The sequence below is a fragment of the Triticum urartu genome, chromosome 7A (assembly GCF_056163025.1).
Source record: "Triticum urartu cultivar PI428250 chromosome 7A, HENAU_Tu73, whole genome shotgun sequence".
In the NCBI taxonomy this organism is placed as follows: domain Eukaryota; kingdom Viridiplantae; phylum Streptophyta; class Magnoliopsida; order Poales; family Poaceae; genus Triticum; species Triticum urartu.
In genome coordinates this window covers 476,832,827-476,904,915 of record NC_141879.1, presented here as the reverse complement: position 1 = coordinate 476,904,915, position 72,089 = coordinate 476,832,827, and the positions used below count along the sequence as shown (strand labels likewise).

The following is a 72,089-nucleotide window of genomic DNA, read 5'->3' as shown; positions in this document are numbered from 1 at the left end:
GATGTTATTAGTTGAGTCGAGAATGGTCTTGAATGAACCTGCCATGCTAGCCGAGGTGATGACGTCACACCAATCAATGAGTTCCTCCACCGCATCATCATTCAGATCGGGGCAAGAATAACGGGGTCGTTTCTAGCCTGTTCCCTCCATGGAGAAGACGTCAAACAATGGCAGAAGAAAGGGTGAAGGCAAATGGAGGAGGGAGGAAGAGCGTGCAACAACAGTTCCAAATCAAGAGGGAAAGGCGAAAAGTCGGTGGACGGTTGCCACAGTACACGAAGAGGCGCCCTGGCCTACATAGACGTCCGTTCAGAAATTGTACGAAAGGACTCGCCGTCATCTCACTGACATGTTGGAACGGGAGCACATGGAAGTTCAGTACTCTATATCTGGATCAGACCTGTTACTTTGCTCTGAATGTTGAACTTTCTGTTTGAACATATGGAATGCGCTGTTATTTTTTTATTGGGTTGTATTTTGTCCACCACGAGTTTAGAGGCTAACTTGTGGGCCTACCAGGTTGACGCGTACACAATCAGGAGATGATTGTATGTGGAGAGGATGACAGCAGGGACCCACCAAGGTCATGGCAGTACGCAAGCAAGTGCCTCCTTATTTCAAGCCAATAAAAAATGGCTGCTCCTAATGGATTTCTGACATCTGGGTCCCATGCCATTGTCAACATAGTCAATAAACGAGAGAATTGCACAACGAGCGGCTGACACCAGGGACCCAGCAGCTCGCCCAATTATTTTTGTTTTGTGTTAATTTGATAAATGCCACTCCAAATCTAGTGATTCCGAGAAATGCCACCGCAATTTCAAAACTTTGAAAAATGCCATTTCATGCCATTTCGAGTGGCATTTTTCGAAGTCTGCAGTGGCGTTTTTCAAAGTTTGCAAAAATTGCAGTGGAATTTTTATGAATCATCATAATTGGGGTGGCATTTATCTAATTTGTTTTTGAGATGGAAGTAGGGTGTCAACTGGGCTGTGCGGGGCACTCTGGCCTTCCTAGACAACCTATTCTTTTATGTTTACCACAGACCAGCCCAGTAGTTTTTTTCTTTCTTTCTGAAAATGGCTAGCCCAGTTTTTTTGTGATTTGTCAAGTAAGTCGCTTTGTCAGGCCTGTTGGGATACAAATCTTTCAAGACGAGGAGAGCTTCATTCGACTGGCCGAGAAAATGGCCTATCAGCAATGAGAAATGGGTTGTACATTTTTAAAACACATAAAACTGGCAATTAGTTTCAAATTTCTTTTTTTTATTTCCAGATTTTAAATTGCATTGATTTTTATGCGTGGACAATTTGTTGGATTTTATATTGATATACATTTATTTCTAAAATCAGTTTGAATGTGACTCGAAATTTCAGGATTAAAAATAGTTCGGACCGCACCGAAATATGCAAAATTTTGTATAATTTTTTAACCGTGGCCACAATATGGGCTGTAATGCTAACAAAAAAATATGGGCTCCAAAATACCCTTAAGAATTAGCAAATGGGCTGTAAATTATTACAAATAATGGCAGATGGGTTGTATGCTGTTTTCCACAGATTTGAGGCTTTCCTAAAAAAAGGTTGACGCACAAGCAGTGACTGTTGGATGTCCATCCAACGGCCGTCGTGCTTCTTCAATCTCGGCTCTTCGTGCTCCAGCCGCTCAAACAAGAGCCGGCGGGACTGCCTACTCCCTCCTCCGGCGGCCGGCTATGCTGCCGCGCAGGCCCCAGCGCCCCACCGTACTCCCATCACCGGCCTAGCCATCCCTCTACTCACCCACACCTGCTGTTATTCTCCCGCGATGGCAGACGGACCAGTAAACCCTCGTACTACCCTCTGCGTGGGAAACAACTGCCGTGTCTTCCCTAGCTCTGTGTCGTTCCCTTCACCTCGCAGTCGTCCACCACCCTGGTGCTCTCGGCGCGGTGTGGTCAACGTGGTAAATGACGGACATGCATCCGAAGTGGACTGTACGTGGAGAGGCCGACAGCTGGGTCCATGGCCGCACGCAAGGAAATGCCTCCTTATTATGCACAAAATAATGATTCCCCACCTGACATCAGGGACCCACCGTAAGGACCTCTATATTTCGTGAAAAAAATGTTCCTGCCGCTGACAGCTCAGACCCACCAGCTATATCTTCGCACGCAAGGAAGTGCCTCCTTATTACGCACACAAAAATTAATACTCCCCCTGCTAGCTGGGACCCAGCATAATGGGAGGCTGACTTGTGGGCCTACTATGTTGACGGGGATGGAGGGCTTTGTCAACTTAGTCAATATGAACGATTCTAGCTCTAGTGACCGTACTATGTCCATCCAACGGCCGTAGTGCTTCTGCAACTTCTGGTCTTCTTGCGCCAGCCGCCCAAAGCAGCACCGGTCGTGCCGTGTGCTCCTGTCTCCCGTGGCCGGCTGTGATTCCGTGGAGGCCTCACCGCCCCCTACTACTCCCGCCGCTGGCCTGGCCATCCCTCTACTCACCCAGACCCCCTGTTATTCTGCGGCGACAGCAGCATCACACTGTAGCCAAACCATTGAACCCTCGTACTCCTCTCCGCGCGGGCAACCACTACCGCATTTTCCCCGGCTCTGTGTCATCCCCTTCGTAGGCCTCGCCGTCGTCCACCGCCCTGGTGCTCTCGGCACGGCGTGGTCAACGTGGTCAAGGAATGACTTCCATCGGAAGAGTACTGTACGTGGAGAGGCTGACAGCTGGGTCCACGGCCGCAGCAAGGAAGTGCCTCCTTATTACACGCAAAATAATTATTTCTCCACCTGACAGTAGGGACCCACCGGACTGCTAGGACCCACCAACTACATCTTCGCATGCAAGGAAGTGCATCCATATTATGGGCAAAAAAATGATTCGCCCCATGATTGCTGGGACCCACCAGCTATATCTTCACACGCAAGGAAGTGCCTGACAGTCGGGACCCACCTGGTCGAAGCATATGTAGCCTTGTCATTCTGGTCGCGAACGTGTACGTACATACTGGTCGATGAAGAGGCGTGCACATGTCATAGTAGAGGCGCGCACGTAGCATGTACACGTACGTACAGCGGCCAGGGTGCAAGAAAGAAAATACGACCACGTACGTACATACAGGTGGGGTCTCGAACGCCTACTCATGCATACGTACGGCCAGGGCTCGTGTACATGGCTGGGTCGGAACGGAGAAGCTGCGCCGTCGTCGTGATCATGAGAAGGCAACCGGCTGGGTCGGAACGGAATGCATCGTCGTGTTCATTGGGAGCCAACCGGCTTGGACGGAACAGCCGATGGAAACAAGGACTAGCATACGGGAGATCGGAGGAAACGGCCTTGTGTTCGACCGGCCACCGTGGAAACGGGATCCTGTTCATCGGGAGGGGTCTGGCGTACCGTAAAACGGAGGAAACGGACCTCCTACGGTCGAAACGGGGTCCTGTTGATCGAGAGGGGTGTGGCGTACCGCAAAACGGAGGAAACGGACTTGTGTTGGAGCGCTACGGTTGAAACTGGGGTCCTATTAATCAGGAGGGGTGTGGCGTACCGCAAAATGGGACTCCACGGGATACTGTTCATCTCCACCGTCGATTGCCTCCACGGGCTACTGTTCATCCACCGTCGAATGCCTCTACGGGCTCCTGTTCATCCAACGTCGACTTCCTCCAGCCTCCACCTGCTCCTGTTCATCCACGGGCTCCTCCTGTTCATCCAGCCTCCACCACTCCTCCACCGACTACTGTTCAACCAGCCCTCTCCATGGGATCCTGTTCAACCACCCTCCACGGGCTACTGTTCATCCAGCCCTCCACCAGCTACTATTCAACCAGCCCTCCACCAGCTACTGTTCAACCAGCCCTCCACGGGGTCCTATTCATCCAGCCCTCCACGAGGTCCTAATCATCCACCGGCTCGATCGATCGGGGTGCTGTTCATCCAGCGGCAACGGCCTCTACTACCATGGGGTCCTGTTCATCCAAGCCCCCACCAGGAACTGTTCATCCAAACCCCCTCAAGAACGCTCACTGTTCATCAAGGGAAGGAGGCAGCAGTGTTCGATCGGCTTCAGTTAGCAGCAGTAGCGAAGGAATCACTCGGGTTCAGTTAATAGCAAGGGATCGATCGATCGCTCGGGTTCAGTAACGCGTAGCCTGCAGTGAAATTGCTCGGGTTCAGTTAGAGCCCAACGCCTCGCTTGGGTTTAGTTACAGCCCAATGCCTCGCACACACGTACGAGAGAAAACACGCATCGCTCGGCCCCCGACCACCCACCATAATCGGGAACTCCCCGATACTTTCCTCACCCTCGCATCTACCATGGTTTTTCTGTCATGGACGGCCCAAAGAATGTCATGCAGCTGTGTCTCCGGCCCGCCCAGGACAAAAAGCCCATTTTCTGTCATGATTTTTTGTCATAGATGTAGGACCCCACCACATCTATGATGATACCGGGTTTTGTCACAATTATCGTCATAGAAGTGTCATAAGCATGACAGGGAAAAAAATTGTTCGGCCCAAAATGTCACGGATGTGTCTTTTTTTGTAGTGTAGGTTCGCCATGGTTTAATAACATGACTTCCAGGACAGGATTACCGTACCAGTCTGGTGCAGAGCGTGTTCTGTTTGACCAACGAGGTCCAGTAGTAACTTGATTCAAAGTTTCATCATTAGCTTCCTCTCTAGTTTGTGTAGGCATCACGGGAATGGATTTCTCTGATGTGCTACTTTCCAATTCGAGAGAAGGTACACTTACCTCATCAAGTTCTACTTTCCTCCCACTCACTTCTTTCGAGAGGAACTCCTTCTCTAGAAAGGTTCAATTCTTGGCAACAAAGATCTTGCCTTCGGATCTGTGGTAGAAGGTCTACCCAATTGTTTCCTTAGGGTATCCTATGAGGACGCACTTCTCCGATTTGGGTTCAAGCTTATCAGGTTGAAGCCTTTTCACATAAGTGTCGCAACCCCAAACTTTAAGAAATGACAGCTTAGGTTTCTTGCCAAACCACAATTCATACGTGTCGTCTTAACGGATTTAGACGGTGCCCTATTTAACATGAATGCAACTGTATCTAATGCATAACCCCAAAACGATAGTGGTAAATCGGTAAGAGACATCATAGAACGCACCATATCCAATAAAGTACGGCTACGACGTTCGGACACACCATTACGCTGTGGTGTTCCAGGTGGCATGAGTTGTGAAACAATTCCACATTGTTTTAAATGAAGGCTAAACTCATAACTCAAATATTCGCCTCCGCGATCAGATTGTAGAAACTTTATTTTTTTGTTACGATGATTCTCCACTTCTGTCGTGGGTTTGTCACGGCAGATGTCCATGTGAAAGGACTTAGTCGTGGAGCCATCACTACGGGTTAGCTTAAAGGGGTTAAACCGAGCAAGGGACACGAGGGTTTTATACTAGTTCGGCCCCTTCGATGAAGGTAAAAGCCTATGTCTAGTTGTGTTGGTATTGCTAGGGTTTCGATGACTAGGGAGCGAATCCGCCTTGCCTGGCTCTCGAGTTGTTGTCTGTTGTGTTGTCCCTAAACCGCTGCCGGGTCGTCCCTTTATATACATAGGTTGATGCCCGCCAGTTTACAGAGTCCCGAGGCCGGATCATAAATGTATCTGGCTCGGTCTCTATTCCTTCTAACTTACAATACAAGTTACATGAAAGAGTCGGTTAGCATCTACAGGCCTTAACCCACCTTTGGGCCTTGGGCCTTCGTAAAGCGCCACCATCCTCACATCTTTATGGGCTTCTATCTTCATAGAGTTAACCCGGCTACACCTGGCCAGTTTACGTCCAGTAGTAATATCCCCAACATTAGGCCCCAGATTGGTTTGAACTTGTTCATGTCAATCTTCAACACTTAGATAAATTCCTCCTTTGCATGTTCACCTTGATCTTGTAAACTGCCGTGATGTCATACTCCAGAATCATGATAAATCGACATGACATCACTTTGTTATTAAAAATGATACATCTCACCTTCAGTTAATGAGCCTTCGACAATCGAGGCAACCGCTCCGTTATCTATCCCATTTTCGGGCTCCTCGATTCTCAGGCCCGTCACCTCCCCCTTTACCTTATAAATAAGGCCAAGGGTCATTTCCTTTTTCCCCCCGTCATCTCTTCGCTCCATCTTCCTCCTCGCGATGCCCCTGCCTCCGAGCACCGCCACCGTCGTCGAGCTTCGCTTCTGCATCACCAACGGCCGCTGCATCTACCTGGTTGCATCAGAAAGACACGGCGCATCTCCGCTACCTCAACCGCTGCCGTAAGCCTCTCCTCTTTCCTCTATAGATCCATTAGGGTTCATGCGGGTTCATGTCTATCTCCTCATGTCCTTCGTCAACCCATAGATAACAGAGCTTGATCTTGATGTGTTCCGCATAGTAGCTATGAAACTCATTATCTTAGCCATTTGATCCAAATCGTAACTTGATCTAGACCTTTTGTGAACTGCTTCAGGACCAAACTTTTAAGTCTCAATATTTTTCCTTTTCCTGACTTACAGTAGATCCAAAATTTCACTGCAGTCTTGTGAAACCTGTTTTACCTTACTTAGTCGTTCTTGCTTTAGATCTGTACCTTCTTTATCACATATATGGTTTACCCTTGTAGAGAGTAATCTATTATATACCATTAGTCCCCTTGTAATCCAGCAATCCCTTTATCTTCGTTGTCATACTCCGGTTTAATAGTATGTGTATACCTCCGTTTCCGCTTATCGCTTTGTCATTCATAATTGTATCAGCCTCTGGTTTACCAATTTCACATACTTGGATTCCTTTGTCCTGTTGTACCTTATGCATCACCATGAATGAATTCTAAACCGGCATTTCCTTTCAGCTTTTCACTTGCAATGGCCAAGCAGTTTTATTCCTGCAACTGGGCTCCCTCCCGGGTTACCGAGGAACAACTGAATGGAATGGTCAAGATCGGTACCTTACCAAAGAAGAATGAGATCCGGTGGCGAGTTCCTGGACCGGAGAATCCTCCTACTCCCAAGCAGGGTGAAGTAGTGGTGTTTGTTGACCACATAGGCCATGGCTTCAAACCGCCCGGATCGAAGTTTTTCCGGGATGTGCTTGCCAGCTTTCAACTCCACCCTCAAGATATTGGACCCAACTCGGTATCCAATATATGCAACTTCCAAGTCTTCTGTGAAGTGTACCTACAAGAAGAGCCAACTGTTGAGTTGTTCTGAGATTTCTTCCATCTGAACCGGCGCATTGAATTCGTACACGGTCCCAATACTTAACTTGGCGGCGTCTCCATTCAGAAAAGGAAAGAAGTTGAGTTTCCTCATGCCAAGTTGCACAGTCACCCCAAAGAATGGAATCAAACTTGGTTCTACTGTAGAGACACCTCCCCTGAAGATGAGAACCCTCTGCCGGGTTACCGTGCCCACCGGCTTGCCAATACTCATCCACTTCCACAACGACTAAGTGCACAGGAACGGGCCTCGTACGCACCTCAACTCGCCAAGCTGAGTGCCTTCCTGGCCAACGGTTTAATAGGTGTAGACTTCGTCCGTTGCTGGATATCCTGGAGTATCTTGCCGTTAAGTTGCCGCTCCGGTTTAATGTGCGAGTATACTAGTGAAGTAGAAGACTCCCAACGTCATATCAATATTCAGCTAACAGATGAAGAAGTTACTGAAGCTGTCAAGAAAATATTGAACGAATCGGAAGTTGTCTGTCGCCAAACCGGATTAAACCCCTTTTACACGCAAAACAAACCACCTGATGTAAGTATTGTTCTTCCACTTTACACTTGATACCTTTAGACTGTACAATCTTTGAATACCCTTCTGCTTATTTGTAAACAGGGTGATGATCCGTTTTGGAAGAAGAAACCTCAAGAAAAAGCGGTAAAGCCTTCCCGTCCTAAAACAAAAGCCGTCAAAAAAACCACAAAGTGGAAGGCACCTGAACGCATCAGTATGGAATTGGATGACGACCCGGATGAACCGGAAGTTGAGGTAGAACTTGATTCACTTGGTTCACTTTTCATGTATCTCATTGACAATGATACTTATCAGGAGGACGTTGAAGGCAGCCAAGCTGACGATGCAGAGGTAATTATCGTTTCCTCCGGTTCAGACTCTCTACCAACACAAAAAATCCATCAAGCGGTCCAGAAAGTAAGCTTTTCTCATCCTCTTGCTCACTTGGATCCAACATTTATTTTGAAGAAGCAGCAGCACGAGGCTCGCCGCACAACCCGACACAGCAGCCAAAAGGTCACTTCGACCGGTTTACTAGACACCCCGGTTCGAAAGCGCCGATCTGAGGTCTCACCCACTTCTGACACTTCTTATCCCAAGGCAGGCTATTTCCGACAACCTCTTAATTCATCCGATTCGAATTATCAGATGACACCTCCTTCATCTTCTGGCGAGTCAGCAGCAACACAACTCCCTCCTCTCATAACCGTGACTGGGTAAGTATTTCAATCCAATATTTTGATGTTTCACACTCTATATGCTATATTAACCTTTGTACCTTGTTCTGTTTAGAGCCAAAGCCAGACCCAGTAAGAAGGCTCGGGTGAATAACCCGCCCGAAGATCATGTGGTTGTTGAACTGGAGCAGACTGCAGAACCAGAGGGTCCAAATACTGAAGCGACATTTGATGAACCGCCCCCTCCAGATCATAATGTTGATGAACCAACAAAAGTTGAAACTGCTGTACCAGATGGTGAACCGGCAAGTCCAATCCGGGCTGCTGACAGACCTTCAAGTCCAGCTAGGACTACTGACATTCCATCAACTCCAGAAAAGGCTGCTGGAGACAAAGAAGGCGAGGTTATCATTACCGGTATGAGCCACACCTCTCCTGGCCATCCTGTTATATTGGCGAGACATAGTGCCAAGGAAGAGCGTGCTGCCATGGAAAAAGGCAAATGGAGCACCGACTTGTCAAGCTACGCCCATCTCAGCGCTCAAGAACTCCACTCTGGTTTTCTAAACCGTCTGCACTCAAACCGGTATTATGAAGCCGGTTTGGTGAACCTGATGAAGGAGCGCTATGAGGTATTTTCATCACTTTTCCTTTCTTAAATCCAATGTACAAGTACCAACTCAAGTAGCCCCCAAGGGCCGGTTTATGATGGCAATCATAAACCGGGACTTTGTAATACCTTAACCCTTGCAAAATTGTCCTCCATATATCAAATGATCGTTTGAGATAAACCGGACTTGATCATTGTATTCCTGTAGTTTTCGCCTGTGTAGTCCCCAAGTGTCAAGGATAATGCTTGCATTGTACTTGAGACTTGCAAATAAAATTTTGATGATAGAGCAAATAGGCATTAGCCCCCAAGTACAAAGTGCATAACTTGTTATACGCTTGGCACTTCAAATATACATATCTCATTGTGGATATATCTTGCCTTTGTAGGCTGAGCTGAGTAAGAAAGACGCTCAAACCGCTGACCTTCAGGAGAATATTAAATCTCAGCAAGCGGAGGCTTCCAAGGCCAAGGAAGAGCTGGCTAACGCCTTAGCAGCCATGGAAAGGCTGAAAGAGACCTTTAACAAAGAGCGTGCAGACTGGGAGACAGAAAAGGCCGGTTTAACAAAGAAGGCCGAAGATGTAGAAGCAGCCCTGAAGCCGGTGGTTGAAGAACTGACCGGGTTAAAACGACAGATTAATGCCACGACCTCTTCTGTCTTTGGTAAGTATCTGCATATGAAGTTTTTCGAATCCATAACATCTTATCAAAAACCGGTTTACAGATGCTTTACCATGATAGGGACCCGCATTACTCATCTGGGCTCCGATATGCGGATGAAGCTTAAAGCGGCCTATACTTTGATAGAACAGCTGTATTCTGGATCCCAACGAGCCATTTGCACTGCAGCTTATAACAAGCCTCCGCCAACGCTGATCAAAGAAACCATCGAAAAGCTGGCCATGCTACCTGCCCGGTTGGATGAACTGAAGAGATCAGCCGCAAGGTCAGGTGCACTGACCGCACTAATCCGGGCCAAGGCGTGGATTCCAGATCTTGAACCAGCAGATAACGGCCAAGGGTACCCCAGCGTGAAGGAAGATGGCACCAACTTCAACAACGATGATCTTCGAAGGCTCACAAAGGAGATGCGGCCTATAGCAAGCAAATTGGCGGATGACACATATCTATCTCATTTTCAACTGGTTTACGATGCTGAAGGGAAAAGACAGCCCGCGCTGATTCATAATGTTGAAGATCTTGTGCCGCTAATCCGTAAGCATGCTTACGCTCCTGACATCGACCCTTCCACCCTTATTCATGAAGAAGCCATTTTTCAAGCCTTAACTGGAATCGATTGGTCAACGATTGATTTCCAGCAACTGGGTAGAGATGAAGAGAATGTGACCGCTCAAGATGACCCTCAATCGTCAAGCCGTCCAGATGAAGAGGCCGGTTTATCAGTAATAGTCTGCCACTCTTTAAAAAAATTATTCAATTTGGGCTGTTAAAGCACCTTGTAATAGGATAGCGTGAACACCTTATCTGCCATGCCATCGAGCATGTTTGTTTTACTTGTTACTTAAAACTTGCCATGCCTTTGGGAGTTATGATATGCATAGTCCATTATGGCTTTTTTCCTGCACATAAAAACTTGAAAGTGTCCTAGTGTTTTACCACTGGACGGGTCATAATGCCCAAAAAATATATATACATAACTTGGATGGATAACCAAGATTGTAATAACCAAATATAAAATAGATGATACCTATGATATACCTCGTTGGCTGACCAACTGTTTGCATAGTAAGGGTGAAAAACACAAATCTGGAGTGTTGAGGACTCCTTGCCCTCTTGTCAGTTCATATAAAAACCGTACCGGGCTATAATAGCCACCGATTTGTTCGTATAATGCTGGTGACATCTAGTCAAAACCAGACCGGAGCAACTTACTACCGGTTTAGAACTGATCATGTACTGACAACTGAGCATTGAAAGCCACGCCGGGTTGCAATAAACACCGGTTTATCAGAAAAATATTCATAAATCCCTTATCAAAAGATTGTAAAACAGCAAATACAAAAAAAAATATGCAAGGCTTTTCATGGGCTGTCAGGCCCTAAATCGAGGCTTTTCATGGGCTGCCAGGCCGCTGAGTTAAACCATTTTGCAAAGCCTTTTAAGATGGACCTCAATCTTTAACCAATCACCATTTTAACTTTGACAAGTTTAGGGTCTATGAGATTGACTTGTCAAACGTTCGATGGGTCATACCAGGTTTACCTGGACGGAGTGGCTTACTTAAAGAGGCAGGACAACCCGGGGTTTTAGGTGAATACACATGGCTTCCAAGCCTGGCTTGATAGCCTATTACAAGGGTGCAAGCTCGTTGTTCTTTGAGAAGCAAGGAGCCCCCAAGTAATATTTGAGCTATGCTCAGTGGTTACCTATGTTTGAGATGCGCTTTATGCAACAGACTCTCTTTGGTTCCACATAATTTCCTTTTGGCTTTAAACCTATCAAAAGGTGTAGCTATGGTGTAAATACAGCCAAGCCCCCTAGTGATCTCCCTTTGTGGTTTTAAACCAGTCAAGAGGTGTAGCTATGGTTCGAATACGACCAAGCCCCCTAATGAATTCCTTTATATCTGTGTGGCTTTATAGGCCGGTTTAATAGAACTCCGCTTTATAAGTAGAAGCCCTGATGGAACCACACATGATGTAAAAAAGAACAGAGACCTCGCTTTAGCTGAGGCTCCGGTTTATTATATAATATATACATTGTCATAAGTATGTACATAAGAAGAGCCTGTGTCTCAAGTATAGTAAGGCCGAAGAAGAGCTATATTCCATGGCCGCTAAGTCTCCTCCTCCGATTTGCGTGAGTCTTTGTGCTCTCGAACATCGATAAGGTAGTATGACCCATTGTGCAGGTTTTTGCTGACCACAAAAGGTCCTTCCCAAGGTGGGGATAACTTGTGCATGTCAGTCTGATCCTGGATGAGCCGGAGCACCAGATCGCCTTCTTGAAAAGTTCTGGTCTTAACTCGACGGCTGTGATAACGTCAGATATCTTGTTGATAAATCGCCGACCACGCTGCTGCTAGATCACGCTCCTCATCTAACAGGTCCAGTGAGTCCTGACGTGCCTTCTCATTGTCAGCTTCAACGTAAGCCGCCACACGGGACGAATCATGACGGATGTCACTAGGGAGAACCGCCTCTGCTCCGTAAACTATGAAGAAAGTTGTGTAACCCGTCGATCTGTTTGGTGTGGTGTTGATACTCCATAACATAGAAGGTAACTCCACCACCCAACAACCCGGCGTCCGCTTTAAACGAACCATAAGCCGGGGTTTGATACCTCTCAAAATTTCTTGATTTGCCCTCTCTGCTTGACCATTAGACTAGGGGTGAGCCACTGATGCTACATCAAGCCGGATGTGCTCACGTTGACAAAATTCCTCCATATCACCCTTGGACAGATTAGTACCGTTATCAGTTATAATACTGTGTGGAAAACCAACTCGGAATATCACCTTTTTGATGAATTGAACCGCCGTGGCTGCATCACACTTACTGACTGGCTCTGCTTCTACCCACTTGGTAAACTTGTCAACTGCCACTAATAGGTGGGTCTTCTTGTCCTTGGATCTCTTAAAGGGTCCAACCATATCAAGCCCCCAAGTTGCAAACGGCCAAGTGATTGGAATCATTCTCAACTCCTGAGCCGGAACATGAGCGCGGCGTGCAAATTTCTGACAACCGTCACACCTTTTGACTAAATCCTCAACATCAGCATGAGTCGTCAACCAATAGAAGCCGTGACGAAAAGCCTTAGCCACCAAGGATTTTGAACCGGCATGGTGACCACAATCTCCTTCGTGGATATCTTGCAAAATCTCACAACCCTCCTTAGGAGACACACAACGCTAAATTGCTCCTGTGACGCTGTAACAATGTAACTCCCCATTGATAATGGTCATTGACTTGGATCGCCGGATTATCTACCGGGCCAAGGTTTCATCCTCCGGTAACTCACCCCGGTTCATGTAAGCCATGTACGTGACTGTCCAATCCGGTATAACATGCAAAGCCGCCACCAACTGGGCCTCCGGGTCAGGAATAGCCAACTCCTCCTCTGTGGGTATCTTGACCGATGGATTATGAAGTACGTCGAGGAAGACATTAGGTGGCATCGGTTTATGTTGAGAGCCTAGACGACTTAAAGCGTCCTCCGCTTCATTCTTTCGTCGGTCTATATGGTCAACTTGATAGCCTTTGAAATGACCAGCCACTATGTCCACCTCTCGTCGATATGCAGCCATAAGTGGGTCCTTAGAATCCCAAGTGCCAGATACCTGTTGAGCCACCAGGTCCGAGTCACCGAAGCACTTAACCCGGCTTAAGTTCATCTCCTTAGCCATCCGAAGACCGTGGAGTAAGGCCTCATACTCAGCTGCATTGTTAGTGCAAGGGAACATTAAGCGAAGAACATAACAAAACTTGTCACCTCGTGGGGAAGTTAATATGACTCCAGTCCCCGAGCCCTCCAATTGCCCGGACCCATCAAAGTGAATAGTCCAATAAGTGTTGTCTGGCTTTTCCTCTCGTGCCTGCAACTCTGTCCAATCATTGATGAAGTCCACGAGTGCTTGAGATTTGATCACTGTGCGGGGTGTATACTTGAGCCCGTGAGGTCCAAACTCAATAGCCCACTTGGCAATCCGGCCAGTCGCCTCTCTGTTTTGGATGATATCTCCCAAAGGGGCTGAACTAACCACTGTGATAGGATGACTGTGAAAATAGTGCTTGAGCTTCCGGCTTGCCATAAAAACTCCATACACCAGCTTCTGCCAATGCGGATACCTTTGCTTTGATTCGATAAGCACCTCACTGATATAATAAACCAGCCGTTGAACCGCATACTACTTTCCAGCCTCCTTCCGCTCCACAATAATAGCCACACTGACAGCCCGGGCATTAGCAGCCACATATAGCAGTAAATGCTCTTTATTGACTGGAGCCGCAAGGACAGGCGGTTCAGCTAACTGTCTCTTTAAATCCTCAAACGCTTTATCAGTCGCGTCACTCCAGACAAAGTCATCCGTTTTCTTTAACATCTGATATAAAGGGATAGCTTTCTCCCCAAGACGACTGATAAACAGGCTCAAAGCCGCAATCCGGCCTGCTAAATGTTGAACGTCATTGATACATGCCAGTTTAGCCAGGGATGTGATAGCTGAAATCTTTTCCAGATTAGCCTCAATGCCCCTGTTAGACACCAGAAAACCCAAGAGCTTGCCTGCCAGAACACCAAAGACACATTTGTCCGGATTAAGCATCATCTTATAAACCCGGAGGTTGTCAAAAGTCTCTCTCAAGTCATCTATCAATGTTTCCTCCATCCTAGACTTCACCACAATATCATCCACATATGCATGAACATTGCGCCCAATCTGCTTATGAAGACAATTCTGAACACAGTGCTGATAAGTCGCCTGGGCACTCTTGAGCCCAAAGGGAATGGAGACATAATAGAAGGCTCCAAAGGGAGTTATAAAAGTTGTATTCTCCTGGTCCTTAACTGCCATTTTGATCTGATGATAACCAGAGTAAGCATCCAGAAAACACAAACGGTCACAACCCGCCATAGCATAAATAATCTGATCAATACGAGGGAGGGCAAAGGGATCTGCTGGACAATCCTTGTTCAAATCTGTGTAGTCCACACACATACGCCAAGTGTCGTTTTTCTTAAGAACCAGCACCGGATTAGCCAGCTACTCCGGGTGAAAGACCTCCATGATAAACCCTGCGGCCAACAGCCGAGATACCTCCTCACCAATAGCCTTACGCCTTTCATCGTTGAAGCGGCGGAGAAACTGCCTGACCGGTTTAAACTTAGGATCTATATTAAGTGTGTGCTCAGCGAGTTCCCTTGGTACACCTGGCATGTTAGAAGGCTTCCATGCAAAGATGTCCCAGTTCTCACGGATGAACTCGATGATTGCACTTTCCTATTTGGGACCCAGATTAGCGCTGATGTTGAACTGCTTGGGTGAATCGCCAGGAACAAAATCAACCATCTTAGTGTCTGTAGCCGATTTAAACTTCAACGCCGGATCATGCTCTGTAGTTGGTTTTTCAAAGAAGTCATGTCTGCCGGATCAACCTTGTCTTTTTAAAAGTTCAGCTCCTCTGTGGCACAAACCGACTCAGCATAAGCCATATCACCCTCTTCACATTCCAAAGCAATCTTCCTGCTCCCATGTACTATGAAGGTCCCCTTATGACCCGGCATCTTAAGCCGTAGATAAACATAACACGGCCTTGCCATGAACTTGGCATAAGCCGGTCGTCCAAACAGGGTGTGATACGGACTCTTGATTTTCACCACCTCAAAAGTCAATGTTTCTGACCTTGAGTCATGATCATCTCCAAAAGCCACCTCTAGGGCTATCTTGCCCACTGGATACGCAGACTTACTAGGCACCACACCATGAAAAATGGTGTTCGACGGTTTAGGATTCTGATCTGTCAATCCCATACGGCGGAAGGTATCATAGTAAAGGATATTGATACTACTTCCACCATCCATAAGTACTTTGGTGAACTTATACCCCCCAACTTGAGGTGCCACCACTAAGGCCAGATGACCCGGATTATCAACCCGGGGCGGGTGATCCTCTCGACTCCATAAAATGGGCTGCTCAGACAAGCGCAGATACTGAGGCACCGTCGGTTCAACGGAGTTTACGGCCCTCTTGTGAAGCTTCTGATCGCGCTTACACAAGCTAGTGGTAAAGACATGATACTGCCCACTATTCAACTGCTTCGGATTGCTCTGATAGCCCGACTGCTGCTGCTGATTCCCCTGATGGTTATAACCTCCTTGATTGCCCTGATTCCCTTGATTGCCGTGTCTGGTCTGATTGCCTTGGAATCGTGAACCGGAGCTGCCACCTCCATAACCCGGCCCATGAAAACCGCCTCCTGAACCACCGGGCGGGCCATTGTCATATTGAAACATATTGGAATTCTTGAACTCCCGCATGATGAAACAATCCTTCCAAAGATGTGAAGCTGGCCTTTCCTTTGATCCGTGCTTTGGACCAGGTTGATTTAGCAGGCGCTCCAGATTGGGGCCTGACCCTCCGCCCCTCTGGGGCTGTTTACCCTTATGACGCTGACCGTTGTCCTGAGCATTGGTGTTAGCCACAAAGTCGAAACTGTTGTTTGCCTTGCACTTACCATTATTCCCATGACCCGCCGGATTGTGCTGCTGCCCCTTGGTATTGCCGTTCTTTTTCCCCTTCCCCGTTTTTTCATCCTCAGACTTAGGGTCTTTGGTACTATCTGAATTGGAATATTTCACCAAAGCAGCCATAAGGGTTGACATGTCATTGCAGTGACGTTTGAGCCTCCCTAGCTTCAGTTTTAATGGCATAAACCGGCAATTGCCCTCCAACGTCAAAACTGTTGTATCCGCGTTGATGCGGTCTGATGAATGTAAAATGGCTGAGACTCGCTTCACCCAATGGGTCATAGACTCCCCCTCTTCCTGAACACAAGCGGCTAGGTCCACAATTGACATGGGCTGCTTACATGTATCCTTGAAATTCTAGATAAGCTGGCTCTTCAACTCGGCCCATGACGCAATGAAGTTAGCTGGTAGGCTCTTTAACCAGGTACGGGCCGTTCCTTCCAACATCATGGTGAAATACTTAGAACACACCGCTTCATCAACGTCTAGCATCTCCATTGCCATCTCATAACTCTCAACCCATGACTCTGGTTGCAAATCGGCGGTGTAATTGGGCACCTTACGAGGGCCTTTAAAATCCTTGGGCAGTCGTACATTACGCAAAGTGGGGGTAAGACACGGCACCCCTAAAGAACTGAAGACCACGCCTGGCTCCACTGAAGTGGTAGGATGAACCGGAGTAGGTTGACTAGCTGCGTGCTGAGCTGCCAACTCGGCTTCTCGACGTGCCCGACCATGATCCACCACATCCTGTGCATTAGCACCACTACCTGCCGGGTTATGCCCTCGCGGCGAGTTACGGTGACGCGCACTGCTTGACACGGCCGGTTCATCCTCAACGTGCCTGCTGTAGCTCTGACTCGGGCGGGGTGGAATGAATCCTCTCGCGACTATGCGAATAAGCCTTGAGGGAGTCCTGGATTAGGGGGTCTTTGGACAGCCAGACTATATCCTTTGGCCGTACTGTTGGACTATGAAGATACAAGATTGAAGACTTCGTCCCGTGTCCGGATGGGACTCTCCTTGGCGTGGAAGGAAAGGTAGGCAATACAGATATGTAGATCTCCTCCCTTGTAACCGACTCTGTGTAACCCTAGCCCCCTCCGGTGTCTATATAAACCGGAGGGTTTAGTCCGTAGGACAACAGACAATCATACCATAGGCTAGCTTCTAGGGTTTAGCCTCTACGATCTCATGGTAGATCAACTCTTGTAATACTCGTATCATCAAGAACAATCAAGTAGGATGTAGGGTATTACCTCCATCAAGAGGGCCCGAACCTGGGTAAACATCGTGTCCCCTGCCTCCTATTACCATCCGCCTTAGACGCACAGTTCGGGACCCCCTACCCGAGATATGTCGGTTTTGACACCGACATTGGTGCTTTCATTGAGAGTTCCACTTTGTCATCACCATAAGGCTTGATGGCTCCTTCGATCATCGGTAGCGATGCGGTCCAGGGTGAGGTTTTCCTCCCCGGCCAGATCTTTGTATTCGGCGATTTCGCACTGCGGGCCAATTCGCTTGGCCATCTGAAGCAGATGGAGAGCTACACCCCTGGCCATCAGGTCAGATTCGGAAACTTAAACTACACTGCCGACATTCGCGGAGACTTGATCTTCGATAGATTCGAGCCCGTGTTAGGTGCGCCGCACAGTCACGATGAGCACGACGTAACTCTGCCGTCGGACAGTGTTCAAGAGATCGCGTCTGCAACTACTACGGCCGTCAACCTGGAGCAAATCGCTCCATCCTGATACGCCTCCGTCGTATCTACTTTTCCAAACACTTTTGCCCTTGTTTTGGACTCTAACTTGCATGATTTGAATGGAACTAACCCGGACTGACGCTGTTTTCAGCAGAATTACCATGGTGTTATTTATGTGCAGAAACAAACGTTCTCAGAATGACTTGAAACTTCACGGAGCAACTTTTTGGAAAATATAAAAAATACCTGCAAAAGATGAAGGCCAGGGGGCCCACCACCTGAACACGAGGGTGGGGGCGCGCCTGTCCCACTAGGGCGCGCCCCCTACCTCATGGGCCCCCTGGTGCCTCTCCGACTTTAACTCTAGCTCTATATATTGTGTTTCGGGGAGAAAAAATTGGAGAGAAGAATTCATCGCGTTTTATGATACAGAGCCGCCGCCAAGCCCTAAAACATCTCGGGAGGGCTGATCTAGAGTCCGTTCGGGGCTCCGGAGAGGGGAATCCGTCGCCATCATCATCATCAACCATCCTCCATCACCAATTTCATGATGCTCACCGCCGTGCGTGAGTAATTCCATCATAGGCTTGCTGGACGGTGATGGGTTGGATGGGATCTATCATGTAATCGAGTTAGTTTTGTTAGGGTTTGATCCCTAGTATCCACTATGTTCTGAGATTGATGTTGCTATGACTTTGCTATGCTTAATGCTTGTCACTAGGGCCCGAGTGCCATGATTTCAGATCTGAACCTATTATGTTTTCATCAATATATGAGTGTTCTTGATCCTATCTTGCAAGTCTATAGTCACCTATTACGTGTTATGATCCGTTAACCCCGAAGTGACAATAATCGGGATACTTACTGGTGATTACCGTAGTTTGAGGAGTTCATGTATTCACTACGTGTTAATGCTTTGTTCCGGTACTCTATTAAAAGGAGGCCTTAATATCCCTTAGTTTCCGTAAGGACCCCGCTGCCACGGGAGGGTAGGACAAAAGATGTCATGCAAGTCCTTTTCCATAAGCACGTATGACTATGTTCGGAATACATGCCTACATTATATCAATGAACTGGAGCTAGTTCTGTGTCACCCTAGGTTATGACTCTTACATGATGAACCGCATCCGACATAATTCTCCATCACTGATCCATTGCCTACGAGCTTTCCATATATTGTTCTTCGCTTATTTACTTTCCCGTTGCTATTGCTATCATCACTACAAAATACCAAAAACATTACTTTTACTATTGTTACCTTTTGTTACCGTTACCACTACTATCATATTACTTTGCTACTAAATACTTTGCTGCAGATACTAAGTTTCCAGGTGTGGTTGAATTGACAACTCAACTGCTAATACTTGAGAATATTCTTTGGCTCCCCTTGTGTCGAATCAATAAATTTGGGTTGAATACTTTACCCTCGAAAACTGTTGCGATCCCCTATACTTGTGGGTTATCAAGACTATTTTCTGGCGCCGTTGCCGGGGAGCATAGCTCTATTCTTTGAGTCACTTGGGATTTATATCTGCTTATCATTATGAAGAACTTGAAAGATCCAAGAACCAAGATTTATCCCTCAACTACGAGGGGAGGTAAGGAACTGCCATCTAGCTCTGCACTTGATTCAACTTCTGTTTTGAGTAAGTTTGTGACACCTAAAACTACTTCTGCTATTCGTTCTGATATGTCACATGTTATTGATGATGCTACTTCTGCTATACATGATACTTATGGTGAAACTACTTCTATGCTTGATACTACCGTGCCACTTGGTGAATTTCTTGATGAACAACTTGCTAGGGCTAGAGAGATTGAAAATATTGAATCTGATAATACTGATGAAAGTGATGATGAAGAATCACTTGTTATTCCTGAGGGTTATGTTTTTGATCAAGAAGCCTCTTTAGCTATTTTAGCTAGCAAAGATAGATACGAACTTAAGAGGTTATTAGCTAAATGGAAAAAGCAATCTCTAAATGCTAGAATGAAACCTGACCCTCCTTTAGCTACTTCACCTATCTGTCTCACCGATAAGGATTATGAATTCTCTATTGATCCTGATATAATTACTTTGGTTGAATCTGATCCTTTTCATGGCTATGAATCTGAAACTGTTGTGGCACATCTTACTAAATTAAATGATATAGCTACCCTGTTCACTGATGATGAGAGAACTCACTACTTTTATATCCTTAAAATATTTTCGTTCTCATTAAAGGCTGATGCTAAGATATGGTTTAATTCTCTTAATCCTGGTTGTGTGCGTAGTCCCCAGGATATGATTTATTACTTCTCTGCTAAATATTTCCCTGCTCAAAAGAAACAAGCTGGTTTAAGGGATATATATAATTTTGTGCAAGTTAAAGAAGAGAGTCTGCCACAAGCTTGGGGGAGGCTTCTCCAATTACTTAATGCTTTGCCTGATCATCCTCTTAAGAAAAATGAAATACTTGATATCTTTTATAATGGACTAACCGATGCTTCCAGAGATTACCTAGATAGTTGTGTTGGTTCTGTTTTCAGGGAAAGAACACCGGCTGAAGCTGAAATTTTATTGAATAATATGTTGACAAATGAAAATAATTGGACACCTCCGGAGCCAATTCCTGAGCCTATTCCTAAACCAAATCCGAAGAAGAGGGGTATTCTATTTCTCAGTCCTGAAGATATGCAAGAGGCAAAGAAATCTATGAAAGAAAAAGGCATTAAAGCTGAAGATGTTAAGAATTTACCTCCTATTGAAGAAATAAATGGTCTTAATTTACCGCTTGTTGAAGAAACATATGATCTTGATCTATCACCTATTGAAGAAACTCATGGTCTTGATAACCCAACACAGGTAGTAAAGGTAAATTCTCTCTATAGATATGATAAAGCTGAAATCCCATTTACTAAGTTTGCTAGCCCATGCTTAGATGAGTTTGATAAATTTATGGCTAAGAAAGAAGACCTTAATGCTTATTTTGGTAGACAATTGAAATACAATTCAAATATTCTTGAACACTTGGGTGATTATATGGCCAATGTCAAAGGTGAACTTAAACTTGTTAGTAAACATGCTTCTATGGTTACCACTCAAGTAGAACAAGTACTTAAAGCTCAAAATGATTTGCTCAATGAATTGAATAGTAAGAATAATGATAATGCAGTTAGAGTGGCTACTAGAACTGGTAGAATGACTCAGGAACCTTTGTATCCCGAAGGCCACCCTAAGAGAATTGAGCAAGATTCTCAGAGAAATAATATAGATGCACCTAGTCCTTCTAAAAGGAAGAAAAAGAAAAATGATAGGACTTTGCATGCTTCTAGTGAACCTGTTACTGAAACACCTGAGAATCCAAATGATATTTCTATTTCTGATGCTGAAACTCAATCTGGTAATGAACCTGAAACTAGTGTTAATAATAATATTCATGATGATGCTCAACCTAGTAATGGTAATGATGTAGAAATTGATCCTGCTGTTGATCTTGATAACCCACAATCAAAGAATCAACGTTATGATAAGAAAGACTTTGTTGCTAGGAAACATGGTAAAGAAAGAGAACCATGGGTTCAGAAACCCATGCCTTTTCCTCCCAAACCATCCAAGAAAAAGGATGATGAGGATTTTGAGCACTTTGCTGAAATGATTAGACATATATTTTTGCGTATGCGATTAACTGATATGCTTAAGATGAATCCTTATGCTAAGTACATGAAAGAAATTGTTACAAATAAAAGAAACATACCGGAAGCTGGAATTTCCACCATGCTTGCTAATTATACTTTTAAGGGTGGAATACCAAAGCAACTTGGAGATCCAGGAGTACCCACTATACCATGCTCTATTAAAAGAAACTATGTTAAAACTGCTTTATGTGATCTTGGAGCCGGTGTTAGTGTTATGCCTCTCTATTTATATCATAGACTTGATTTGAATAAGTTGACACCTACTGAAATATCTTTGCAAATGGCTGATAAATCAACTGCTATACCTGTCAGTATTTGTGAGGATGTGCCTGTTGTAGTTGCAAACGTTACTATTTTAACGGACTTTGTTATTCTTGATATTCCCGAGGACAATAGTATGTCTATTATTCTTGGAAGACCCTTTTTGAATACTGCAGGGGCTGTTATTGATTGCACTAAAGGCAATGTCACTTTTCATGTTAATGGTAATGAGCATACAGTACACTTTCCGAGGAAACAACCTCAAGTTCATAGTATCAACTCTATTGGAAAAATTCCATCGATTATATTTGGAGGTTTTGAATTTCCTCTTCCTACTGTCAAGAAGAAATATGATATTCTTATTATTGGGGATGTGCATATCCCCGTTGAGGTAACATAGTGTTATTCGAAATTTCTCCGGTTCCATGTTATTCGGAATGAATTCTTTAACAAGACTTGATCAACCTTGTTAGTGGATTCCTTTTGATGAGCATGAGATGGATGAAACTAGAAAGCACAACCTTCTGTACCCCACTTTTACTTTCTGTTATTTATATTAAATAAAATAAAATAAATATTTTCTGTCTGTTATCTGATTATCCATGCAATATAAAAATATCCCAAAAATAAAAGTTCTCCAAATACCCTGAAATTTAAATATGATTTTTTCTAGAATATTTGAGAATATTTGGCACTAAGAACACAGCAGGGGGGTCAACCACCTGCCCACGAGGGTGGAGGGCGCGCCCTATCCTCCAGGCGCGCCCCTTGCCTCGTGGGCCCATGGGGGCCCTCCTCCACTTATCCTTTCACCCACACACTCCTTCTTCCTCCCCCAAACACGAATATCCAGCTCAAACCCGAGTCCAAGCTCATTTTGCTGCCATTTTCGATCTCCTTGCTCAAAGCACCTCTCACAAAACTGCTTGGGGAGATTGTTCCTTGGTATGTGACTCCTCCATTGGTCCAATTAGTTTTTGTTCTAGTGCTTTATTCATTGCAAATTTTTGCTGCTTAGGTGACCCTGTTCTTGAGCTTGCATGTCAAATTTATATGGTCAAAAGTAGTTTTGAGGCATGATATAGGCCCTAGGCACTTGTAGGAGTAGTTCCTATCAATATTATTGTGTTTGGTTTACTTTTATTTTGAAGTTACTAAAAAATTTCAGAATTTTTCAGAGGAAGAAAAATTCTTAGGAAAATGTTCCAAGGTGGTTCCTCAAGGAAGCAAGGACCCAGGCTTGCAATGCATGATGCTGATGAAGAGCCACCAAGAGACGCTCCAGTGCGTCCTTGTGAGTGGCCTTTTGGAAATTTTATGGATCGAGCGGGAATTAAGGAAGAATTCAATGCATATTTGCGTAACGCTGATCTTCTGAGCTTCGAGGAAGAGAAGTGCAGCCAGTATCACAATCTCACTAGTACCTTTGTGAGGAGGTTTGTATTTTTATCTTCACGTAATTCTCCAACTGTCCTGTTTGATCTCTATGAAAATTCTTACACTATGGACTTAGAAGATTTTACCACTGCTTGCAAACTTCCACAATGGGGTAGTATAAGGGATCCTCACAAATCTGAATTTAGAGATTTTCTTGCTAGCATAACTATGGGAGAATCTAGAGATATTACACAAGCTACCATAGGGAGCATTCACTTTCCTGCTATACATTATTTTGCTCTCTTCATAGGTAGATGCATTAATGGTAAAGATGAGGCATGTCACATGTGTGTCCCTGACCTCAGTATTCTTAGGAGTGCTATGTTAGGAGATAAATCTTATAATTTGGAAGCCATTGTTGCACGTAGGTTGCATCTTAATAGATTTAATGGAGATTTCTTTGGAGGAATTTATGCAACCCGCATAGCTAATTTTCTTGGTGTAGCCATACGCGAAGATGATATTGAATTACCCCCCGCTTACCTAGACTTTAATGCTATGGTTCACCACCAGTTTGTCGAGAGGAACGAATCACCTCTCAAGTATCGACTAATCTTTGACAGACGCCGTGCTGTCCATATTACTCTCCATGGTCCTTCCTTCTTTGATCATCGGGCAAAAGGAAGATATGTTATTACCAGAGAGGAGGCAGATGAGTACGAGAGGAGAGTGGAGGCCGCTCGTCGCCACGTTGCAGCTCAGGAGGCGATAGCCGCTACATCTCAGTACGACCCCAGCTACTATTATGGATATCCGCCAGGCCAACCGTGGCCATAGACCAACTTAGGCCAAAAGCCTAAGTTTGGGGGAGTATGTTTTTCTCACCGACATTACATTTATGTTCACACACTCATTGCTAGATGTCGATGCTCATGCTTTTTCATTGTATCATCCATGCTAGTTTATTTTCCTTTTTATGCTTTCTTCTTGTGTGTTTAATAAACCTTAAGAAAAACAAAAAATTAGTTGTAGATTTTAATTAGTCTAATTTCCATGCTTGTAGTAGTAACTAGAAAGAAAACCCAAAAAGATTTCATGTTCTTCTTTTACTTGTTGGGAGCTTTCCCGTGTAAATAGTTTTATTTCTTTTCTTTTCTTTGGGGGTCGATAGGAGGCCATAATTAAATTGTTGAAGTGGCTCTTGTATGGATACTTGTTGATCTGACAAAAGAGCCCATATTGCCTTGTCTTCTCCTGTTTATTAAATGCTTGCAGATTCCAGCTTAGTCCAATGCACGCGCACTATTATTATTATTCACATCGTTCGGTCATGCAAGTGAAGGGCAATTATGACGATATATGATGGACTGACTGAGATGAGAAAAGCTGGTATGAACTCGACCTCTTTTGTTTTTGTAAATATGATTAGTTCGTCGTTCCTGATTCAACCTATTATGAATAAACATGTTTGCAATGACAACTAGAGATCATAGTTCCTTGTGCCATGCTTGATTAGCTATGAGTTATAATGGTTCACCTTGCGTGCCAACATGCTATTGAGATGGTTATGATGTGGTATGATAGGGTGGTATCCTCCTCTGAATGATTTAAGTGACTTGACTTGGCGCATGTTCACGCATGTAGTTGAAACAAAATCAACATAGCCTTCACGATATTTATGTTCATGGTGGATTATATCCTACTCAAGCTTGCATTCGGTGTTGATTAATTTTAATGCATGTTCATGACTGTTGTCGCTCTCTAGCTGGTCACTTCCCAGTCTTTTGCTAGCCTTCACCTGTACTAAGCGGGAATACTACTTGTGCATCCAATCCCTTAAACCCCAAAGTTATTCCACATGAGTCCACTATACCTACCTATATACGGTATCTACCTGCCGTTCGAAGTAAATTTGTATGTGCCAAACTCTAAACCTTCAAATAAATATCATGTTTTGAATGCTCGAATAGCTCATGTATCAACTAGGGTTGTCTATATCTTCCATGTTAGGCGGGTTATTCTCAAGAGGAGTGGACTCCGCTCCTCACTCACGAGATAAATGGCTGGTCACCGGGATGCCCAGTCCCATGATTTATGCAAACTAAATCAAAATAATTGCAAACAAAACTCCCCCTGGGACTCTTGTTAGTTGGAGGCACTCGTTGTTTCGAGCAAGCCATGGATTGATGCTTGTTGGTGGAAGGGGGAGTATAAAATTTACCATTTTGTTTGGGAACCGCCTATAATGTGTGTAGCATGGAAGATATCGCCATCTCTTGGTTGTTATGTTGACAATGAAAGTATACCGCTCAAAATATTATTCACCTCTGTTTCAAAACCGAGCTCGCACCTCTACAAATCTCTGCTTCCCTCTGTGAAGGGCCTATCTATTTACTTTTATGCTGAGTCATCATCCTCTTATTAAACGCACCAGTTGGAGAGCACCACTGTCATTTGCATTCATTACTGTTAGTTTACATTGAGTATGACTTGATTGGATCTCTTTTACCATGAATTACAATGTCTAGTCAGTCCTTGGTCTTTAAAGGTGCTCTGCATTTATGTTTTGCGGTCTCAGAAAGGGCTAGCGAGATACCATATTGTTATATCATATTATGATTGTTTTGAGAAAGTGTTGTCATCCGAGATTTATTATTATTGCTCACTAGTTGATTATGCTATTGATATGAGTAAACTTGAGACCTAAGCATTATTGCGAATGTAGTTAGTTATAATCTTTGCTGAAAACTTGAATGATGGCTTTACATATTTACAACAACAAGAGCAAACAGAGTTTGTAAAAGTTTTTATTTATCACTTTCAGTTTGTCAACTGAATTGCTTGAGGACAAGCAAAGGTTTAAGCTTGGGGGAGTTGATACGTCTCTTTCACATCCACATGGCTTGCGGTGATGATCTACACGCCATCAAGTACCTCCCACTAAAACTCAAAGGACCAGCTCGGCATTGGCTCAATAGCTTGCCAGCCGACTCTGTCGGCAGTTGGGAGGATCTGGAAGATGCATTCCTTGACAACTTCCAAGGCACTTATGTGCGACCACCGGATGCCCGATGACTTGAGCCATATAACTCAGTAGCCAGGGGAATCGGCCAGACAATTCTAGACTCGATTCCTAACTAAGAAAAACCAAATTGCCGACTGTCCGGACGCAGAGGCCCTCACGGCATTCAAGCACAACATCTGTGATGAGTGGCTTGCCCGCCACCTTGGCCAGGAGAAGCTGAATTCTATGGCAGCCCTCACGACACTCAAGACCCGCTTTTGCGCGGGCGAGGATAGCTGGCTGGCTCACAGCAATAACACATCGAGGAATCCGGGCGCTTCGGATAGCAAAGATGCCAACGATAGACAACGTCGTAACAGACCAAAGCGCCGCAATAACGGCGATAACACCGAGGATACGACAGCCAATGCCGGATTCAGAGGCTCTAGATCCGGTCAGTGGAAAAATCCATTTAAAAGAAGTACTCCGGCTCCGTCCAGTTTGAATCGCATACTGGATCGCTCATGTGAAATCCACGACACCTCCGACAAGCCAGCCAATCACACCAACAGAGAATGCTGGGTGTTCAAGCAGGCCGGCAAGTTAAATGCCGAAAACAAGGACAAGGGGCTGCATAGTGATGATGATGAGGAGCCCCGACCGCCGAACACGGGAGGACAAAAGGGGTTCCCCCCACAAGTGAAGACTGTGAACATGATATACGCAACCCACATTCCCAAGAGGGAGCGGAAGCATGCACTAAGGGACGTCTATGCGATGGAGTCCGTTGCCCCAAAGTTCAACCCATGGTCTGCTTGCCCGATCACCTTTGATCGCAGGGACCACCCCACAAGTATTCGTCATGGCGGATCCGCCGCATTGGTCCTAGACCCCATCATCGACGGATTTCATCTCACTCGAGTCCTTATGGACGGCGGCAGCAGCCTGAACCTGCTCTATCAGGATACAGTGCGAAAAATGGGTATCGATCCCTTGAGGATCAAACCCACCAAAACACCTTTAAGGGCGTCGTCATCCCAGGTGTAGAGGCCCATTGCACGGGCTCAATCACACTGGAAGTAGTCTTCAGATCACCGGACAACTTCCGAAGCAAGGAGTTAATCTTCGACATCTTCCTATTCCGAAGTGGCTATCATGCACTGCTCGGACGAACCGCATTTGCAAAATTCAATGCAGTACCGCATTACGCATACCTCAAGCTCAAGATGCCAGGACCTCAGGGGGTCATAACAGCGAATGGAAACACAGAATGCCCGCTCCGCACGGAAGAGCACACTGTGTCCCTCGCAGCAGAAGCACAAAGCAGCCTTTCAAAGCAAACCACTAATTCGGTGATACGGCCCCCGAACACCTTCAAGCGTGCCCGATGTAAACTGCAACAGGATCACCTGGCATGTTCAGAGCTCGCCTAGCAATTCGGCCCCCGTCCCAGTCCCAATCAAGTGACGAAATCCGTGCCGCGCGTACATAATTACGCACTGAAAATATCATGTACATAGGCGGGGGCATGATCAAGGCATGTCCCGCAATGCGGCTTAACCGCCCTCAGGGCTGTATATCTTTATCATTTCTTTTCTCTTTCAGGTCTAACTCTCTGGAAGCCCTTTCCGGCAGTATGATTGCCAGACACATTACGGGAAGGAACAACCAAGGGGGCAAGAAGCTAAGATGTACACGGGAACCCCCAGGTGGTCTCTAATAATAATACTCGCTTTCTATACACAGCTCGCCTTGGATAGGACATTTCGAATAGTCCTACTTTTTGCTTATCGCACTACCTGTACCAGTATGCTTCGACGTATTATTTAAATAACAATGCATAGCATAAGTCTATTATTGCATTATTCATCCTTTTTTCTTCCTTAATGTCCATTTACAACAATCCGCACACGGCAATTCAGGTATAGTCAGTACGCCAGGGGCTTTCGTTTACCCCATAATATGGCGTGAGAAGTCCGAACACTTTTGACAGTGCGGCACCCCGAACTTATAGCATTATATGCATCAGCTCTGAATCATGTCTTGCGTCAATAGTTGGGTTTGCCCGGCTCCCATGCTTTGGTACCTTACGTTCCGCTATATCGGCTAAGGTAGCGGTGGGAGAACTACTGCGATTGTGTCCCGGTTCTTCCAGACGAGCACCTCAGTAGAGAAAGCCGAAAACTGACTGTCATGATATGGCGAGAGACTGGTCACTGTTCTAGAGGTCTCAAGTCCTTAAAGACTTTTTCCGCTTCGGGCGAGGAGTCGGCCTTGTCCGGTTTAGGCATGTATAGCGCCCCAAATTCGGCCTTCCGAATACCAGGGGCTTCACCAGAATTTAAAATTATAGACTTCTATGGCTAAGTGAGAGTGATAAAGCATTATAGTCCGATTGCCTGGTTCGTTGCGCTGAACACCTGCCTTGAAGGACCCAAAATTGGGGTAAAGAGTGCTCAGGTTTATCCCGAACACCCTAGTACTAGTTACATGGGGGCAGAGGCCGATGACTGGCCAACTCTCAGATTTTATAAACAGCCGCACAGAAGGTAATATTTTAAATTAAAAACGCGTTGCATGGCGCAAATGAACTCATTTCATATTACCGGATCACATGAGCATGTTCGTTCAAAAATTACATCCTTGGCACATTCATCCGCCACAAGGCGGGAACCCTTGAGGACACTCTCATAGTACATCTCGGGGCAGCGATGCTCCTTACCCTCCGGCGGCCCCTCCTTCACCAGCTTCACAGCGTCTAGCTTCGCCCAGTGCACCTTCGCCCGGGCAAAAGCCCTGCGCGCACCCTCGATGCGGACGGACCGCTTTATGACTTCAAGCCGTGGGCAGGCGTCGATGAGCCGCCTTAGCAGACCGAAGTAGTGCCGGACAGGGGCTCGCCGGGCCACATCCACACTATAAGGCCCCTCATGGCTTGTTCGGTCGCCTTGTGAAGCTCGGCCAACTGCTTCAGCTGGTCGCTCAAGGGCACGGGGTGTTCAGTCCCAGTATATTGAGACCAGAATAACTTCTCCATCGAGCTCCCCTCCTCGGCTCGGTAAAACTCCGCGGCATCGAGTACACTGCGGGGAAGATCTGCAAACGCTCCTGGAGAGCTCCGAACTCGGGTAAGAAAAAGGAAAGTCTCCTTCACGTGCTTGCTTTGCATAATGAATGCCTTACCCGCTGCTATCTTCTTCACCGCATTAATCTCCTGGAGGGCCTTGTGGGCTTCAGCCTTGGCGCTCCGGGCGCTTTCAAGCGCCTGCGCGAGCTCGGACTCTCGCGTCTTAGAGTCAAGCTCCAAGGACTCATGTTTTTTGGCGAGAGCCTCGAGCTCCTGCTGCACCTCGTCCACTCGGGCTTCTTGTTTCTACCGCTCAATGCGCTCCTTGGCCGCTTTGTCTTCGGCCTCGGATAGCGCCTTCTTCAGGGCCGCCACTTCGGTCGTGGCCCTTGACAAATTCATGATGATCCTATTATTTTACAACCAAACTCCTTTTTAAAAGCGTAGACAAGGTATTGCTTACCTTTGCTCTCCTCGAGCTGCCTCTTGGTACGGCTGAGCTCGTTCTCAGACCGCTCCAGGCCCTGCTTTAGTGCAGAGACCTCTGCAGTACGTGCGGCAGCGGCCAGCAGTGAAGCCTGCACATACACATAGATATATTCTGATTAGACTCCTGAGTCATCATTTGATCCTCTATTCAGCCTTTCTTCTCGAACGCCAAACAGAGCATCAGGGGCTACTACCTATGCGGTAATACTTTCTTATACTTTGATTGCTTACCTCAAAGCCTGTTAGGAGGCTAGCGCAAGCTTCGGTCAGTCCATTTTTGGCAGACTGAACCTTCTCGATCACCGCACTCATGATAGTGCGGTGCTCCTCGTCAATGGAGGCGCTGCGAAGCGCTTCCAGCAAGTTTTCCGGTGCCTCTAGATGGACAGATGACACCGGCACGGGCGGCTGGCCCCCCTTAAATGGGGATCGCCCGCCGGAGTCTGGAACCACCAAAGACTCTGGTGCAGTGTTCGGCTGGGGGCCGAACCTGGTGCCCATGGGAGTCCGGCTCCCTTTGCGCCCAGGGTCCGGAAGGTCACCTCGGGGCGCCCCAAGTAGTGCCTCCCCTTGGCCCGGTGCCTATTGAGACAACACCTCGGCGTTGTCCACAGGCAACGGGTGGAGGCGGTCGGAAGAGAACCGTTGTTCATATCCGACGAGTCCAACAAACTGCTCGACGAAGATACATCGAGATGAGCTCGGGATGGACTGCATAATCATGTTCGGCATGAGAGGAAGCAATGCAGTAAAACATACCATGAATTGCTATGGTGTCCGGATACTTACGACTTCACCAGGGGCTTGACCCTGGGTAGCCACTCGTCGCCGCTATGGGTGGCTGCCGTGGAGTAGTCCGGAGGGAGGGTCCTGCCCTTCTTGGACCCTTCGGCCTCCCCAGTTGGGTTGGCCTTCCTTTTCTTGTCTCCCCCAGCTGGGGGGGAGAACTTTCCTCTTCCTCCTCCTCATTTTCGTGGGAGGAGGGCGCGTCGGAGTTATCGGACGATGAGTCCGATACAACCTTGCGCCAGAGACCCTTTCGGGTCCCCGCGGCCTTCTTCTTGGCCTTCTTCACTGGCACCTCGTAAGGTGCCGGAACCAGCATCTCCATCAGGAGAGCGTCTGCATGATCCTCCGGCAGAGGGGTGGGGCAATCGATCTGCTCCGCTGTCTTCACCTAGTCCTGTTAAAGGCATGGAAGGCTTAGATCCCGCACATGATTAAACTGAGCCGTGTGGGGATTCCGGATCGGAATTCGGGGGCCGTCACCCAGTTGGTGTCCCGCGGCTCAGTGATGTAGAACCACCCTGATTGCCACCCCATTATGGTCTCCACATAGGAGCCTTCAAGCCAGGTGACATTAGGCATCTTGCTCACCATGGCGCCTCCGCACTCCGCTTGCTGGCCGACCACCACCTTTGGTTTGACATTGAAGGTCTTCAGCCACAGGCCGAAATGGGGCTTGATGCGGAGGAAGGCCTCGCACACGACGATAAACGCCGAGATGTTGAGGATGAAATTGGGGGCCAGATCATGAAAATCCAGCCCGTAGTAGAACATGAGCCCGCGGACAAATGGGTGGAGAGGAAATCCCAGTCCGCGGACAAATGGGTAAGAAAAACTACCTTCTCATGTGGTTTGGGCGTTGGGATGATCTGCCCTACATCTGGCAGCCGGTGCACGATATCCGCGGCCAAATATCCGGCTTCCCGTATCTTTTTGATGTTCTCCTCCATGACGGAGGAGACCATCCACTTGCCTCCTGCTCCAGACATACTTGGAGTGGTTTGAGAAGAGGAACGCGAGCTTGGACGCTAGAGCTCGAGTGTGCGGGAACGGATAAGTGAGGAGGAAGAAAGCGTGGGTGAAAAGAGTGAATCTTTTTCCCTTTATAAGGGTGCAGGAGGCGATGCGCCTCCCCACTTGCTTGGTAAAATCGCTTATTCCCCAAGCGCCGTAATTAATGGAGCGGTTGGGTTACCCACGTCCGTATTGATGAGAATCCCATAACAAGGGGGACACAATCTCTGCTTCGACAAGACGTGTCAAAAAAACTGCCTCGCGATATGCGCAGTGCTGGTTGAGAAAAACGGTTCGAATAAAGACTGGGCCATGACATAATGTCGTGCTGTCAAAACACGTCAGCAGATTAGATTTGTGGAAATATTATTCTCTCTACGGTGGTATGTGGAACTTGTTTTGCAGAGCCGTACACTATCCTTGTGTTCAAAATCTTCTATGGAGTATTCGGAGGAGGAACCCGCCTTGCAATGCCGAAGACAATACTGCGCGCCGGACTCATCGTCATTGAAGCCTAGTTCAGGGGCTACTAAGGGAGTCCTGGATTAGGGGGTCTCCGGACAGCCAGACTATATCCTTTGGCCGGACTGTTGGACTATGAAGATACAGGATTGAAGACTTCGTCCCGTGTCTGGATGGGACTCTCCTTGGCGTGGAAGGCAAGCTAGGCAATATGGAAATGTAAATCTCCCCCGTGTAACCGACTCTGTGTACCCCTAGCCCCCTCCGGTGTCTATATAAACCGAAGGGTTTAGTCCGTAGGACAACAGACAATCATACCATAGGCTAGCTTCTAGGGTTTAGCCTCTACGATCTCGTGGTAGATCAACTCTTGTAATACTCATATCATCAAGAACACTCAAGCAGGACGTAGGGTAGTACCTCCATCAAGAGGGCCCGAACCTGGGTAAACATCGTGTCCCCTGCCTCCTGTTACCATCCGCCTTAGACGCACAGTTCGGGACCCCCTACCCAAGATCCGCCGATTTTGACACCGACAAGCTTGCTGCTGGTTTAAAGCTATTTGAAGGAGCTCTCTGGCCCGTCGTGTCTCAATCGCCGTCCATTGGGAGGGCTGCCAATCGTGAAGCGGCGGCCACAATGTTATCCAGCGGGTTGGAGTAATGCCCCAGAGGCGTCGGAACGTACTGTGGCACAATGTTGTTCTGACGAGGGGGGTTCATCATGCGCGGCTGAACCGGCGCTCCTGTTTCTGGTGCCTTAGTTCGGTTTCCCACCGGCTGGTTACTGGTTCCTGCTCCTGGCGTGTTGAAGAGATTTCTTGGCTCATAACCCAGCGGGAGGTGCGACCGGTATCTCCTCCTCATGACATCATCTGAGGCACTCTGATCCAGCCTAAGCCGGTAGGCCTGAGCTTACAACTCGGCCCATTCTGTAGCCATCCTGGCGTTCTCTGCTGCCAGGTCCGCTTTAGTCTGAGTTATCTGATCTTTCACCTTTGCAATCTCCGCATTGTGCTGATCTCGGGTTGCTGCATCCACTTTTGCTGCCATCAATGTTGCCAAAGCGTCAAACAAATCAGACAAAACCTGAGCCAGAGCAGAGCCCCCTGCTCCTGCTGGCGTTGTCGTTGCTGAACCGGAGAGCATTGCCGCGGCGGTAGAAGAGTGATGCGCTGGTTGTGTACCAGCCATGAAGACCGCGACCCGGCTTGGCAGATCGAGGGGGTCCGGAATACTGTTGCCATCGGAACCTCCACTAATCCGGCCCTCCTGCAGCTGATACAACGACTCGGTCTCTCCGGTTGAAGACTCATCATCAGAACAGACAACGGTTTATCCATCAGATGCCGGTCCATCCTCATATTTCGCTCCATGGATGACACCTACAAAAACATGCCTTGCTGAGGGCTGAACCTGGGCAGGGCTTGCATGCTGAGCCGTCTCGATGATGTCCGTGCAGGTGTCCGGCTTAGGGCCCGGTTCGCCGATCTTACCGATGAAGACGTGAATCCCACCAAAGGGGACCTGGTACCCGTATTCAATTGAACCGGCCTCGGGACCCCATCCCGCATCGTCGATGTAGAGCTTGCCGCGACGACTCTTCGTCATCCGGCTGACAACGTATCCCTTGAGTCCTTCGAAGCTGCCCTTCAAGAACTTGAAACCATCATGCGATAGCCCCACGGTGGGCGCCAACTGTCGTGGGTTTGTCACGGCAGATGTCCTCGTGAAAGGACTTAGTTGTGGAGCCATCGCTACAGGTTAGCTTAAAGGGGTTAAACCGGACAAGGGACACGAGGGTTTTATACTAGTTCGGCCCCTTCGATGAAGGTAAAAGCCTACATCTAGTTGTGTTGGTATTGCTAGGGTTTCGATGACCAGGGAGCGAATCCGCCTTGCCTGGCTCTCGAGTTGTTGTCTGTTGTGTTGTCCCTAAACCGCTGACGGGTCGTCCCTTTATATACATAGGTTGACACCCGCCGGTTTACAGAGTCCCGAGGCCGGATCATAAACGTATCTGGCTCGGTCTCTATTCCTTCTAACTTACAATACAAGTTACATGAAAGAGTCGGTTTACATCTACAGTCCTTAACCCGCCTTTGGGCCTTGGGCCTTCATGAAGCGCCACCATCCTCACGTCTTTATGGGCTTCTATCTTCATAGAGTTAACCCGGCTACACCTGGCCGGTTTACGTCCAGTAGTAATATCCCCAACAACTTCACTCTAAAATTCTTTAAACTTTTCAAATGTTTCAGACTTGTGTTTGATCAAGTAGATATACCCATACCTACTCAAATGATCTATGAAGGTCAGAAAATGACAATACCCGCCGCATGCTTCAACACTCATCGGACCGCATACATCGGTATGTATAATTCCAATAAGTCATTAGCTCGCTCCATTGTTCCATTGAATGGAGTTTTAGTCATCTTGCCCATGATGCAAGGTTCGCAAGTATCAAATGATTCATAATCAAGTGATTCCAAAAGGTCGTCCGCATGGAGTTTCTTTATGCGCTTTACACCAATATGACCTAAACGGCAGTGCCACAAATATGTTGCACTATCACTATCAACTTTGCATCTTTTGGCATCGATATTATGAATATATGTATCACTACGGTCGAGTTTCACCAAGAATAGACCATTCATTAGGGGTGCATGACCGTAAAAGATATTACACTTACAAATAGAACAACCATTATTCTCCGATTTAAATGAATAACCGTCTCACAATAAACAAGATCCAAATATAATGCTCATGCTCAGCGCTGGCACCAAATAACAATTATTGATGTCTAAAACTAATCCCGAAGGTAGATGTAGAGGTAGCGTGCCGACGGCGATCACATCAACCTTGGAACCATTTCCGACGCGCATCGTTACCTCGTCCTTAGCCAATCTTCATTTATTCCGCACTCCTGTTTCGAGTTACAAATATGAGCAACCGGACCAGTATCGAATACCCAGGCGCTACTACGAGCATTAGTAAGGTACACATCAATAACATGTATATCAAATATACCTTTGTTCACTTTGCCATCCTTCTTATCCACCAAGAATTTGGGGCAGTTCTGCTTCCAGTGACCACTCCCTTTGCAGTAGAAGCACTCTGTTTCAGGCTTGGGTCCAGCTTTGGGTTTCTTCCCGGGAGTGGCAACTTCCTTGCCATTCTTCTTGAAGTTCCCTTTCTTTCCCTTGCCCTTTTTCTTGAAACTGGTGGTCTTGTTAACCATCAACACTTGATGCTCCTTCTTGATTTCTACCTCCGTGGCCTCAAGCATTGCGAAGAGCTCATGAATCATTTTAGTCATGCCTTGCATATTATAGTTCATCGCGAAGCATTTGTAGCTTGGTGGCAGTGATTGAAGAACTCTGCCAATAACACTATCAACTGGAAGTTCAACTCCCAGCTAAGTGAAGTGGTTATGATACCCAGACATTTTGAGTATGTGTTCACTGACATAACTGTTGTCCTCCATCTTTCAGCTATAGAACTTGTTGGAGACTTCATATCTCTCAACCCGGGCATTTGTTTGAAATATTAACTTCAACTATTGGAACATCTCATATGCTCCATGACGTTCAAAATGTCTTTGAAGTCCCGGTTCTAAGCTGTAAAGCATGGCACGCTGAACTATAGAGTAGTCATCAGATCTAGCCTGCCAGATGTTCCTAACATCTGCAGTAGCTCCTACAGTAGTTCTGTCACCTAGCAATGCATCAAGGACATAATTTTTCTGTGCAGCAACGAGGATAATCCTCAAGTTATGGACCCAGTCCGTGTAGTTGCTACCATCATCTTTCAACTTAGCTTTCTCTAGTAAAGCATTGAAATTCAAGGGAACGGTAGCACGGGCCATTGATCTACAACATAGATATGCAAACACTATTAAGACTAAGTTCGTGATAAATTAAGTTCAATTAATCAAATTACTTAAGAACTCCCACTTAAATAAACATCCCTCAAGTTATCTAAGTGATACATGATCCAAATCAACTAACCCATGTCCGATCATCACGTGAGATGGGGTAGTCATCAATGGTGAACATCTCTATGTTGATCATATATACTATATGACTCATGTTCGACCTTTCGGTCTCCAGTGTTCCAGACCATGTGTGTACATGCTAGGCTCGTCAAGTTTAACCCAAGTATTCTGCATGTGTAAAACTTTCTTACACCCGTTGTATGTGAACATAGAGTCTATCACACCCAATCATCATGAGGTGCTTCGAAACGACGAACTTTGGCAGCGGTGCATACTCGGGGAGAACACTTTTATCTTGAAATTTAGTGAAGGGATCATCTTATAATGTAGCCATTGTTCTAAGAAAAATAAGATGCATAAAGGATAAACATCACATGCAATCAAAATATGTGACATGATATGGCCACCATTGTATTGTGCTTTTGATCTCCATCTCCAATGCATCGTCATGATCTCCATCGTCACCGGCTCAACACCTTGATCTCCATCGTTGCGTCAGGGTCGTCTCACCAACTATTGCTTCTACAACTATTCCTAACGCATAGCGATAAAGTAAAGCAATTACATGGCGATTGTATTTCATACAACAATTAAGAGACAACCCTAAGGCTCCTGTTGGTTGTCGATATTACAAAACATGATCATCTCATACATCAACATATATCACATCATATCTTGACCATATCACATCACAACATACCCCGCAAAAACAAGTTAGACCTCCTCTACTTTGTTGTTGCAAGTTTTACGTGGCTGCTATGAGCTTCTAGCAAGAACCGTTCTTAACTACATAAAAACCACAATGGTGATTCATCAAGTTTGTTGTTTTAACCTTCTTAAAGGACCAGCTGTAGTCAAATTCAATTCAACTAAAGTAGGAGAAAAAGACACCTGCCAACCACCTTTATGCAAAACAAGTTGCATGTCAGTCGGTGGAACTGGTCTCATGTGCGTGGACATGTAAGGTTCGTCCGGGCCACTTCATTCCACAATACTGCCGAATCAAAATAAGACATTGGTGGTAAGCAGTATGACTATCATCGCCCACAACTCTTTGCGTTCCTCATGCATATCATCTACGCATAGACCTGGCTCGGATGCCACTGTTGGGAAACGTTGCATGGAAAAAACAAAAAAAATACACGCACACGCAAGATCTATTCATGGAGATGCATACCAACGAGAGGGGGGAGTGTGTTTACGTACCCTCATAGACCGTAAGTGGAAATGTTTGTTAATGCGGTTGATGTAGTCGAACTTCTTCGCGATCCAACCGATCGAGTATCGAACGTACGGCACCTCCGCGTTCAGCACACTTTCAGCTCGGTGACATCCTCGCCTTCTTGATCCAGCAAGATGACAAAGTAGTGGATGAGTTCTGGAAGCATGACAGCGTGGTGACGGTGATGGTGAAGCTATCTCCGCAGGGCTTCGCCTAAGCACTATGAAAATATGACCGAGGGACTAAACTGTGGAGTGGGGCGCCGCACACGGCTAAGCAATTGTCGTGGTTATGTGTGGCGCCCCTGTAACACCCCGGATGTAACTTGCCATATTTGTAACTCCGACTCTTGTCATTTTCGGCTTTAAATGATGAGATTCCATTCGTGGTTGCTTTTTTTCTTCATTTTGCATTTTGTTCATGTCATGCATTTCATATCATGTCATTATGTGCATCGCATTTGCATTCGTGTTCGTCTCATGCATCCGAGCAGTTTTCCCGTTGTCCGTTTCGCAATCCGACACTCCCACATGCACCGACGCACCCCTCTTGTCTCTTTTCATGAGAGGGTGTTAAACGTTCTCGGAATGGACCGAGATTTGCCAAGTGGCCTTGGTACACCACCGGTCAAATTTCGTTCCATTTGGAGCCCGTTTGGTACCCCGACGATTAACCGGGTAACCGCAAAAGCCTCTTGTGTGTTGCAGCCCAACACCCCTCCAAAACAGCCCAATAACCCATCTAAACCATCTCCATGTCCTTCGTCGTCGGATCACGATCGTGTGGGCGAAAACTACACCTCATTTGGACACTCCAAACTCCCTCTGCCTATAAATATGTGTTCCCCTCCGATTTTTCGCGCAGTCCAAACCCTAGCCTAGCCCCTCTCCGCCGACGGACACGTCCGGATTGGACCGGACACGTCCGCCGCCGTGCCCGAGCCAACCAGGAGCCGCCACATGGTGCCGCCGTCCCGCCAGTCGCCACCGGCCCGCCGAGGCCCGCAGCCGGCCCCAGCGGACCCAACTGCCGCCGCCCCCGCGGCGAGCTCCGGCCCCACCACCGCGCCTCGCCTCCTCGCTGGCGCCGCCGCCCTCGTTGTCCGGCCCTACTCCGCCTCCGCCGGCGCCGGATCCGGTCGGATCCGACCTCCCCGACGCCTCTCCGATCTCCTTCCTCCTCTGCGGCCAACTCCGGCGTAGATTCCGACGAACCTCGATCCGCGCACACGAACCCTAGATCTGGAATCCAGAGGGTAAAATCGCCAAGTCTTTACCTCTGTAATATTTTTATGCCTCCTTCATCGCATCATATCTTGGTGACCATGACTCCGATTCATGCATACGATATATCAAATTGTTCGTCCCGTTGAGCTCTTCATGGTAGAAGCATGTCCATGCATGATACTGCCCGTTATGATGCCATTTTCATTGATGCATGAGTGCTATAAAATGTTAACTGCAGGTACTTATCATATCATGAGGTTTTGTCATTTTTGTTGCATTTGATGTGTGCATCGTGTAACATTGAGGTCTACATGTATTTTGAACTACGTCATGCCATCTTTACAGAGGTGCTTGTCTTGTATTTTTGTGATCTATGTGGTGACTATCACAAGCATGCAAACTAGGCTTCGTGGTGTTGTTGTTTTCAGGGACTTAGGATTTTGCTGTCTTTTTCCTGCTGTTATTTTGATGCCATGTAAACTTGATGCTACAGTGAGATCCATACTTATTTTGGGTTACTTCAGTAAAAAAGTTTTGAACATGTGGTTATGCCCAATCCATGCATGCCCCTGTTTGCAATTATGGAGCTGTCTAGAATGTCTTGTTCTTGCTCTACTTTTGCTGTAAAATGTTCCTGGCAGAATGTTAGCATCTCAATCAATTTCTCCATGGTTGTTGCTAGTGATCCATGCATCCTATGAACTTGATCTTTCCATGGTTATCTTCATGAACATTTCATCTTGCTATTGGTATGCTTATATTGTCATGCAATGCTTTGTGATGAGTGGCATGAGCTCGCAAAGTTGCCTTCATAAAGTTGTTTATGTCATGCTCTATTTTTCTGCCAAGTCTGAAACTGTTAATAAAACTTGCTATGTTTACACGGGTGTGATCATATTTCTGTGCCTTTTTGGCTCATGATCACTAAAGGACATTTGATCTATGCTTTCAGAAGATTCATGCCATGCCTTAGTTTGCTATGATATTTTCTTGCGGCATGTTGTTTGCTTGCTGTAAACATTGCTTCCTGATGTTGTTTTTGGACATGTTAGTATTTTCACTAAGTCTGTGAAGCTCAAATCTTTTGCACTTTTTGCTTCCTAATGTTCTTTTTGGACATGTTAGCATTTTCACTAACTCTGTGAAGCTCAAATCTTTTCCACTTTTGCCATGCTTGTTTGAACCCATTCTAGTGTGATTTAGTCGTATATCAGTATTCATGTTTTGTCAAGCATCTCTTGTACATCACTGTTATATGCTTTGTTGCTATGTTGGAGTGCAGTAGCTTAGTTTCTTGTTGCATTCTATGTGCTATCGTGTTGTTAATCGCAGTTTTGCGTCATCATTGTTTTGCTTGCCATTTGCAAACCGTGCATCCGTTTCCGGTGATCTTTATATCGATTTCAACCAAAATCATCTCATCTTTCGAGCGGCAGACTTGGTTTGCCAAGTTGATGCCTTCATCATTCTTTCCCTTCCAGAGCACGCATATGCATTGCATATCACATCTCGCATATCATGCCATGTATTGCATCATGTTGCTTGTGCATTGCACCGTGATTGATTGTTGGTCATTTTCTTGTGTTCTTGCTTTGGGTAGAGCCGGGAGACAAGTACGTGAACGAGGAACTGCTGAGTACGCTAACGAGGATCAGGCTTTCGACAAATCTGAGAACTTTGTAGGCAAGATGACCATACCCTCGATATCACTTCTATCTTTGCTTGCTAGTTGTTCGCTCTATCGCTATGTCGCACTACCTACCACTTGCTATATCATGCCTCCCATATTTCCATGTCAAGCCTCTAACCCACCTTTCCTAGAAAACCGTTGTTTGGCTATGTTACCGCTTTTGCTCAGCCCCTCTTATAGCATTGCTAGTTGCAGGTGAAGATGAAGTTTGTTCCATATTGGAACTTGGATATGTTGGGATATCATTCTTATATCTTATTTACTTTAATGCATCTATATACTTAAACTACACTGCCGACATTTGCGGAGACTTGATCTTCGACGGATTCGAGCCCATGTTAGGTGCGCCGCACAGTCACGATGAGCACGGCGTAACTCTGCCGTCGGACAGTGTTCAGGAGATCGCATCTACAACTACTCCGGCCGTCAACCTGGAGCAAATCGCGCCATCCTGATACGCCTCCGTCATATCTACTTTTCCAAACACTTTTGCCCTTGTTTTGGACTCTAACTTGCATGATTTGAATGGAACTAACCCAGACTGACGCTGTTTTCAGCAGAATTACCATGGTGTTATTTATGTGCAGAAACAAACGTTCTCGGAATGACTTGAAACTTCACGGAGCAACTTTTTGGAAAATATAAAAAATACCTGCAAAAGATGAAGGCCAGGGGGCCCACCACTTGTCCATGAGGGTGGGGGGCGCGCCTGCTCCACTAGGGCGCGCCCCCTACCTCGTGGGCCCCCTGGTGCCTCTCCGAATTTAACTCCAGCTCTATATATTGTGTTGCGGGGAGAAAAAATTGGAGAGAAGCATTCATCACGTTTTATGATACAGAGCCGCCGCCAAGCCCTAAAACCTCTCGGGAGGGCTGATCTAGAGTCCGTTCGGGGCTCCGGAGAGGGGAATCCGTCGCCATCGTCATCATCAACCATCCTCCATCACCAATTTCATGATGCTCACTACCGTGCATGAGTAATTCCATCATAGGCTTGCTGGACGGTGATGGGTTGGATGGGATCTATCATGTAATCGAGTTAGTTTTGTTAGGGTTTGATCCCTAGTATCCACTATGTTCTGAGATTGATGTTGCTATGACTTTGCTATGCTTAATGCTTGTCACTAGGGCCCGAGTGCCATGATTTCAGATCTGAACCTATTATGTTTTCATCAATATATGAGTGTTCTTGATCCTATCTTGCAAGTCTATAGTCACCTATTACGTGTTATGATCCGTTAACCCCGAAGTGACAATAATCGGGATACTTACTGGTGATTACCGTAGTTTGAGGAGTTCATGTATTCACTATGTGTTAATGCTTTGTTCAGGTACTCTATTAAAAGGAGGCCTTAATATCCCTTAGTTTCCGTAAGGACCCCGCTGCCACGGGAGGGTAGGACAAAAGATGTCATGCAAGTCCTTTTCCATAAGCACGTATGACTATGTTCGGAATACATGCCTACATTATATCAATGAACTGGAGCTAGTTCTGTGTCACCCTAGGTTATGACTGTTACATGATGAACCGCATCCGACATAATTCTCCATCACTGATCCATTGCCTACGAGCTTTCCATATATTGTTCTTCGCTTATTTACTTTCCCGTTGCTATTGCTATCATCACTACAAAATACCAAAAACATTACTTTTACTATTATTACCTTTTGTTACCGTTACCACTACTATCATATTACTTTGCTACTAAATACTTTGCTGCAGATACTAAGTTTCCAGGTGTGGTTGAATTGACAACTCAGCTGCTAATACTTGAGAATATTCTTTGGCTCCCCTTGTGTCGAATCAATAAATTTGGGTTGAATACTTTACCCTCGAAAACTATTGCGATCCCCTATACTTGTGGGTTATCAAGACTATTTTCTGGCGCCGTTGCCGGGGAGCATAGCTCTATTCTTTGAGTCACTTGGGATTTATATCTGCTTATCATTATGAAGAACTTGAAAGATCCAAGAACCAAGATTTATCCCTCAACTACGAGGGGAGGTAAGGAACTGCCATCTAGCTCTGCACTTGATTCAACTTCTGTTTTGAGTAAGTTTGTGACACCTAAAACTGCTTCTGCTATTCGTTCTGATATGTCACATGTTATTGATGATGCTACTTCTGCTATACATGATACTTATGGTGAAACTACTTCTATGCTTGATACTACCGTGCCACTTGGTGAATTTCTTGATGAACAACTTGCTAGGGCTAGAGAGATTGAAAATACTGAATCTGGTAATACTGATGAAAGTGATGATGAAGAATCACTTGTTATTCCTGAGGGTTATGTTTTTGATCAAGAAGCCTCTTTAGCTATTTTAGCTAGCAAAGATAGATACGAACTTAAGAGGTTATTAGCTAAATGGAAAAAGCAATCTCTAAATGCTAGAATGAAACCTGACCCTGCTTTAGCTACTTCACCTATCTGTGTCACCGATAAGGATTATGAATTCTCTATTGATCCTGATATAATTACTTTGGTTGAATCTGATCCTTTTCATGGCTATGAATCTGAAACTGTTGTGGCACATCTTACTAAATTAAATGATATAGCTACCCTGTTCACTTATGATGAGAGAACTCGCTACTTTTATATCCTTAAAATATTTTCGTTCTCATTAAAGGCTGATGCTAAGATATGGTTTAATTCTCTTAATCCTGGTTGTGTGCATAGTCCCCAGGATATGATTTATTACTTCTTTGCTAAATATTTCCCTACTCAAAAGAAACAGGCTGGTTTAAGGGATATATATAATTTTGTGCAAGTTAAAGAAGAGAGTCTCCCACAAGCTTGGGGGAGGCTTCTCCAATTACTTAATGCTTTGCCTGATCATCCTCTTAAGAAAAATGAAACACTTGATATCTTTTATAATGGACTAACCGATGCTTCCAGAGTTTACCTGGATAGTTGTGCTGGTTCTGTTTTCAGGGAAAGAACACCGGATGAAGCTGAAATTCTATTGAATAATATGTCGACAAATGAAAATAATTGGACACCTCCGGAGCCAATTCCTGAGCCTATTCCTAAACCAAATCCGAAGAAGAGGGGTATTCTATTTCTCAGTCCTGAAGATATGCAAGAGGCAAAGAAATCTATGAAAGAAAAAGGCATTAAAGCTGAAGATGTTAAGAATTTACCTCCTATTGAAGAAATAAATGGTCTTAATTTACCGCTTGTTGAAGAAACATATGATCTTGATCTATCACCTATTGAAGAAACTCATGGTCTTGATAACCCAACACAGGTAGTAAAGGTAAATTCTCTCTATAGATATGATAAAGCTGAAATCCCATTTACTAAGTTTGCTAGCCCATGCTTAGATGAGTTTGATAAATTTATGGCTAAGAAAGAAGACTTTAATGCTTATTTTGGTAGACAATTGAAATACAATTCAAATATTCTTGAACACTTGGGTGATTATATGGCCAATGTCAAAGGTGAACTTAAACTTATTAGTAAACATGCTTCTATGGTTACCACTCAAGTAGAACAAGTACTTAAAGCTCAAAATGATTTGCTCAATGAATTGAATAGTAAGAATAATGATAATGCAGTTAGAGTGGCTACTAGAACTGGTAGAATGACTCGGGAACCTTTGTATCCCGAAGGCCACCCTAAGAGAATTGAGCAAGATTCTCAGAGAAATAATATAGATGCACCTAGTCCTTCTAAAAGGAAGAAAAAGAAAAATGATAGGACTTTGCATGCTTCTAGTGAACCTGTTACTGAAACACCTGAGAATCCAAATGATATTTCTATTTTTGATGCTGAAACTCAATCTGGTAATGAACCTGAAACTAGTGTTAATAATAATATTCATGATGATGCTCAACCTAGTAATGATAATGATGTAGAAATTGATCCTGCTGTTGATCTTGATAACCCACAATCAAAGAATCAACGTTATGATAAGAAAGACTTTGTTGCTAGGAAACATGGTAAAGAAAGAGAACCATGGCTTCAGAAACCCATGCCTTTTCCTCCCAAACCATCCAAGAAAAAGGATGATGAGGATTTTGAGCACTTTGCTGAAATTATTAGACATATATTTTTGCGTATGCGATTAACTGATATGCTTAAGATGAATCCTTATGCTAAGTACATGAAAGAAATTGTTACAAATAAAATAAACATACCGGAAGCTGAAATTTCCACCATGCTTGCTAATTATACTTTTAAGGGTGGAATACCAAAGAAACATGGAGATCCAGGAGTACCCACTATACCATGCTCTATTAAAAGAAACTATGTTAAAACTGCTTTATGTGATCTTGGAGCCGGTGTTAGTGTTATGCCTCTCTATTTATATCGTAGACTTGATTTAAATAAGTTGACACCTACTGAAATATCTTTGCAAATGGCTGATAAATCAACTGCTATACCTGTCAGTATTTGTGAGGATGTGCCTGTTGTAGTTGCAAACGTTACTATTTTAACGGACTTTGTTATTCTTGATATTCCCGAGGACAATAGTATGTCTATTATTCTTGGAAGACCCTTTTTGAATACTGCAGGGGCTGTTATTGATAGCACTAAAGGCAATGTCAATTTTCATGTTAATGGTAATGAGCATACAGTACACTTTCCGAGGAAACAACCTCAAGTTCATAGTATCAACTCTATTGGAAAAATTCCATCGATTATATTTGGAGGTTTTGAATTTCCTCTTCCTACTGTCAAGAAGAAATATGATATTCTTATTATTGGGTATGTGCATATCCCCGTTGAGGTAACATAGTGTTATTCGAAATTTCTCCGGTTCCATGTTATTCGGAATGAATTCTTTAACAAGACTTGATCAACCTTGTTAGTGGATTCCTTTTGATGAGCATGAGATGGATGAAACTAGAAAGCACAACCTTCTGTACCCCACTTTTACTTTCTGTTATTTATATTAAATAAAATAAAAATAAGTATTTTTCTGTCTGTTATCTGATTATCCATGCAATATAAAAATACCCCAAAAATAAAAGTTCTCCAAATACCCTGAAATTTAAATATGATTTTTTCTAGAATATTTGAGAATATTTGGCACTGAGAACACAGCAGGGGGTCAACCACCTGCCCACGAGGGTGGAGGGCGCGCCCTATCCTCCAGGCGCGCCCCTTGCCTCGTGGGCCCACGGTGGCCCTCCTCCACTTATCCTTTCACCCACACACTCCTTCTTCCTCCCCCAATCATGAACATCCAGCTCAAACCCGAGTCCAAGCTCATTTTGCTGCCATTTTCGATCTCCTTGCTCAAAGCACCTCTCACAAAACTGCTTGGAGAGAGTGTTCCTTGGTATGTGACTCCTCCATTGGTCCAATTAGTTTTTGTTCTAGTGCTTTATTCATTGCAAATTTTTGCTGCTTAGGTGACCCTGTTCTTGAGCTTGCATGTCAAATTTATATGGTCAAAAGTACTTTTGAGGCATGATATAGGCCCTAGGCACTTGTAGGAGTAGTTCCTATCAATATTATTGTGTTTGGTTTACTTTTATTTTGAAGTTACTAAAAAATTTCAGAATTTTTCAGAGGAAGAAAAATGCTTAGGAAAATGTTCCAAGGTGGTTCCTTAAGGAAGCAAGGACCCAGGCTTGCAATGCGTGATGCTGATGAAGAGCCACCAAGAGACGCTCCAGTGCGTCCTTGTGAGTGGCCTTCTGGAAATTTTATGGATCGAGCGGGAATTAAGGAAGAATTCAACGCATATTTGCGTAACGCTGATCTTGTGAGCTTCGAGGAAGAGAAGTGCAGCCAGTATCACAATCTCACTAGTACCTTTGTGAGGAGGTTTGTATTTTTATCTTCACGTAATTCTCCAACTGTCCTGTTTGATCTCTATGAAAATTCTTACACTATGGACTTAGAAGATTTTACCACTGCTTGCAAACTTCCACAATGGGGTAGTATAAGGGATCCTCACAAATCTGAATTTAGAGATTTTCTTGCTAGCATAACTATGGGAGAATCTAGAGATATTACACAAGCTACCATAGGGAGCATTCACTTTCCTGCTATACATTATTTTGCTCTCTTCATAGGTAGATGCATTAATGGTAAAGATGAGGCATGTCACATGTGTGTCCCTGACCTCAGTATTCTTAGGAGTGCTGTGTTAGGAGATAAATCTTATAATTTGGAAGCCATTGTTGCACGTAGGTTGCATCTTAATAAATTTAATGGAGATTTCTTTGGAGGAATTTATGCAACCCTCATAGCTAATTTTCTTGGTGTAGCCATACGCGAAGATGATATTGAATTACCCCCCGCTTACCTAGACTTTAATGCTATGGTTCACCACCAGTTTGTCGAGAGGAACGAATCACCTCTCAAGTATCGACTAATCTTTGACAGACGCCGTGCTGTCCATATTACTCTCCATGCTCCTTCCTTCTTTGATCATCGGGCAAAAGGAAGATATGTTATTACCAGAGAGGAGGCAGATGAGTACGAGAGGAGAGCGGAGGCCGCTCGTCGCCACGTTGCAGCTCAGGAGGCGATAGCCGCTACATCTCAGTACGACCCCAGCTACTATTATGGATATCCGCCAGGCCAACCGTGGCCATAGACCAACTTAGGCCAAAACCCTAAGTTTGGGGGAGTACGTTTTTCTCACCGACATTACATTTATGTTCACACACTCATTGCTAGATGTCGATGCTCATACTTTTTCATTGTATCATCCATGCTAGTTTATTTTCCTTTTTATGCTTTCTTCTTGTGTGTTTAATAAACCTTAAGAAAAACAAAAAAATTAGTTGTAGATTTTAATTAGTCTACTTTCCATGCTTGTAGTAGTAACTAGAAAGAAAACCCAAAAAGATTTCATGTTCTTCTTTTACTTGTTGGGAGCTTTCCCGTGTAAATAGTTTTATTTCTTTTCTTTTCTTTGGGGGTCGATAGGAGAAGACCATAATTAAATTGTTGAAGTGGCTCTTGTATGCATACTTGTTGATCTGACAAAAGAGCCCATATTGCCTTGTCTTCTCCTGTTTATTAAATGCTTGCAGATTGCAGCTTAGTCCAATGCACGCGCACTATTATTATTATTCACATCGTTCGGTCATGCAAGTGAAGGGCAATTATGACGATATATGATGGACTGACTGAGATGAGAAAAGCTGGTATGAACTCGACTTCTTTTGTTTTTGTAAATATGATTAGTTCGTCGTTCCTGATTCAACCTATTATGAATAAACATGTTTGCAATGACAACTAGAGATCATAGTTCCTTGTGCCATGCTTGATTAGCTATGAGTTATAATGGTTCACCTTGCGTGCCAACATGCTATTGAGATGGTTATGATGTGGTATGATAGGGTGGTATCCTCCTCTGAATGATTTAAGTGACTTGACTTGGCGCATGTTCACGCATGTAGTTGAAACAAAATCAACATAGCCTTCACGATATTTATGTTCATGGTGGATTATATCCTACTCAAGCTTGCATTCGGTGTTGATTAATTTTAATGCATGTTCATGACTGTTGTCGCTCTCTAGCTGGTCACTTCCCAGTCTTTTGCTAGCCTTCACCTGTACTAAGCGGGAATACTGCTTGTGCATCCAATCCCTTAAACCCCAAAGTTATTCCACATGAGTCCACTATACCTACCTATATACGGTATCTACCTGCCGTTCCAAGTAAATTTGTATGTGCCAAACTCTAAACCTTCAAATAAATATCATGTTTTGTATGCTCGAATAGCTCATGTATCAACTAGGGTTGTCTATATCTTCCATGTTAGGCGGGTTATTCTCAAGGGGAGTGGACTCCGCTCCTCACTCATGAGATAAATGGCTGGTCACCGGGATGCCCAGTCCCATGATTTATGCAAACTAAATCAAAATAATTGCAAACAAAACTCCCCCTGGGACTCTTGTTAGTTGGAGGAACTCGTTGTTTCGAGCAAGCCATGGATTGATGCTTGTTGGTGGAAGGGGGAATATAAAATTTACCATTTTGTTTGGGAACCGCCTATAATGTGTGTAGCATGGAAGATATCGCCATCTCTTGGTTGTTATGTTGACAATGAAAGCATACCGCTCAAAATATTATTCACCTCTGTTTCAAAACCGAGCTCGCACCTCTACAAATCTCTGCTTCCCTCTGCGAAGGGCCTATCTATTTACTTTTATGCTGAGTCATCATCCTCTTATTAAACGCACCAGTTGGAGAGCACCACTGTCATTTGCATTCATTACTGTTAGTTTACATTGAGTATGACTTGATTGGATCTCTTTTACCATGAATTACAATGTCTAGTCAGTCCTTGGTCTTTAAAGGTGCTCTGCATTTATGTTTTGCGGTCTCAGAAAGGGCTAGCGAGATACCATATTGTTATATCATATTATGATTGTTTTGAGAAAGTGTTGTCATCCGAGATTTATTATTATTGCTCGCTAGTTGATTATGCTATTGATATGAGTAAACTTGAGACCTAAGCGTTATTGCGAATGTAGTTAGTTATAATCTTTGCTGAAAACTTGAATGATGGCTTTACATATTTACAACAACAAGAGCAAACAGAGTTTGTAAAAGTTTTTATTTATCACTTTCAGTTTGTCAACTGAATTGCTTGAGGACAAGCAAAGGTTTAAGCTTGGGGGAGTTGATACGTCTCTTTCACATCCACATGGCTTGCGGTGATGATCTACACGCCATCAAGTACCTCCCACTAAAACTCAAAGGACCAGCTCGGCATTGGCTCAATAGCTTGCCAGCCGACTCCGTCGGCAGTTGGGAGGATCTGGAAGACGCATTCCTTGACAACTTCCAAGGCACTTATGTGCGACCACCGGATGCCTGATGACTTGAGCCATATAACTCAGTAGCCAGGGGAATCGGCCAGACAATTCTGGACTCGATTCCTGACTAAGAAAAACCAAATTGTCGATTGTCCGGACGCAGAGGCCCTCGCGGCATTCAAGCACAACATCTGTGATGAGTGGCTTGCCCGGCACCTTGGCCAGGAGAAGCCGAAGTCTATGGCAGCCCTCACGACACTCAAGACCCGCTTTTGCGCGGGCGAGGATAGCTGGCTGGCTCACAGCAATAACACATCAAGGAATCCGGGCGCATCGGATACCAAAGATGCCAACGATAGACAACGTCGTAACAGACCAAAGTGCCGCAATAACGGTGATAACACCGAGGATACGACAACCAATGCCGGATTCAGAGGCTCTAGATCCGGTCAGCGGAAAAATCCATTTAAAAGAAGTACTCCGGCTCCGTCCAGTTTGAATCGCATACTGGATCACTCATGTGAAATCCACGGCACCCCCGACAAGCCAGCCAACCACACCAACAGAGAATGCTGGGTGTTCAAGCAGGCTGGCAAGTTAAATGCCGAAAACAAGGACAAGGGGCTGCATAGTGATGATGATGAGGAGCCCCGACCGCCGAACACGGGAGGACAAAAGGGGTTCCCCCCACAAGTGAAGACGGTGAACATGATATACGCAACCCACATTCCCAAGAGGGAGCGGAAGCGTGCACTAAGGGACGTCTATGCGGTGGATCCCGTTGCCCCAAAGTTCAACCCATGGTCTGCTTGCCCGATCACCTTTGATCGCAAGGACCACCCCACAAGTATTCGTCATGGCGGATCCGCCGCATTGGTCCTAGACCCCATCATCGACGGATTTCATCTCACTCGAGTCCTTATGGACGGCGGCAGCAGCCTGAACCTGCTCTATCAGGATACAGTGCGAAAAATGGGTATCGATCCCTTAAGGATCAAACCCACCAAAACACCTTTAAGGGCGTCGTCATCCCAGGTGTAGAGGCCCATTGCACGGGCTCAATCACACTGGAAGTAGTCTTCGGATCACCGGACAACTTCCGAAGCAAGGAATTAATCTTCGACATCGTCTTGTTCCGAAGTGGCTATCATGCACTGCTCGGACGAACTGCATTTGCAAAATTCAATGCAGTACCACATTACGCATACCTCAAGCTCAAGATGCCAGGACCTCGGGGGGTCATAACAGCGAATGGAAACACAGAATGCTCGCTCCGCACGGAAGAGCGCACTGTGTCCCTCGCAGCAGAAGCACAAAGCAGCCTTTCAAAGCAAACCACTAATTCGGTGATATGGCCCCCGAACACCTTCAAGCGTGTCCGGAGTAAACTGCAACAGGATCACCTGGCATGTTCAGAGCTCGCCTAGCAATTCGGCCCCCGTCCCAGTCCCAGTCAAGTGACGAAATCCGTGCCGCGCGTACATAATTACGCACTGAAAATATCATGTACATAGGCGGGGGCATGATCAAGGCACGTCCAGCAATGCGGCTTAACCGCCCTCAGGGCTGTATATCTTTATCATTTCTTTTCTCTTTCAGGTCTAACTCTCTGGAAGCCCTTTCCGGCAGTATGATTGCCGGACACATTACGGGAAGGAACAACCAAGGCGGCAAGAAGCTAAGATGTACACGGGAACCCCCAGGTGGTCTCTAATAATAATACTCGCTTTCTATACACAGCTCGCCTTGGATAGGACATTTCGAATAGTCCTACTTTCTGCTTATCGCACTACCTGTACCAGTATGCTTCGACGTATTATTTAAATAACAATGCATAGCATAAGTCTATTATTGCATTATTCATCCTTTTTTCTTCCTTAATGTCCATTTACGACAATCCGCACATGGCAATTCAGGTATAGTCAGTACGCCAGGGGCTTTCGTTTACCCCATAATATGGCACGAGAAGTCCGAACACTTTTGACAGTGCGGCACCCCGAACTTATAGCATTATATGCATCAGCTCTGAATCATGTCTTGCGTCAATAGTTGGGTTTGCCCGGCTCCCATGCTTTGGTACCTTACGTTCCGCTATATCGGCTAAGGTAGCGGTGGGAGAACTACTGTGATTGTGTCCCGGTTCTTCCGGACGAGCACCTCAGTAGAGAAAGCCGAAAACTGATTGTCATGATATGGCGAGAGACTGGTCACTGTTCGAGAGGTCTCAAGTCCTTAAAGACTTTTTCCGCTTCGGGCGAGGAGCCGGCCTTGTCCGGTTTAGGCATGTATAGCGCCCCAAATTCGGCCTTCCGAATACCAGGGGCTTCGCCAGAATTTAAAATTATAGACTTCTATGGCTAAGTGAGAGTGATAAAGCATTATAGTCCGATTGCCTGGTTCGTTGCGCTGAACACCAGCCTTGAAGGACCCAAAATTGGGGTAAAGAGTGCTCAGGTTTATCCCGAACACCCTAGTACTAGTTACATGGGGGCAAAGGCCGATGACTGGCCAACTCTTAGATTTTATAAACAGCCGCACAGAAGGTAATATTTTAAATTAAAAACGCGTCGCATGGCGCAAATGAACTTGTTTCATATTACAGGATCACATGAGCATGTTCGTTCAAAAATTACATCCTTGGCTCATTCATCCGCCACAAGGCGGGAACCCTTGAGGACACTCTCATAGTACATCTCGGGGCAGCGATGCTCCTTGCCCTCCGGCGGCCCCTCCTTCACCAGCTTCACAGCGTCCAGCTTCGCCCAGTGCACCTTCGCCCGGGCAAAAGCCCTGCACGCACCCTCGATGCGGACGGACCGCTTTATGACTTCAAGCCGTGGGCAGGCGTCGATGAGCCGCCTTACCAGACTGAAGTAGCTGTCGGACAGGGGCTCGCCGGGCCACATCCGGACTATAAGGCCCCTCATGGCTTGTTCGGTCGCCTTGTGAAGCTCGGCCAACTGCTTCAGCTGGTCGCTCAAGGGCACGGGGTGTTCGGTCCCAGTATACTGAGACCAGAACAACTTCTCCATCGAGCTCCCCTCCTCGGCTCGGTAAAACTTCGCGGCATCCAGTACACTGCGGGGAAGATCTGCAAACGCTCCTGGAGAGCTCCGAACTCGGGTAAGAAAAAGGAAAGTCTCCTTCACGTGCTTGCTTTGCATAATGAATGCCTTACCCGCTGCTATCTTCTTCACCGCATTAATCTCCTGGAGGGCCTTGTGGGCTTCAGCCTTGGCGCTCCGGGCGCTTTCAAGTGCCTGCGCGAGCTTGGACTCTCGCGTCTTAGAGTCAAGCTCCAAGGACTCATGTTTTTTGGCGAGAGCCTCGAGCTCCTGCTGCACCTCGTCCACTCGGGCTTCTTGTTTCTCCCGCTCAATGCGCTCCTTGGCCGCTTTGTCTTCGGCCTCGGATAGCGCCTTCTTCAGGGCCGCCACTTCGGTCGTGGCCCTTGACAAATTCATGATGATCCTATTATTTTACAACCAAACTTCTTTTTAAAAGCGTAGACAAGGTATTGCTTACCTTTGCTCTCCTCGAGCTGCCTCTTGGTAAGGCTGAGCTTGTTCTCGGACCGCTCCAGGCCCTGCTTTAGTGCAGAGACCTCTGCAGTACGTGCGGCAGCGGCCAGCAGTGAAGCCTGCACATACACATAGATATATTCTGATTAGACTCCCGAGTCATCATTTGATCCTCTATTCGGCCTTTCTTCTCGAACGCCAAACAGAGCATCAGGGGCTACTACCTATGCGGTAATACTTTCTTATACTTTGATTGCTTACCTCAAAGCCTGTTAGGAGGCTAGCGCAAGCTTCGGTCAGTCCATTTTTGGTGGACTGAACCTTCTCGATCACCGCACTCATGATAGTGCGGTGCTCCTCGTCGATGGAGGCGCTGCGAAGCGCTTCCAGTAAGTTGTCCGGTGACTCTGGATGGACAGATGACACCGGCACGGGCGGCTGGCCCCCCTTAAATGGGGATCGCCCGCCGGAGTCTGGAACCACCAAAGACTCTGGTGCAGTGTTCGGCTGGGGGCCGAACCTAGAGCCCATGGGAGTCCGGCTCCCTTTGCGCCCAGGGTCCGGAAGGTCACCTCGGGGCGCCCCAAGGACTGCCTACCCTTGGCCCGGTGCCTATTGAGACAACACCTCGGCGCTGTCCGCAGGGCAACAGGTGGAGGCAGTCGGAAGAGAACTGTTGTTCATATCCGACGAGTCCAACGAACTGCTCAACGAAGATACGTCGAGATGAGCTCGGGACGGACTGCATAATCATGTTCGGCATGAGAGGAAGCAATGCAGTAAAACATACCATGAATTGCTATGGTGTCCGGATACTTACGACTTCACCAGGGGCTTGACCCTGGGTAGCCACTCGTCGCCGCTATGGGTGGCCGCCGTGGAGTAGTCCGGAGGGAGGGTCCTGCCCTTCTTGGACCCTTCGGCCTCCCCAGTTGGGTTGGCCTTCCTTTTCTTGTCTCCCCCGGCTGGGGGGGGGGAACTTTCCTCTTCCTCCTCCTCATTTTCGTGGGAGGAGGGAGCGTCGGAGTTATCGGACGATGAGTCTGATACAACCTTGCGCCAGAGACCCTTTCGGGTCCCCGCGGCCTTCTTCTTGGCCTTCTTCACTGGCACCTCGTAAGGTGCCGAAACCAGCATCTCCATCAGGAGAGTGTCTGCAGGATCCTCCGGCAGAGGGGTGGGGCAATCGATCTGCTCCACTGTCTTCACCTAGTCATGTTAAAGGCATGGAAGGCTTAGATCCCGCACATGATTAAACTGAGCCGTGTGGGGATTCCAGATTGGAATTCGGGGGCCGTCACCCAGTTGGTGTCCCGCGGCTCGGTGATGTAGAACCACCCTGATTGCCACCCCTTTATGGTCTCCACATAGGAGCCTTCAAGCCAGGTGACATTAGGCATCTTGCTCACCTTGGCGCCTCCGCACTCCGCTTGCTGGCCGACCACCACCTTCGGTTTGACATTGAAGGTCTTCAGCCACAGGCCGAAATGGGGATTGATGCGGAGGAAGGCCTCGCACACGACGATAAACGCCGAGATGTTGAGGATGAAATTGGGGGCCAGATCATGAAAATCCAGCCCGTAGTAGAACATGAGCCCGCGGACAAACGGGTGGAGAGGAAATCCCAGTCCGCGGACAAATGGGTAAGAAAAACTACCTTCTCATGTGGTTTGGGCGTTGGGATGATCTGCCCTACATCTGGCAGCCGGTGCGCGATATCCGCGGCCAAATATCCGGCTTCCCGTATCTTTTTGATGTTCTCCTCCATGACGGAGGAGACCGTCCACTTGCCTCCTGCTCCGGACATACTTGGAGTGGTTTGAGAAGAGGAACGGATAAGTGAGGAGGAGGAAGGCGTGGGTGAAAAGAGTGAATCTTTTTCCCTTTATAAGGGCGGAGGAGGCGATGCGCCTCCCCACTTGCTTGGTAAAATCGCTTATTCCCCAAGCGCCGTAATTAATGGAGCGGTTGGGTTACCCACGTCCGTATTGATGAGAATCCCATAACAAGGGGGACACAATCTCTGCTTCGACAAGACGTGTCAAAAAAACCGCCTCACGATATGCGCGGTGTTGGTTGAGAAAAACGGTTCAAATAAAACCGGGCCATGACATAATGTCGTGCTGTCAAAACACGTCAGCAGATTAGATTTGTGGAAATATTATTCTCTCTAAGGTGGTATGTGGAACTTGTTTTGCAGAGCCGTACACTATCCTTGTGTTCAAAATCTTCTATGGAGTATTCGGAGGAGGAACCCGCCTTGCAATGCCAAAGACAATACTGCGCGCCGGACTCATTGTCATTGAAGCCTAGTTCAGGGGCTACTAAGGGAGTCCTGGATTAGGGGGTCTCTGGACAACCGGACTATATCCTTTGGCCGGACTGTTGGACTATGAAGATACAGGATTGAAGACTTCGTCCCGTGTCTGTATGGGACTCTCCTTGGCGTGGAAGGCAAGCTAGGCAATACGGATATGTAAATCTCCCCCGTGTAACCGACTCTGTGTAACCCTAGCCCCCTCTGGTGTCTATATAAACCGAAGGGTTTAGTCCGTAGGACAACAGACAATCATACCATAGGCTAGCTTCTAGGGTTTAGCCTCTACGATCTCGTGGTAGATCAACTCTTGTAATAATCATATCATCAAGAACACTCAAGCAGGACGTAGGGTAGTACCTCCATCAAGAGGGCCTGAACCTGGGTAAACATCGTGTCCCCTGCCTCCTGTTACCATCCGCCTTAGACGCACAGTTCGGGACCCCCTACCCAAGATCCGCCGGTTTTGACACCGACAAGCCTGCTGCTGGTTTAAAGATATTTGAAGGAGCTCTCTGGCCCGTCGTGTCTCAATCGTCGTCCATTGGGAGGGCTGCCAATCGTGAAGCGGCAGCCACAATGTTATCCAGCGGGTTAGAGTAATGCCCCAGAGGCGTCGGAACATACTGTGGCACAATGTTGTTCTGACGAGGGGGGTTCATCATGCGCGGCTGAACCGGCGCTCCTGTTTCTGGTGCCTTAGTTCGGTTTCCCACCGGCTGGTTACTGGTTCCTGCTCCTGGCGTGTTGAAGAGATTTCTTGGCTCATAACCCAGCGGGAGGTGCGACCGGTATCTCCTCCTCATGACATCATCTGAGGCACTCTGATCCAGCCTAAGCCGGTAGGCCTGAGCTTACAACTCGGCCCATTCTGTAGCCATCCTGGCGTTCTCTGCTGCCAGGTCCGCTTTAGTCTGAGTTATCTGATCTTTCACCTTTGCAATCTCCGCATTGTGCTGATCTCGGGTTGCTGCATCCACTTTTGCTGCCATCAATGTTGCCAAAGCGTCAAACAAATCAGACAAAACCTGAGCCAGAGCAGAGCCCCCTGCTCCTGCTGGCGTTGTCGTTGCTGAACCGGAGAGCATTGCCGCGGCGGTAGAAGAGTGATGCGCTGGTTGTGTACCAGCCATGAAGACCGCGACCCGGCTTGGCAGATCGAGGGGGTCCGGAATACTGTTGCCATCGGAACCTCCACTAATCCGGCCCTCCTGCAGCTGATACAACGACTCGGTCTCTCCGGTTGAAGACTCATCATCAGAACAGACAACGGTTTATCCATCAGATGCCGGTCCATCCTCATATTTCGCTCCATGGATGACACCTACAAAAACATGCCTTGCTGAGGGCTGAACCTGGGCAGGGCTTGCATGCTGAGCCGTCTCGATGATGTCGGTGCAGGTGTCCGGCTCATGGCCCAGTTCGCCGATCTTGCCGATGAAGACGTGAATCCCACCAAAGGGGACCCGGTACCCGTATTCAATTGAACCGGCCTCGGGACCCCATCCCGCGTCATCGATGTAGAGCTTTCCGCGACGACTCTTCGTCATCTGGCTGACAGCGTATCCCTTGAGTCCTTCGAAGCTGCCCTTCAAGAACTTGAAACCATCGTGCGATAGCCCCACGGTGGGCGCCAACTGTCGTGGGTTTGTCACGGCAGATGTCCTCGTGAAAGGACTTAGTTGTGGAGCCATCGCTACAGGTTAGCTTAAAGGGGTTAAACCGGACAAGGGACACGAGGGTTTTATACTAGTTCGGCCCCTTCGATGAAGGTAAAAGCCTACGTCTAGTTGTGTTGGTATTGCTAGGGTTTCGATGACCAGGGAGCGAATTCGCCTTGCCTGGCTCTCGAGTTGCTGTCTGTTGTGTTGTCCCTAAACCGCTGACGGGTCGTCCCTTTATATACATAGGTTGACACCCGCCGGTTTACAGAGCCCCGAGGCCGGATCATAAACGTATCTGGCTCGGTCTCTATTCCTTCTAACTTACAATACAAGTTACATGAAAGAGTCGGTTTACATCTACAGTCCTTAACCCGCCTTTGGGCCTTGGGCCTTCATGAAGCGCCACCATCCTCATGTCTTTATGGGCTTCTATCTTCATAGTGTTAACCCGGCTACACCTGGCCGGTTTACGTCCAGTAGTAATATCCCCAACAACTTCACTCTAAAATTCTTTAAAATTTTCAAATGTTTCAGACTTATGTTTCATCAAGTAGATATACCCATACCTACTCAAATCATCTATGAAGGTCAGAAAATGACAATACCCGCCGCATGCTTCAACACTCATCGGACCGCATACACCGGTATGTATAATTCCAATAAGTCATTAGCTCGCTCCATTGTTCCATTGAATGGAGTTTTAGTCATCTTGCCCATGATGCAAGGTTCGCAAGTATCAAATGATTCATAATCAAGTGATTCCAAAAGGTCGTCCGCATGGAGTTTCTTTATGCGCTTTACACCAATATGACCTAAATGGCAGTGCCACAAATATGTTGCACTATCACTATCAACTTTGCATCTTTTGGCATCGATATTATGAATATATGTATCACTACGGTCGGGTTTCACCAAGAATAGACCATTCATTAGGGGTGCATGACCGTAAAAGATATTACACTTACAAATAGAACAACCATTATTCTCCGATTTAAATGAATAACCGTCTCGCAATAAACAAGATCCAAATATAATGCTCATGCTCAGCGCTGGCACCAAATAACAATTATTGATGTCTAAAACTAATCCCGAAGGTAGATGTAGAGGTAGCGTGCCAACGGCGATCACATCAACCTTGGAACCATTTCTGACGCGCATCGTTACCTCGTCCTTAGCCAATCTTCATTTATTCCGCACTCCTGTTTCGAGTTACAAATATGAGCAACCGAACCAGTATCGAATACCCAGGCGCTACTACGAGCATTAGTAAGGTACACATCAATAACATGTATATCAAATATACCTTTGTTCACTTTGCCATCCTTCTTATCCACCAAGAATTTAGGCCAGTTCTGCTTCCAGTGACCACTCCCTTTGCAGTAGAAGCACTCAGTTTCAGGCTTGGGTCCAGCTTTGGGTTTCTTCCCGGGAGTGGCAACTTGCTTGCCATTCTTCTTGAAGTTCCCTTTCTTTCCCTTGCCCTTTTTCTTGAAACTAGTGGTCTTGTTAACCATCAACACTTGATGCTCCTTCTTGATTTCTACCTCCGCGGCCTCAAGCATTGCGAAGAGCTCATGAATCATTTTAGTCATCCCTTGCATATTATAGTTCATCGCGAAGCATTTGTAGCTTGGTGGCAGTGATTGAAGAACTCTGCCAATAACACTATCAACTGGAAGTTCAACTCCCAGCTAAGTGAAGTGGTTATGATACCCAGACATTTTGAGTATGTGTTCACTGACATAACTGTTGTCCTCCATCTTTCAGCTATAGAACTTGTTGGAGACTTCTATCTCTCAACCAGGGCATTTGTTTGAAATATTAACTTCAACTCTTGGAACATCTCATATGCTCCATGACGTTCAAAATGTCTTTGAAGTCCCGGTTCTAAGCTGTAAAGCATGGCACGCTGAACTATAGAGTAGTCATCAGATCTAGCCTGCCAGACGTTCCTAACATCTGCAGTAGCTCCTACAGTAGGTCTGTCACCTAGCAGTGCATCAAGGACATAATTTTTCTGTGCAGCAACGATGATAATCCTCAAGTTATGGACCCAGTCCGTGTAGTTGCTACCATCATCTTTCAACTTAGCTTTCTCTAGTAAAGCATTGAAATTCAAGGGAACGGTAGCACGGGCCATTGATCTACAACATAGATATGCAAACACTATTAAGACTAAGTTCGTGATAAATTAAGTTCAATTAATCAAATTACTTAAGAACTCCCACTTAAATAAACATCCCTCAAGTTATCTAAGTGATACATGATCCAAATCAACTAACCCATGTCCGATCATCACGTGAGATGGGGTAGTCATCAATGGTGAACATCTCTATGTTGATCATATATACTATATGACTCATGTTCGACCTTTTGGTCTCCAGTGTTCCAGATCATGTGTGTACATGCTAGGCTCGTCAAGTTTAACCCAAGTATTCTGCATGTGTAAAACTTTCTTACACCCGTTGTATGTGAACGTAGAGTCTATCACACCCGATCATCACGAGGTGCTTCGAAACGACGAAATTTGGCAGCGGTGCATACTCGGGGAGAACACTTTTATCTTGAAATTTAGTGAAGGGATCATCTTATAATGCAGCCATTGTTCTAAGCAAAATAAGATGCATAAAGGATAAACATCACATGCAATCAAAATATGTGACATGATATGGCCACCATTGTATTATGCTTTTGATCTCCATCTCCAATGCATCATCATGATCTCCATCGTCACCGGCTCAACACCTTGATCTCCATCGTTGCATCAGGGTCGTCTCACCAACTATTGCTTCTACAACTATTCCTAACGCATAGCGATAAAGTAAAGCAATTACATGGCGATTGTATTTCATACAACAATTAAGAGACAACCCTAAGGCTCCTGTCGGTTGTCGATATTACAAAACATGATCATCTCATACATCAACATATATCACATCATATCTTGACCATATCACATCACAACATACCCCGCAAAAACAAGTTAGACCTCCTCTACTTTGTTGTTGCAAGTTTTACGTGGCTGCTACGGGCTTCTAGCAAGAACCGTTCTTAACTACATAAAAACCACAACGGTGATTCATCAAGTTTGTTGTTTTAACCTTCTGAAAGGACCAGCTGTAGTCAAATTCGATTCAACTAAAGTAGGAGAAAAAGACACCCGCCAACCACCTTTATGCAAAACAAGTTGCATGTCAGTCGGTGGAACTGGTCTCATGTGCGTGGACATGTAAGGTTCGTCCGGGCCACTTCATTCCACAATACTGCCGAATCAAAATAAGACATTGGTGGTAAGCAGTATGACTATCATCGCCCACAACTCTTTGCATTCTACTCATGCATATCATCTACGCATAGACCTGGCTCGGATGCCACTGTTGGGAAACATTGCATGGAAAAACAAAAAAAATACACGCACACGCAAGATCTATTCATGGAGATGCATACCAACGAGAGGGGGGAGTGTGTTTACGTACCCTCATAGACCGTAAGTGGAAACGTTTGTTAATGCGGTTGATGTAGTCAAACTTCTTCGCGATCCAACCGATCGAGTACCGAACGTACGGCACCTCTGCGTTCAGCACACTTTCAGCTCAGTGACATCCTCGCCTTCTTGATCCAGCAAGATGACAAAGTAGTGGATGAGTTCTGGAAGCACGACAGCGTGGTGACGGTGATGGTGAAGCTATCTTCTCAGGGCTTCGCCTAAGTACTATGAAAATATGACCGAGGGACTAAACTGTGGAGTGGGGCGCCGCACACGGCTAAGCAATTGTCGTGGTTATGTGTGGCGCCCCTGTAACACCCCGGATGTAACTTGCCATATTTGTAACTCCGACTCTTGTCATTTTCGGCTTTAAATTATGAGATTCCATTCGTGGTTGCGTTTTTCTTCATTTTGCATTTTGTTCATGTCATGCATTTCATATCATGTCATCATGTGCATCGCATTTGCATTCGTGTTCGTCTCATGCATCCGAGCAGTTTTCCCGTTGTCCGTTTCGCAATCCGACACTCCCACATGCACTGACGCACCCCTCTTGTCTCTTTTCGTGAGAGGGTGTTAAACGTTCTCGGAATGGACCGAGATTTGCCAAGTGGCCTTGGTACACCACCGGTCAAATTTCGTTCCATTTGGAGCCCGTTTGATACCCCGACGATTAACCGGGTAACCGCAAAAGCCTCTTGTGTGTTGCAGCCCAACACCCCTCCAAAACAGCCCAATAACCCATCTAAACCTTCTCCATGTCCTTCGTCGTCGGATCACGATCGTGTGGGCGAAAACTACACCTCATTTAGACACTCCAAACTCCCTCTGCCTATAAATATGTGTTCCCCTCCGATTTTTCGCGCAGTCCAAACCCTAGCCTAGCCCCTCTCCGCCGATGGACACGTCCGGATTGGATCGGACACGTCCGCCGCCGTGCCCGAGCCAACCAGGAGCCGCCACATGGTGCCGCCGTCCCGCCAGTCGCCACCGGCCCGCCGAGGCCCGCAGCCAGCCCCAGCGGGACCAACCGCCGCCGCCCCCGCGGCGAGCTCCGGCCCCACCATCGTGCCTCGCCTCCTCGCTGGCACCGCCGCCCTCGTCGTCCGGCCCTACTCTGCCTCCGCCGGCGCCGGATCCGGTCGGATCCGACCTCCCCGACGCCTCTCTGATCTCCTTCCTCCTCTCCGGTCAACTCCGGCGTAGATTCCGACGAACCTCGATCCGCGCGCACGAACCCTATATCTGGAATCCATAGGGTAAAATCGCCAAGTCTTTATCTCTCTAATATTTTTATGCCTCCTTCATCGCATCATATCTTGGTGACCATGACTCCGACTCATGCATACGATATATCAAATTGTTCGTCCCGTTGAGCTCTTCATGGTAGAAGCATGTCCATGCATGATACTGCCCGTTATGATGCCATTTTCATTGATGCATGAGTGCTATAAAATGTTAACTGCTGGTACTTATCATATCATGAGGTTTTGTCATTTTTGTTGCATTTGATGTGTGCATCGTGTAACATTGAGGTCTACATGTGTTTTGAACTACGTCATGCCATCTTTACAGAGGTGCTTGTCTTGTATTTTTGTGATCTATGTGGTGACTATCACAAGCATGCAAACTAGGCTTCGTGATGTTGTTGTTTTCAGGGACTTAGGATTTTGCTGTCTTTTTCCTGCTGTTATTTTGATGCCATGTAAACTTGATGCTACAGTGAGATCCATACTTATTTTGGGTTACTTCAGTAAGAAAGTTTTGAACATGTGGTTATGCCAATCCATGCATGCCCCTGTTTGCAATTATGGAGCTGTCTAGAATGTCTTGTTCTTGCTCTACTTTTGCTGTAAAATGTTCCTGGCAGAATGTTAGCATGTTAATCAATTTTTCCATGGTTGTTGCTAGTGATCCATGCATCCTATGAACTTGATCTTTCCATGGTTATCTTCATGAACATTTCATCTTGCTATTGGTATGCTTATATTGTCATGCAATGCTTTGTGATGAGTGGCATGAGCTCGCAAAGTTGCCTTCATAAAGTTGTTTATGTCATGCTCTATTTTTCTACCAAGTCTGAAACTGTTAATAAAACTAGCTATGTTTACATGGGTGTGATCATATTTTCTGTGCCTTTTTGGCTCATGATCACTAAAGGACATTTGATCTATGCTTTCAGAAGATTCATGCCATGCCTTAGTTTGCTATGATATTTTCTTGCAGCATGTTGTTTGCTTGCTGTAAACATTGCTTCCTGATGTTGTTTTTGGACATGTTAGTATTTTCACTAAGTCTGTGAAGCTCAAATCTTTTGCACTTTTTGCTTCCTAACGTTCTTTTTGGACATGTTAGCATTTTCACTAAGTCTGTGAAGCTCAAATCTTTTGCACTTTTGCCATGCTTGTTTGAACCCATTCTAGTGTGATTTAGTCGTATATCAGTATTCATGTTTTGTCAAGCATCTCTTGTACATCACTGTCATATGCTTTGTTGCTATGTTGGAGTGCAGTAGCTTAGTTTCTTGTTGCATTCTACGTGCCATCGTGTTGTTAATCGCAGTTTTGCGTCATCGTTGTTTTGCTTGCCATTTGCAAACCGTGCATCCGTTTCCGGTGATCTTTATATCGATTTCAACCAAAATCATCTCATCTTTCGAGCGGCACACATGGTTTGCCAAGTTGATGCCTTCATCATTCTTTCCCTTCCGGAGCACGCATATGCATTGCACATCACATCTCGCATATCATGCCATGTATTGCATCATGTTGCTTGTGCATTGCACCGTGATTGATTGTTGGTCATTTGCTTGTGTTCTTGCTTTGGGTAGAGACGGGAGACGAGTACGTGAACGAGGAACTGTTGAGTACGCTAACGAGGATCAAGCTTTCGACAACTCTGAGAACTTTGTAGGCAAGATGACCATACCCTCGATATCACTTCTATCTTTGCTTGCTAGTTGTTTGCTCTATCGCTATGTCGCACTACCTAACAATTGCTATATCATGCCTCCCATATTGCCATGTCAAGCCTCTAACCCACCTTTCCTAGCAAACCGTTGTTTGGCTATGTTACCGCTTTTGCTCAGCCCCTCTTATAGCGTTGCTAGTTGTAGGTGAAGATGAAGTTTGTTCCATGTTGGAACCTGGATATGTTGGGATATCATTCTTATATCGTATTTACTTTAATGCATCTATATACTTGGTAAAGGGTGGAAGGCTCGGCCTTTTGCCTGGTGTTTTGTTCCAATCTTGTCGCCCTAGTTTCCGTCATACCGGTGTTATGTTCCGTGATTTTGCGTTCCTTACGCGGTTGGGTGTTATGGCAACCCCTTGACAGTTCGCTTTGAATAAAACTCCTCCAGCAAGGCCCAACCTTGGTTTTAACATTTGCCACCTAAGCCTTTTTCCCTTGGGTTCCGTGGACTCAAGGGTCATCTTTATTTTAAACCCCCGGGCCAGTGCTCCTCTGGGTGTTGGTCCAACCTTGGTTTTAACTACTCCAGGATTGTCTCCTTGCACGACATTCCCCAATTGATATCTTTAGACCGCGGAAGTATTTTCACCTCCAAGTTCTGGGATTCCTTCCAGAAGGCCATGGGCACCAACATTCGCTTCAGCATAGCTTTCCACCCTCAAACTAGTGGCCAAGTCGAGCGAGTCAATCCTATCCTTGAAGATATGCTCAGGGATTGTGTCATTTCCTTCGCTATGAAGTGGGAAGATTGTCTTCCATATGCCGAGTTCTCCTGCAACAACAGCTTCCAAGCGAGTTCGGGCAAGGCCCCTTTTGAAATTCTCTATTGCAGAAAGTGTCGTACTCCTCTCAATTGGTCAGAGACTGGTGAACGCCAACTTCTTGGCAACGACTTAATCACAGAAGATGAAGAAATGTGTAAAGTTATCCGTGAAAATCTCAAAGCCGCGCAATCGCGCCATAAGAGTTACTATGATAGCAAGCACCGTGACTTGGCTTTCAAGATCTGAGACTATGTCTACCTCAGCGTCTCTCCAATGAAAGGAACTCGTCGCTTCAGTATCAAAGGGAAGCTTGCCCTTAGATACGTGGATCCTTTCAAGATCATTGGCAAAAGAGGCGATCTCGCCTATCAACTTGAGCTTCCGTCCAACTTCGCAAATGTGCACGATGTGTTTCATGTGTCACAGCTTCGCAAGTGCTTCAAGACTCCTGAGCGCACCATCAACTTCGAAGAGATTGATCTCCAAGAAGACCTGTCTTATCATGAGCATTCCGTCGCTATTCTTGAAGAAACCGAGCGCAAGACTCTCAACAAGTCAATCAAATTCCTGAAAGTGAAGTGGTCACACCATTCCGACCGAGAAGCCACCTGGGAGCACGAGGATCACCTCCGTTCCGAATATCCGAAGTTCTTTCAGTCCTAGATCTCGAGACGAGATCCTCTTGTAGTGATGGAGTGTTGTAACACCCCGGATGTAACTTGCCATATTTGTAACTCCGACTCTTGCTATTTTCGGCTTTTAGTTATGAGATTCCCTTCGTGGTTGGGTTTTGTCTTCATTTTGCATTTTGTTCATGTCATGCATTTCATATCATGTCATCATGTGCCTCGCATTTGCATTCGTGTTCGTCTCATGCATCCGAGCAGTTTCCCCGTTGTCCGTTTCGCAATCCGACACTCCCACATGCACCGGCGCACCCCTCTTGTCTGTTTTCGTAAGGGGGTGTTAAACGTTCTCGGCATGGACCGAGATTTGCCAAGTGGCCTTGGTACACCACCGGTAGACCGCCTGTCAAAGTTCGTTCCATTTGGAGCCCGTTTGATACCCCAACGGTTAACCGGGTAACCGCAAAAGCCTCTTGTGTGTTGCAGCCCAACACCTCTCCAAAACAGCCCAATAACCCATCTAAACCATCTCCATGTCCTCCGTCGTCGGATGACGATCGTGTGGGCGAAATCTACACCTCATTTGGACACTCCAAACTCCCTCTACCTATAAATATGTGTTCCCCTCCGATTTTTCATGCACACCAAATCCTAGCCTAGCCCCTCTCCGCTGACAGACACGTCCGGATCGGACCGGACGAGTCCGCCTCCGCGCCCAAACCAACCAGGAGCCGCCACGTGGTGCCGCCGTCCCGCCAGCCGCCGCCGGCCCGGCGAGGGCCGCAGCCGGCCCCCGCGGGCCCATCGCCACCGCCCCCGCGCCGAGCTCCGGCCTCGCCGCCGCGCCGAGCCTCCTCGCCGGCGCCGCTTCATCGCCCGCTCGCCTCCGCCCTCGCCGTCCGGCCCTGCTCCGCCTTCGCCGGCGCCTGATCCAGTTGGATCCGGTCGGACCCGACCTCCCCGACGCCTGTAAACATTGTTGTTTGCTATGATAGGTTCACCATAGCATGTTGTTGGCTATGATATGTTCCTATAACATGTTGTTTGCTTGCTGTAAACATTGCTTCCTGATGTTGTTTTTGGACATCTTAGTATTTTCACTAAGTCTGTGAAGCTGATATCTTTTGCACTTTTGCCATGCTTGTTTGAACCTGTTCTAGTGTGATTTAGCCGTAGCTCAATGTTCATGTTTTGTCAAGCATCTCTTGTACATCACTGCCATATGCTTTTTTGCTATGTTGGAGTGCAGTAGCTTAGTTTCTTGTTGCATTCTATGTGCCATCGTGTTGTTAATCACAGTTTTGCGTCATCCTTGTTTTGCTTGCCATTTGCAAACCGTGCATCCGTTTCCGGTGATCTTTATATCGATTTCAACCAAAATCATCTCATCTTTCCAGCGGCACACTTGGTTTGCCAGGTTGATGCCTTGATCATTGTTTCCCTTCCGGAGCACGCATATGCATTGCATATCACATCTCGCATATCATGCCATGTATTGCATCATGTTGCTTGTGCATTGCACCGTGATTTATTGTTGGTCCTTTGCTTGTGTTCTTGCTTTGGGTAGAGCCGGGATACGAGTACGTGAACGAGGAACCTGTTTAGTACACTAATGAGGATCAAGCTTTCGACAACTCTGAGAACTTTGCAGGCAAGATGGCCATACCCTCGATATCACTTCTATCTTTGCTTGCTAGTTGTTCGCTCTATCGCTATGTCGCGCTACCTACCACTTGCTATATCATGCCTCCCATATTGCCATGTCAAGCCTCTAACCCACCTTTCCTAGCAAACCGTTGTTTGGCTATGTTACCGCTTTTGCTCAGCCCCTCTTATAGCGTTGCTAGTTGCAGGTGAAGATGAAGTTTGTTCCATGTTGGAACCTGGATATGTTGGGATATCATTCTTATATCTTATTTACTTTAATGCATCTATATACTTGGTAAAGGGTGGAAGGCTCGGCCTTTTTCCTAGTGTTTTGTTCCAATCTTGTCACCCTAGTTTCCGTCATACCGGTGTTATGTTCCGTGATTTTGCGTTCCTTACGCGGTTGGGTGTTATGGCAACCCCTTGACAGTTCGCTTTGAATAAAACTCCTCCAGCAAGGCCCAACCTTGGTTTTAACATTTGCCACCTAAGCCTTTTTCCCTTGGGTTCCGTGGACTCAAGGGTCATCTTTATTTTAAACCCCCGGGCCAGTGCTCCTCTGGGTGTTGGTCCAACCTTGGTTTTAACTACTCCAGGATTGTCTCCTTGCACGACATTCCACAATTGATATCTTTAGACCGCGGAAGTATTTTCACCTCCAAGTTCTGGGATTCCTTCCAGAAGGCCATGGGCACCAACATTCGCTTCAGCATAGCTTTCCACCCTCAAACTAGTGGCCAAGTCGAGCGAGTCAATCCTATCCTTGAAGATATGCTCAGGGATTGTGTCATTTCCTTCGCTATGAAGTGGGAAGATTGTCTTCCATATGCCGAGTTCTCCTGCAACAACAGCTTCCAAGCGAGTTCGGGCAAGGCCCCTTTTGAAATTCTCTATTGCAGAAAGTGTCGTACTCCTCTCAATTGGTCAGAGACTGGTGAACGCCAACTTCTTGGCAACGACTTAATCACAGAAGATGAAGAAATGTGTAAAGTTATCCGTGAAAATCTCAAAGCCGCGCAATCGCGCCATAAGAGTTACTATGATAGCAAGCACCGTGACTTGGCTTTCAAGATCTGAGACTATGTCTACCTCAGCGTCTCTCCAATGAAAGGAACTCGTCGCTTCAGTATCAAAGGGAAGCTTGCCCTTAGATACGTGGATCCTTTCAAGATCATTGGCAAAAGAGGCGATCTCGCCTATCAACTTGAGCTTCCGTCCAACTTCGCAAATGTGCACGATGTGTTTCATGTGTCACAGCTTCGCAAGTGCTTCAAGACTCCTGAGCGCACCATCAACTTCGAAGAGATTGATCTCCAAGAAGACCTGTCTTATCATGAGCATTCCGTCGCTATTCTTGAAGAAACCGAGCGCAAGACTCTCAACAAGTCAATCAAATTCCTGAAAGTGAAGTGGTCACACCATTCCGACCGAGAAGCCACCTGGGAGCACGAGGATCACCTCCGTTCCGAATATCCGAAGTTCTTTCAGTCCTAGATCTCGAGACGAGATCCTCTTGTAGTGATGGAGTGTTGTAACACCCCGGATGTAACTTGCCATATTTGTAACTCCGACTCTTGCTATTTTCGGCTTTTAGTTATGAGATTCCCTTCGTGGTTGGGTTTTGTCTTCATTTTGCATTTTGTTCATGTCATGCATTTCATATCATGTCATCATGTGCCTCGCATTTGCATTCGTGTTCGTCTCATGCATCCGAGCAGTTTCCCCGTTGTCCGTTTCGCAATCCGACACTCCCACATGCACCGGCGCACCCCTCTTGTCTGTTTTCGTAAGGGGGTGTTAAACGTTCTCGGCATGGACCGAGATTTGCCAAGTGGCCTTGGTACACCACCGGTAGACCGCCTGTCAAAGTTCGTTCCATTTGGAGCCCGTTTGATACCCCAACGGTTAACCGGGTAACCGCAAAAGCCTCTTGTGTGTTGCAGCCCAACACCTCTCCAAAACAGCCCAATAACCCATCTAAACCATCTCCATGTCCTCCGTCGTCGGATGACGATCGTGTGGGCGAAATCTACACCTCATTTGGACACTCCAAACTCCCTCTACCTATAAATATGTGTTCCCCTCCGATTTTTCATGCACACCAAATCCTAGCCTAGCCCCTCTCCGCTGACAGACACGTCCGGATCGGACCGGACGAGTCCGCCTCCGCGCCCAAACCAACCAGGAGCCGCCACGTGGTGCCGCCGTCCCGCCAGCCGCCGCCGGCCCGGCGAGGGCCGCAGCCGGCCCCCGCGGGCCCATCGCCACCGCCCCCGCGCCGAGCTCCGGCCTCGCCGCCGCGCCGAGCCTCCTCGCCGGCGCCGCTTCATCGCCCGCTCGCCTCCGCCCTCGCCGTCCGGCCCTGCTCCGCCTTCGCCGGCGCCTGATCCAGTTGGATCCGGTCGGACCCGACCTCCCCGATGCCTGTAAACATTGTTGTTTGCTATGATAGGTTCACCATAGCATGTTGTTGGCTATGATATGTTCCTATAACATGTTGTTTGCTTGCTGTAAACATTGCTTCCTGATGTTGTTTTTGGACATCTTAGTATTTTCACTAAGTCTGTGAAGCTGATATCTTTTGCACTTTTGCCATGCTTGTTTGAACCTGTTCTAGTGTGATTTAGCCGTAGCTCAATGTTCATGTTTTGTCAAGCATCTCTTGTACATCACTGCCATATGCTTTTTTGCTATGTTGGAGTGCAGTAGCTTAGTTTCTTGTTGCATTCTATGTGCCATCGTGCTGTTAATCACAGTTTTGCGTCATCCTTGTTTTGCTTGCCATTTGCAAACCGTGCATCCGTTTCCGGTGATCTTTATATCGATTTCAACCAAAATCATCTCATCTTTCCAGCGGCACACTTGGTTTGCCAAGTTGATGCCTTGATCATTGTTTCCCTTCCGGAGCACGCATATGCATTGCATATCACATCTCGCATATCATGCCATGTATTGCATCATGTTGCTTGTGCATTGCACCGTGATTTATTGTTGGTCCTTTGCTTGTGTTCTTGCTTTGGGTAGAGCCGGGATACGAGTACGTGAACGAGGAACCTGTTTAGTACACTAATGAGGATCAAGCTTTCGACAACTCTGAGAACTTTGCAGGCAAGATGGCCATACCCTCGATATCACTTCTATCTTTGCTTGCTAGTTGTTCGCTCTATCGCTATGTTGCGCTACCTACCACTTGCTATATCATGCCTCCCATATTGCCATGTCAAGCCTCTAACCCACCTTTCCTAGCAAACCGTTGTTTGGCTATGTTACCGCTTTTGCTCAGCCCCTCTTATAGCGTTGCTAGTTGCAGGTGAAGATGAAGTTTGTTCCATGTTGGAACCTGGATATGTTGGGATATCATTATTATATCTTATTTACTTTAATGCATCTATATACTTGGTAAAGGGTGGAAGGCTCGGCCTTTTGCCTGGTGTTTTGTTCCACTCTTGCCGCCCTAGTTTCCGTCATACCGGTGTTATGTTCCTGCGTTCCTTACGTGGTTGGGTGTTATGGGAACCCCTTGACAATTCACTTTGAATAAAACTGCTCCAGCAAAGCCCAACCTTGGTTTTAACATTTGCCACCTAAGCCTTTTTCCCTTGGGTTCCATGGACTCAAGGGCCATCTTTATTTTAAGTCCCCGGGCCGGTGCTCCTCTGGGTGTTGGTCCAAACTGGGCGATGTCCGGCGCCCCCTGGGCAACCAGGGTCTATGCCAACCCGATGTCTGGCCCATCTGGTGTGCCCTGAGAACGAGATACGTGCGACTCCTATCGGGATTTGTCGGCACATCAGGCGGCTTTGCTGGTCTTGTTTTACCATTGTCAAAATGTCTTGTAACCGGGATTCCGAGACTGATTGGGTCTTCCCAGCAGAAGGAATATCCTTCGTTGACCCTGAGAGCTTGTGATGGGCTAAGTTGGGACACCCTGCAGGGTATAAACTTTTGAGAGCCGTGCCCACGTATGTGGCAGATAGGAATTTGTTAATATCCGGTTGTAGAGAACTTGACACTTAGCTTAATTAGAATGAATCAACCGCGTGTGTAGCCATGATGGTCTCTTTTCGGCGAAGTCCGGGAAGAGAACACGGTCTTGTGTTATGCTTGAACGTAAGTAGCTTCAGGATCACTTCTTGATCACCTATAGCTTCTCGGCCGTGCGTTGCTTCTCTTCTCGCTCTTATTTGCGTATGTTAGCCACCATCTATGCTTAGTGCTTGCTGCAGTTCCACCTCACTACCTTCCCCTACCCATAAGCTTAAATAGTCTTGATCTCGCGGGTGTGAGATTGCGGAGTCCTCGTGACTCACGGGTACTTCCAAAACAGTTGCAGGTGCCGAGGATACCAGTGCAGGTGACGGTACCGAACTCAAGTGGGAGTTCGATGAGGATTCGGGACGTTACTATGTTTGTTTTCCGGATGATCAGTAGAGGAGCCCAGTTGGGACGATCGGGGATCTAGCATTTGGGGTCGTCTTCCTTTATTTTAGTTCCGTAGTCGGACCTTTGATTGTACCTTGGATGATGTATGGATTATTTATGTATTGTGTGAAGTGGTGATTGTAAGCCAACTCTTTATTCCTTTCTTATTCAGTACATGGGATGTGTGAAGATTACCCCTCTTGTGACAAGCCTACCATGCGTCTATGCCTCTAAGTCGTGCCCCGACACATGGGAGATATAGCTGCATTGTGGGTGTTACAAGTTGGTAATCAGAGCCATCCCCGACTTAGGAGCCCCTGCTTGATGGAACCGCTGACGTTGTTGAGTCTAGAACAAAATGTTTTGAGTCTTAGGATTATATATATCGGAGAGTAGGTTTCTTTTTACTCCTCAGTCCCTTCGACGCTCTGGTGAGGCCTCCTGACGTAGAAATTTTGACTCTTCTCTCCTCAAATTTCACGAATTTTTTTTAGGATCACGCGGGTATCTTCGAATCGTTTCGATAGTATTGTGACGAGAACATCGTTCTTGGTGCCTCCTGACATTTAGGGGTTGTGGTAGTGTCCCTGGGAGTTGAGCTCCGAGGTGTTTTTGTCATAATTTTAACGTTGCAATTCTGGAATACCTGAGTTCGCCGACATTGAAAATCTCTTTTATGCACTTGTTGGTGAGATAACCTCCACGCCACCCAGTACTGGGGCGAGAGTTCGGGAGTATTGCCATAACTCGTATAACAGATGCTTTTCAAAGGTTGAGGTACATGATTTCCGAAGGTTTCTTGGTTATGTGTTGAAGGATGGATACAGCTGGATGTAGGAATTGTTAGTTTGGGTGAGATATTATGCTTCCGATGTATCCCCAACACCTGATTGAATAACTAGAAAGTTTCGGGAGTTTTATAGGTGGGAATTCAAGTAGCTCTAGTATTTCTTCCCGCAGATATTTGGTTTGTGATTGGGTAATCCTTACCACTTATTTGTTCATATCCGTACCTTGTTGCTTTATTCATCTACCTTTATCTAAGTGGCTTCTCAACTTAAGGACGTGTGATGATTTACTTTGGAATTCATTCATTCATCCTTGTTCGAATGTTAACACTATATGTTGCAATTTCGATCCATTGATTCAGCTTGAATATCTGTCTTTAAAAATTCTAACGGATGTCACCCTCTTCAGGATGGCTCCTCCAATGCGTCAGAATCCGCCACCACCTCCACCTCCGAAGGCATGGCAAGCTGTCATGGCAGCCACCAATGCCAACACTCAGATGCTTTTGCAACTCTTGCAAGAGCGCAACCAAGGAAATCAAGGCTAAGGCAACAATCAGCCTCAGTTTGCTACCCTCAACCAGTTCCTCGCAAACCAGCCGAAGTCTTTCAGCAAATGTGCCGAGGCCACAGACGCCGGCGGTTGGCTCATGGACATTTGCAAACATTTTGAATGTAGCAATGTCAAGCCTGAGGACTTTGTCAAGTTTGCTTCGTTTCAACTCAAGGACCAAGCTGCTGAGTGGTATCAACAATACAGAGATTCCAGAGGAGGTCGTGTGATTACCTAGGATGATTTCCCCGAGATTTCAAAGCTCATCAAATTCCACCAAGCGTTGCTGAGATGAAGCGTGAGGAGTTCCGCAATCTCAAGCAAGGCAGCATGTTCGTGTATCAATACAATATCCAGTTTCAGAAACTTGCTCGCTTTGC

At 46.3% G+C, this 72,089-nt stretch overlaps 2 pseudogenes; both read right to left on the bottom strand.

The window, feature by feature from the left end:
• Nucleotides 1-34,958: 34,958 nt before the first annotated feature.
• Nucleotides 34,959-51,850, bottom strand: LOC147960035 (uncharacterized; annotated as a pseudogene).
• Nucleotides 51,851-57,606: 5,756 nt separating this feature from the next.
• On the bottom strand, nt 57,607-58,586 carry LOC147960034 (uncharacterized; annotated as a pseudogene).
• Nucleotides 58,587-72,089: the final 13,503 nt, after the last annotated feature.